This window comes from Thermobia domestica, chromosome 9 (assembly GCF_964235325.1).
Source record: "Thermobia domestica chromosome 9, izTheDome1.hap1.1, whole genome shotgun sequence".
Classification (NCBI taxonomy): domain Eukaryota; kingdom Metazoa; phylum Arthropoda; class Insecta; order Zygentoma; family Lepismatidae; genus Thermobia; species Thermobia domestica.
Genome location: NC_137462.1, coordinates 196,659,255 through 196,722,365, shown reverse-complemented (window position 1 = coordinate 196,722,365; position 63,111 = coordinate 196,659,255). Strand labels below are relative to the sequence as shown.

Below are 63,111 nucleotides of genomic sequence, written 5' to 3'. Positions count from 1 at the left end.
GTTGCGGGCCTGATAGTATGTATTGAAATAATTAGTAATATTATCCGACATCCATAATGGAACGCTGCAGTAGAAAGTGGGTTTTATATAAGTAAAAATTTACTTGTAGAAAATTTACATGAACATAGTCTACTTTCTCAGAGGGCAGTGGAAACTGCAATCAAATTTTACGAAAATACTTTGACGAAAGTTTACTCCAGCAATCTTAACAAATATTAGAGCTTCTCACATAAGATAACGAAGAACAACTCAAAGAATCAAGGCAGATTCGAAGAGAAGATCAGAAAAGGCTGAAAAAAGAAAGTTATTTTGAGAAGTAAGGAAGCATGCTGAGCACCAAAGAGTGTTAAAGCTTTGAAAGAACATCAAATTAAATTTAAAATATTCAGATGATACAGGAGAAAAAAAAAAAAAAAGTTAGGATTGTTAGTTAGGGTAAATTATGATATACGTTTACCTGTTTATGAATGCATTCAGAATGCCGAGACATTAAAGATATTGTTAGTGTAGGATTATTACGTGGTACTTATGTATTACTGTATCCCAAATACAGGAAGTGTGCCTCATAATGCGTATTTATAATAAGCAAGTAAGCTTGTACTGTGTTTAAAAAATAAAAAAGGAAAGCATTGAACAGTTACTATGGGGAATGGTAAAAACCGATTAAATATTGATTAAAAAAAAAAAAAACCCTAAACATATAAAATAGTGTTCACGATATCGAGACAGGGAATAGCAGAATTCCAGCGTGAGCTCTGATGAAAGATTGAAGTATTTTATTTAATGTTTTTAATACAAATTGGTGCTGATAAAGACATTTGTTAACAACCTTTTCAATACAGTTTAAAAAAAAAATACAAATGTGTGTGTGGAGATAGTGAAAATTCTTACAGTAAACATTACTATGAAATCATTGGCACACTATGGGTGAAAATGAAGGAGAGAGCTCTTTCTGATGTTAGTAAATTTCATTTTATGGTCTTCTTGAAGTCAGAAGGTTTACTTACTTTTTGTCCTCATAGAAACATTATTTTATCTGTTTGGAAACTAATTTGCACTTTTTTCTTTTTTTAATTCTTCGACTGCGAAGTAAACTTTCTTCTGTCTGTTGAAGTGAAGACTTCATACAGAAAAGTGTATCAGATACTTGAATATTTATACGCGCCAGATCTTTGCAACAATTTTTCACAAGTGATCCGACGGTAATAGTCTCCAAGGCATTGTAAGAAAGATCATTCTCTGCTTTAGAAACAATTAAAAGTAAGTTACGGAACATCCAGGAGAAAAATAGATTGTTTACACTTGCAGTACTTTCTGTTAAGAAGGTAATTTTTATCCATTACTAAACATCAACTGAAGCAGTGGCGTATTTAAGGGTGTGAAAGACATTTTTCACTGTGTATACAAATTATTTTATATTTACAAATTATCTAGTTTTTTTTTTAAATATAATTTGCATATCAATATCTTAAATTCTAATGAACATATTGATATTTAAAGATTTAAATTCTTTGGTAAATATGTGTCTATAAAGGACCATACAGTAATAAAAGTGACTTGGTTTTTGGAAAGTATCGCGAAATGTATATTTATTATATTTCGATACGTGCCCTTGTATTTGTTTCGAACTTCTTTCAGCCGCCTGAAAAAAAATATATATTTTTTTTTTCTTGTATTGGTAAGTTTAATCCGTCAGCCTGCGTGGGATTTTTCTTTTTTTCAGAGGATAATAACTCCAAATCTTATAAAAATAATTGTGTAAATAACTATTTATATTTATACTTAGTGTATTTTGGAAAACAATTCTTTTGTTAGTTAAAATTGTGAACTTAGTTCACAATTTTAAACCGCTAGCTTGCTATAAAAAGCAGAGAACCCTCAGCAAAACGACTTTACAAATGGAGATGGACAAGGAGGGACACTTGATAGACTGCTAACCTTGAAGGGGTCTGGACATTCCAAATAAAAGAACGAGGGTGAGAAAAAAGCGACTGACAGCGGGAAGCAAGGGGAGTGTTGGTCATTTTTCTGCATTTTGGGGCAGTTCGTTTTCGTCTCTCTCTCTGGATAAGAAGTGTTTTGTGTGTTGACTTCGTTTTTTTTTTTTTTTTTTTTCTATGATGAATAAAGGTTTGCTCAATTCGGAATTATAGGAAAAAAGATTGTTTTTCACTCTTGTTAGTTTCCTGAGCAAATAATGTGAGACAAAAAGAACGATACTCCGGACTGAACATCAATGTGCATCTATATTGTTGTTGGCATCCAAGATCAATTTTTTTTTTTTTTTTTTTTTTTTTTTTAAATCTCTTCAACCTCCTCAGTGCCAAATAGACATACAGTGTAAGAACTTTGGAAGTGCTTTGATTCACTATTGGGTTCACTATTGTAGCATTATAGTAAAACAGGCAAGAAGGACTTGTTAGAAGCCTGAATGCTACTATTGGGAACTTTATATGAAGACTTCTGTGAAAACATTGTTATCTGCAACCACAAGGAACAGTAACTTGGTGCAATTTATCACAAAATGAAGAAGTGAAGTAACATTCTTATAAGTACTCAAAATCTACAGTGAAATCTAAGTGAAATCTACAGCGCTAAACTATATATATATATAAAAAATACTTTTTAAAATCTCGCTTAAGAAAAAAACTCAAAACAAAAAAAAATCATTTTCGTTTTTTTCGTGAATATCTCAAATATAACCGCCAAGTTATATATATATCGGGTACTGTGCAAGTGGTAGTGTTTTAAAATAAATACCTTATCATTTTAATAGATATGGAGTTGTTGTCTTTTAGCCGTTTGTTTCATCAGTGTAGGTGAGTACCAGATTTACTTATCTGCTCTCTTTCAGGTTGATGGAGTCTGGGTTCATTGATGCCAGATATTTCAAAATCTCAAGGTAATCACACAGAAGCATATATTCTTTGATACATAAAGGCAGGGTGGATTGATTTAAATCAGTCTGATTTAAATCACGATTTAAAACACTTCATTTTTTTAAATAAAAATCGTTGATTTAAATCGAATTCCGAAATAAATTAATTTAAAGTGAAAATAAGTAAAATCCAGTTTCTCTTCTGTTATTTCGATTATGGAAGTTAATAATCATAATACAATGAGACTCAAATGTACAGTATAGTATGAAAACAAGTGTCATGCAGAGGATGATTGGGGAAAATCCTGTTTTGAACAGGTAACGGAGCAATTGCTTTCTTCTTTTCGTAACATTGGGTTTGGGTTTTAAAATCATTAACTATTCCAACGGGGAAGTCACCATCGACATTTAAGATGAAAATTATTTTTTGTGCGTGTCTATTTGTTTGTTCCCAGATAATAGGGCGTATTTAGAGGGGTCCTATCCCCTCTCCAAAAATTTTTTTTGTTAATTTTATAACTTTCGGCGAAATTTATGTATTTCATGCCGCACGCTTGTTCTGAGTTTTTAAAAATAAGCTCCTGCCAAATATCAGTAACTTTTGAGAAAAAAAAAAAATGTGTCATTTTGATAAACGTTGTTGTACTTTTTCCTTAATGTTTAACCTTTTAAATTATATCACCTATTTTTAGGTGATAGGGTAGAATCTTCATTATTCGATTTTAAAAGTACCAATAAGGCTTTTTACTTCGTTTTCTTCACGACTGGAGGCATTTTAGAATATGTTACATATGCTTTCACGCTTTTCTGCGTTGAGGCATAGTGTGTGATGACGTTATAAATTTAAAAAGATATTTTTTGTTATGCGTATTATTATTATTATTTTTTGCGGGTTACATTTTGCATTCAGAAAACGGAAATTTTGCACACTCGTTCAGTGCACCCCTTAATAATTTTCAGATGTTTTCAGATCTCTGCGTGGAAACAGTGGGGTCCAGAGGGGCAAAAATGTTTAAAAAAGATATTTTTAACAAAAAAAAATAATAATAATAATAATAAAATTAAAAAAATAAATAAATAAATAAATAGCTTTTTTCGTGATTTTCCCGCCTCAGATGGAAACATATGAATGGTACCGTTTGAAAGGCTGTTCTGTTCTGAAGAAAATGATGTACGTACTATGCTCCTAGGATAAATAGGTATGTTTCAGGAAACTATTATCTGAGATCCTGTTTTATACGGGAATCTGGGGTATTTGGGTAATATTATTTTTCGCGGGCTTACTTTTGCACCTACAAGATTTAAATTTTGCACATTTACTCAGTGCACCCCTCAGTATTTTTTAGATTTGTTTCAGATCTCTGCCTTAAAACAGGGGGAGGGATCCACAGAGGTAAAATTAAAAAAAAAAAAAGATACTTTTTTAAAAAATTCCTTTTTTGTGATTTACCCGCCCCAGATACATGATGGAGACATTTGAAGGGTACCATTTCAAAATTTGTTTTATTCTGAAGAGAATAATGTACAAATCATGACCCTAGGATAAATAGGGATGTCTGAGGAAATTTTTATATTACACCCGGGCCATCTGGGGTATTGTGGGAATGTTCTTAGCTCATTGTTAAATAGTTTGCTCACCTTTACTACTCAAGATAGAAGCTTGAAATTCTGTACACACATTTAGTACACCCCTTAGTATTTCCCAGTTGATTTTGAGATCTGTACGTTAGCACAGAGGAATCCAGAAGAGATCAAAATTTAAAATAAAAAAAAAAAGTTAAAAAAAATGCCGATTACTCTCAAAATTTCCCGCTTCAGGGACATGATAGGGAAATGTGAATGTTACCGTTTCAAAAGCTGTTCTATTCTAAAGAGAGTGATGTAATCCTAGGATAAATAGGGATGATGCTGTAGCTGCTTGACTGAAAGTCTATAACTTACCTTTAAAAAGAGCCATAATTTAAAAGGGTTAAGAAACATTGTTTGGGATTGATATAGGTTAACGATTGGGGATAATTCAAAATTCAACCCCAATACTTTCACTTAAATGGCATAATTAGCATTTAATACTAATTCCTAATGCTTTTTCTTCGGTTCGTGACTTGTATTATACGAGGAGAAAGATTTGATTTAAATAAAAAAAAAATCAACAAAAATGAGTTTTTTAAAAAAATCATGATTTTTTCCACCCGCATAAAGGTGGCAGATATTATAAGTCATAAGTCCACGTGTCAAAGAAAGTCTGAAAGGGGTACCAGACTTTAAACATGGAGCTCACGCTTCCAGGAATGTAAAAAGTAAAGTTTTATTATTATTATTATTAGTATTATTATTATTATTGCTCTACCGGCTAATTTTCGAATTTTTTTTAAAAAAAATATTATTTGGAAGTAAAGTAACATTCTTTTTTTTTTTTTTTTTTTTTTTTTAAATATATATATTCCTGAAGGTAAAGGTGTTAGGAAAGGAATTTAAATGTGGTTGCATATAAATTCTTACTCCTCTTCTGTCTCACACGCTTTTGCGAGGTCGGACACCCAGCGTGTTAGAAAATAACTACGCGGGCTACTGTCCCACCACAAATAAATTTGCTTCCCAGCGTAAGAGCCATTACTACGCTTCTGTCCATAGTTATTTTACATAAACTTGGCACATCAGCGTAGCGGCAATAATTATGCTTCAGAATAAAACGCGTGAGTAGTGAGTGTGATTACCAGTAGATTCAAGTAAATTTGTCGCGGAATATTTTATCCCTAGTAAAATTACTTTCCAAAAACATTGATAGCCATTATAAATGTGTTTTTATGATGTTATATATGTGTCAAGTGATAGTATTAATTTGAAAAGGAAAAAAAAAAAAAGTACACAGTTGAAGGAGGAGACAAATTTGGAGAAATTATATTGTTTAGAGAATTGTTGAGATAATTTTAGAGAATTTTTATTTAGAGAAAATCACTATTACATTAGGAATTGATGGTTATAAGAAGATTAAAAGCTAGGAAAATAATGGAAGAGCTTAGGAAGTTAGATGACGCGCAATCTTCATCATTCCTCATGGATGATGTAATAGAAGATAGGACGGAATAAGAGATAAGAAATACGAATGTTGAGAGCAGTAGTAACATGGATAGTAATACGTCAAAGTCAAAAACAGATAAAGTAGATGATACAGGTAGGGATCATATTGACCCGGTGCTGGAATTCCTGAAGAAAATGCAACAGGAATTGAACAGCAAAATAGATAGGTCACAGCTTGAATTACAGCAAGAAATGAAGAACACCCATGTAGTGATTAGAAAGGAAGTACACGAATTAGGGACGAAGTTAGACCAAACATATCAAGAGCTAGATAATAAAATTTCGGAACTGAATGAGAAAGTATTAAACAATAACGTGGAAGTAAGAAATACTATACATGACTTAGAGAATGCGTATAAAGAGTTGGAAAGTAGGCTGAACCAATCATTAAAGAGTACAAAACAACAGCTTCGTGGTAATCTTGAACTTACTGCATGTCAATTGGACGGTAACCGGAAATCTTGACAACACAGACAAAAGTATCGAGGAAATTAAAATAGATATGGGCACTAAATTGGCTAGTCTAGAGAAGAAGAATCAAAGCGTATTAAACCATGTAGAGAGAAATAGAGCAGATGTAGAGGAAAGACTCACTAACATTACCTCAGTGCAAGCGAATGTAACCGAAGAGTTACGCAAGAACATTGAAAGTGTAAATACACGAGTAAACAAGAAGGTGGAAGCAATAGAAAAAAAATAATTTCTTCTAGATTAAAATTTTTGGAATCAAATCATGGAGAATCGGTATCCAACACAGGCATTCCACTAGAACAGTCCATTCCGTCGTGTTCGCAAACTGTATCTCATACAATAGTTTCGCCTGACATTATGCAACCTGTAATATCTGTGAAACTCTGCGAATGTTGATAGTCAATCAGCACAACTAGCGACAACGATGAATTCCTTTATCCACCGGGATCTAAGCTTGCCTAGTTATCAAGGCACCGAGGATGAAACACACACTTACAATTTTCTTCTCGATCTTGATAATTATTTTGCTCTAACTGAGGTACCTAATGAAGCAAGGTTAGCTTTCATAAGTCGTACTCTGAAAGGTCAAGCCTTACAATGGTTCAAAGTGATGTGTCCCAAAATATCAACATATTCACATTTTGTAACACTGTTTCGAGAGACATACTTGAGCCAAGAACGCTTGGCTACACTGTGGGCGAACCCTTTGAGTAGTCAGTTTGACCCAAAAGTCCATAAAAGCCCCTCCGAATTTTTATTAAACATTCTCCACCAAAATTCTATACTAGACCCGCCTCTTGAAGAATTTTGTTTGTTGAAATTCCCAGAAAGCTGCCACAGTACATTTTTCGAATTATAATAGCAGGGAAACCAAAAACGCTTACGGAACTATTAGGAGTTGTAAGTGAAATTCAGTCTTCCGGTTATGAACGAGAGAGATTACAACAAACAAGAAATATCAATGTGTTCAATGTCTCAACTGAGAGGGGGAATGTTACTCGTCCTCGTAGACCAAACAGGAGGAATCTTCACACACAAGTTCCTTATAATAGGAATCAGAGAGGTGGAACGGAATATATGCCAAATAATAACTACCAAAATTCTAGCCCTAACTGCAGTGGGGAAATAGGTCATGCATTTCGTTTGTAGAACTCGAGGTGTTCTCCTACAGTTTTGCTAAGTTTATTACTGCTTTTCTCATACGTGTAAAAAATTAGACATTTTAACTGTTCCTTTCGTGATTTGATTCATGAACATTTAACGTTCATAAATGTTCAACTTGCAATTATTTAATCATGGCTTGGAAACACTAGTCAGATTGATTGATTGTGTGCAGGTGTAAGCTCCCAAAGCTGTAATGTAATGTAAGATTTTCTGCCGTTTCTGCAGTATTTGAACTAAAATATGATTTACCAAGAACAGTGAAGTGAAATGAATGTGTTCTGTTCGAAAAATAACTCTTATAAAATGTAGTGTCTCACAGAGTTTCTGCAAAAGTACCGTAACTTCAAGTCATTAACGCTGCCTTGAAAACAATTGAAGGAGCTTAAGTCACATTTTAACTATTAAATTAAAACAAACGTAAGTGCTGTGACAGCGAATACTTTGTTCATTTTGTGTTTAAAATATTGTAGAAATGAGTTTTAGTTAAGATCGTTGTGTTTAGATTCATTAGTTTTAAATACGATAACGTTTTTAATTCTGTGTAGTGTTTATCGATCTCCTGACATGGGTGCAGACATATTGAACAAAGTTGCAAACTCGCTATAGTTAACAATGTCATACTTGTGGAAGAATTTATGGTGAACCTTTTCGATTTGATCATAGATGGTGATGTTGTAGAAGACGGCATCCGTCAAACTATCAACTTGTGACAATTGTAGAAAGAAGTCCATTTCAGGTTTATTATCCCACTTTCAAGAACTTAACCAAAAAGTTTGTGTGTGTGATTATTAGCTTTGAACATTGAAGTGGTTTCCCAGCTCTGTAAACCCTAGTTTGTCAAATCTCGATTGAACTTTTGTTATACAACTGAATACTAGTTTTATTCGGAACCTGCTTGAGAAATATTAGATTAAGTTTCTAAAGATTTCTAATAATAGTTTCTATTAAAAAGAAGCTACTTAACCCTGGAACCATACACGGGGTACACCTGTACCCCAGTTATAATGTAAAGTTCCATATTAAATCTGTAGTTTGGTACACTGAAATCACCCTGCTCATGGTTTCATTGTTTGAGTAATCGGTTAGTTTGTTAATAGCAGCCAGTGTGTATTGTTGTCTGTAACTGCTGTGTGGCAATTTTGGGGCACACCTGTACCCCTGTATACGGTTAACGTATAGTGAATTTTGTTGTGATCTTAGTAAAGAGCAGAATGGAAAGTCTCAACGTTCAGCAAATTCAACAGTGTTTGATGGAAGATTCAACTGACACTTCTTCAACAGATGGCTCAGACAATAAGGAGAGTGTTGTTGTTGAAAATATTACGTCAAGTGAAGAGTCAATTGATAGTGACAGAGAAAAAGCTCCTGTAAATTTGGATCGTTCTGGAAAGAACTTCAGTCAAAGAAACGTCCACGTGAGTGAAAAATCAAGTGATTCGGAGCAAAATAGCTTACTAAAAGTGAGACTCCTGTGAACCTTTATGGAAGAAATAAATACAAGTGGAGTGGAGTTAAGCCTGCTAGAAGTCGAACGCCAAAACGGAACTTGGTTCATTTGCCAAGGAAATAAAGGTAGTGCTCCACTTGATACATCAGAAAATCAAACTTGGTGATTATTCTTCGATGACAACACACTAAATAAAGTTGTCACGTTTACAAATGCTGAAATTCAAGTTCAGCGTCAAAAATACAACTCTAATGACGCTATGGTGGTAATGTAGGTCCAAGTTTCACTCGAGATACAAACCTCGTAGAAGTGAAGGCACTATTAGGTTTATATATTCTGGGGGAATTCGAGAATAAGTGCTAGTACATTCCGAATACAGAAAATAATTACTAGAATAATGTTTAGTATGCCTGAACGACCCTCATGTAAAAATGTTTTTAAAAAATATAAATTATCGACATTACCTAGTTTGTTTATATATATATATATATATATATATATATATATATATATATATATATATATATATATATCGCACAATTATGTATGTAATCGAACACAAGGATCTATTTTCATTAGCTAATACGATTCACTCACACAATACTAGGCAGAATTGTAATATGTATATTATCCAGCAGAACTATGCAAATTTTAGCAAAACTGTATATATGAATTGTATAAAATTATATAACAAATTACCACCAAAGTATAAGGATATTAACGAAAAACGGATATTCAGAAATACTCTGTTAGAATTATTGTTAGAAAAAAAGCTATTACTCTGTGGAAACTTATCTTACTGATAACATATAGAGAATGTAAACATATCTGACAATTGTAATGTTTAATTGGTGATTGTTCTCATATTGTAAGCTATGAACAGATAAATAAATATGAATATGAATATATTATTTAGCTGGTATGTTCGGAACGAATTGAATAAACATTTTGGAGCTTTTCAACAAAAACACAGGAATAGTATACTTTCGCGCAACAATGTCCGAAAAGCGATTTGAATTTCTGACAAATTGGCTTCTTTTTGGCGAAAAGAACGAGCTAAAGATGATCGCTTAGCTCCAATACGAGATCTGTTTGACCACGTGATCTGTTTGTGAAACGGTGCCAGGAATAATATTGTCCTTCCGAATATTGTACATTAGATGAGCAGTTATTGGTTATTTTCCTTAAGAGGAAGATGTCCGTTCTGTATATATATTCCCTCAAAGCCAGATAAATATGGAACAAAGATACTGATGTTATGTGACGCCAAAATTTTTTATATGATCAATGCTGAGGTATATACGGGAAAAGGAGTTGAGTTGATTTTGAGTTTTACGTCCCATTCAGCAGCGAGGCTATATGAGACGTGGACCTACTGATTAACGTGGAATCCGAACCACATGAGCTCCCGCCGGGAATATACGGGAAAAGGATCAATACCAGGCAACGCATCTGTTTCCGCATATTACATCGAAAAGTTGACATTACCCATTCAGGGCACAAACAGAAATTGTACCTTTGATAATTGGTTCACAACTATCCTACAGCTGAAAAACTTCTTAACTTTTCTCTGACGGTAGTGGGTACAATGAAGAAAAACGAAACCCGAGATTCTGCCTTCATTTTTGTCTGTTAAGGACCGAGAGCAGAATACAGCTATGTATGCATTCAGTGGTGCCAACACTCTCTTATCATATTGTCCTCCCAAGTCGCAAAAGAAGAAGATAGTTTTGATGTTTTCTACGATGCATGACCAACCTGACAAGAACGATTCTGTTCATATTCCAGAAATTGTTGATTTTTACAATACCACAATATGTGGTGTAGACTGTTTTGATCAGACGTGCCATAAATACTCTTTTTCTCGCAAAACAAGACGTTGGCCATTGTGCTTGTTCTACGGGCTACTGAATGCAGTTGGGATTAATGCGCTCATCGTATTAATGGGATCACCACAAAACAAGAATAAATCCTTGAAAAGAAGAACGTTTCTAAGAAAATTGGCCATTTCACTAATTACTCCACATCTTGAAGAGCGTTTTGCCTACATTGCAATCACATCTCAAGGAAACTATTCGTGGGATTTTGAAGATGGGCCCAGTTCAGGTTCTTCCTCCTCAACAGTCATGTGGATCCAGAAGGTGTAGTTTTTGCCCAAGCAGCAAAGACAGAAAAAGCCGTGTTAGCTGCAGCTTGTATGGGAAATTCATTTGTTTGGAGCATCAGAAGAAGATATGCCCATCGTGCTCTAAATGAACCCAAAAGAGGTGTTGACTTAAGAGATGCTCAGTAGTCGTTATATGTCTTATGTAAAATAAAATAATATTAAACAATGTAAATAATATTCTTTATACCGGTCATTTCTTTCTTGGGGTACACCTGTATCCCGTGTACGGTTTATGTAACATATTTAAAGTGTATGGTTCTAGGGCTAACAATATAAAACACACGGATATAGCTAATTATCAAGTGCTACCCCTGCATGGAACAACAAAATGAATCGTAAAAGAAAAGGACCAAATATTCTGGATTGCTCTTCATAAAAATCAACTTCAGAAATTCAACCATCATCTTCAAGCCAGATTGATACAGCGAATTCAACTGAACCATCATTTCCGCTGTGTTCGGTTTCTGATACTTCTCGTGTTTTTCCTCAACATCTGAAGAACTTTCTCAGGTTCATCCTAATTTATCCTCAAGTCAAATATATGATATATCTCATTGCTTGCCTTCAATAATCGAACTCCTAGATGACAACTTAAAACTGGAACAGTTTCAAAATCTATTTGTACCAGAAGGTACTTATAAATTCTCTCAAACTTCACAACGTGGGCAGAACAGAAAGTTCAATTCAAGCTGGTTTATGAAGTGTTCTGGTTAATATATTCAGCAAAAGAAGATGGTGCATTTTGCAAATATTGTGTATTTTTCGCAAAATATTCTGCAGGTAAAGGTGGACATCAAAGTCCTGGAGCGTTAGTCACTTGCAAGTTTTCGGATTGGAAGCTTTCGAGATTCATGCTAGAAACAACTATCACACAACTGCTGTGGTTGATGGTGATTATTTTGAGAAAACAATGATGAATAAGAAACTTGACGTGCAACATAAGTTGGACAAAGGTTTAGTGGAGCAAGTGGAAAAAAATCGAAAACAATTGGTTCCAATAATTCAAGTGGTCATTGTTTGTGGGTGTCAGGAAATTCCTGTAATTGGACAGACAGATTCCGGAGCTATAGAAGTGGACAAAAAAGATGAGAAGAACCCTGGTAATTTCCGCGCCATTCTAAAATATCGTGCAAAAGGCGATCAGAATTTAAGAGCAATTCTGGAAGGGCCTGGTAAATGCAATACGTCCTGGAATTCAAAATCAAGTAATCAATTGCATCAACAACCAACTTTTGAGTGCGGTTGTTCATTGCATAAATGAAGCTAAGGCTTTCACACTTCTTGCTGATGAAACGTCGGATATATCTGGGAAGGGACAACTGTCCATTTGTGCACGTTATGTCTCTAGTGATCTGAAGATACGTGAAGATTTTCTATAGTTCGTTCCAGTGTATGATGTTACCGATAGAGGACTTGATAAAGCGATGATTGACAGCTATGTGCAATTTGGTCTGGACATGTCATACTTACGAGGACAGGAGTACGATGGAGCACCTACAATGTCGGGGAAACTTAAAGGAGCACATGCTATTTTACAGCAAGACTTTCCGCTAGCACTGTATTCTCACTGTGCCGCTCACAACGTTAATTTGGTAGTTTCAAAAGCATGTAATATACCACTCATACGCAATTCCTTGGGAACAATAGAATCAGTTCGAACTTTCTTCCTATCTCCGAAGCGCAAATATATATTAAATGAAATTCTTGAATCGCTAAACGATGTTAAAGCCAGAAGTTTAAAACGTACAAATTTGGCAAGGTGGTTTAGAACGTCTTCACAACGCTGAAGACTTCAAGAAGTTACACAGTTCTATCATTCTGGCTCTGGAAAAAAAATCAAGAATTTGACGGCAATGCCATGTCCCTATCACCAGAGGGAATTTTATCGTCTGCATTGTATTACTTTCAGAACTATTTGCTTTGGGTAAGTCCATCTGCCGTCAATTCCAGTGTGAGGATCTTGATTCGGATAAGGTGGTAAATATCGCCAGTGATTTCAAACGAGAAGTACATTCAATCGTCTTTTCGTGGAAACAAAGAGAATAGCGTCATTCATCAATGCTGAAATGAAAATACTACGTATTTCTGGGAACCAACAATATCGTACTAATCAGAAAGCCGGGAATGATGTGGAAGCTTATTACAAAGTTTCTCTCTTCGTACCCTTGTTGAACACACTCATTCTTTCATTGCAAGAACGTTTTCTGAATTATAGTGAACTGTTCGAAAGCTTCACATGTCTTCTCCCACGGAAAGTGTCAGATTTAGATGCCGTTGAAGGATTAAACAAACTATATGCATTTTATGCTTTACATCCTTTGTTGACTGACAGCAACAACTCAAGCAAAATTAAAACTGTTTCATCAACGTTTGCAGCAGGCGAAGCATTTCCACAAAATGCGATGGAAGCTTTGAGTATATGCGACCGCCATATTTATCCAAATGTATTTCGATTGCTCCAACTTTTACTTACGCTTCCGGTATCAACAGCCACAAAATAACGCTCCTTCTCTACGATGAAAAGGATCAAAGCATATCTTAGAAACTCAATAGGAGAGGAACGCTTGAATGGACTCGCCAAGTTAGGATGACGCCGTCTTGATTTCGTGTTGTAAATTGTACGTAAGTTAGGCCTATGTTAAGAATTGAAGGCAGGGCTTTAGAGTTTTAATTTTGAGTAGGCCTGCTGCCTCGCTTACGGATACATCTACACATTTGATTGATTAATGACAGTACGGAATTACTTTTACAGTAGTGGTTGATGCTATTTGTTAAATAATTATCTACCATTAATATAAATAATGGAAATTATATTTACTTTTTTTTTATTGTATTTTTTTGCGTTTATATATTTTTCAAAACTTTTGGGTAGGTCCGTGCCTACACGCTAAAGCCACCACTGACTGAAGGGTGACGGCAAAAATCGATTAGGGTTTACTTTTCCCATTTTACATAATCGGCTTTGTTTTTCTTTTTTCTGTGTGTGTCACCTTTGAATTTGTAACTTACTAACACCACAATTTATATTTCAAGAAAAATAAAGCAAGAATAAAATTAAGCACAATGGAAACATTACTAAATAAGAATTGTGATTTGATTGTTATACATATATACTGGATGTTAAAGTACAATATTTTATATTTAAGTGTGTTGAAAATATAGTAAGATATTTATTAAATAAACTATTTTAAAGTAAATGAAATATCTTGCACAATTTTTACATTTCCAGGAATAAAGTTAGCAAAGCCCCCCCCCCCCCCAAACAAAATCGTAATTACGCCATTGAACATTTAAAGTTCCGAATACAGACACTGCATTCATCTTCAGGGATTGTGACGAATATTATCATATTGCCTTTCATCGGCCACACCTCTACACAAAATTCACTTGGCGGGGGCTGGGATCGAACCCGGGACCCCAAGCACCAGATGTGAACGCTCTACCACTGAGCCACCGCGGCCCCCCAATAGCAAAAAAAAAATATTAACTATAGTAAATGGAATATATTGAATATTGTAAAATGATGCTCACCTGGCACGACAGAAGAGCATCAAAACATTATTTGGAGTAATGAAGCTGTCCTGGGGGAGAAGTTGAACTCACACCAAGCGCCTCCGCAGGTGGCAGATAGGGGAAAGCTTGCTAGATATAGAAGAAAAATGAAATGAAATCTTTAAGTTTTACGTCCCACGGTTATGTCGGTTAGGCTAAAGGAGACGGTGATGAGTAATGAATGAAATGGTGGAATGAAGAAAGTGGGCGGAAACGGGAGAACCCCGAGGAAACCCACGCACACGGTGTTTGTCCATCACAAAGTTCACTTGGCAGGGGCTGGGATCGAACCCGGGACCCCAAGCACCAGAGGTGAACGCTCTACCACTGAGCCACCGCGGCCTATCTAAGGTACCGAAGAAATTCGGGTCGGACCAAATCAGCACTGCTGCCTTGTACTTAGGTAATCAGGGGAGGGACCTACAAAGGCTAAGGGAAGAGAACCTTGACGGAAAACTCCTGCTCCCCCAGGTTGGAAGTTGGGCGCAGGGCTAACAACTCTGTCCGAGGAAGAAGAAAGAAAGAAAAAGAAGAAAGAAAAAACAGATGTTCAGAAGGATAGGAGAGATGAACGGAGAAGACGGGAGGAAGAAAACGGACCTGATACTGGCAACTTGGAACGTACAAACAATGCTACAACACGTAAAAATGGAAGAAATAGCGAACGAAGTTACAGAACACAAAAAGACTCCCAGCAATTTAAGAGATAAGATGGATCAATCATGGAGAAATAGATAAGAATTACACAGTTTACTTCAGTGGCACAGCCACAAGAATAGGACAATATGATATGGGCTTTATAATACGGAAAGAAATCAGAAAAAGCTTATTACAATCCAATCCAATAAATGAGTTCATATGCACATTAAGGTTTAAAGGAAAATTTTGAAACATAACCTTGATATAAGTACACGCTTCCACAGAAGAAAAAAGATAAAAGAGAGAAAGAAGAATTCTACGACCTACAGGAAAGAACATGTGACAAGATAGTCAGATGCGACCTGGTGATAATTCTGGAAGATCTTAATGCGAAAATAGGAAATAAAGACACAGTCGACAAAGTTACTGGAAAATATACACTCCATGAAGAAAGAACCAAAATGGGAACCTATTAAACGAATTTGCAATACGAACAAAATGATCACAAACAGCACCTGGTTCCCGCACGAGAGAATACAACATGGAACATAGAACACAACAACACTATAAACCAGATAGACCATGTCATCACCAACGACATGTCACATCGATAACAGATGTAAGATCACACACAGGATATAACTATGATTCTAGTCACTTCCTAGTTGAAGTCAAACTCAAAGAAAAAAATAAGCAAGATGCAAACACTCAAACGAAAGAAAAACGTGGAATGTAGATAAATTTGAAGCAAAAGAGAACATACTGGTATACGAAGAAATAAATAAAATGGAAAAATGGGAAATGAATGAGAGAACAACACTAGAAGAAAAATGGGGTAGGGTAGAGTCGGCGCTGAAAGAAGCAGCAGATAACAGAATCAGACAGAAATACAGAAGGCTGTTTCATCCTCATGGTAGCAATTTGCAGTCGCCACCAGAGGCGCTAGTTTCGCGTCAGCGACGTGACGAACGCAGTATGGAGTAGCCAGACACTTGTGTACAAGCTGTGGAGAGGAGAGACGTGTGTGAGCAGAATGCCGCCGAAAATCTACCCTTTTTGGGAGGGCTACATCGTAGCACTTTCTGATATAGACTACAGCTATAGCCGAATAAAAACACAGTACAAGAAGAAAGGTTTCACAGTGTCTGATAAGGGAATTAATGCAGCCATCCATCGTAATGCAAACCCAGAACAAATCATTGCTATGCGTCGTCAAAAGAGGCAAAAGAAGCAACCGGCTCCACAACGCTGTCAAGACGTCATTGCCAAGGTCCGCTGGTTTATGACGCAGGGGAATCCACCCACCCAACGTGACACAGCGAGGCGTGTTGGACGGTCAACTGCAACTGTACACCGAATCATACGCGACAATTTGGGACTTAGAAGTGCACACAAGCGGCGGGTCCATGTTCTGAAGCCAACGCACATCGCAGAACTGCGGGTGGCATGCAAAAGGCTGTATGAAGGTTACCTGGCAGGTGACAAATGGCGTTATGTGATCACCTTAGATGAAGCATGGGTCTATTTGACAGGATCCCAGCAGATGCGTGCAATTTTCTACCTCCGCAGTGATGGAACCAATCATGCAAAGTGGGTTTGCTCCTACAAGGAGAGTTTTCCAAAGTGATTTATGGTAGTAACGGGTTTCTGTGCAAAAGGGAAGCTTCCGATACACCGGGTGTCATCAAATGTCAAGGTGAATGCAGGGTATTATATCGCGCATGTAAATATGCCCCGGCTTTGTATGGCAATGACACTGACACAGTGTTCATCCACCAGGACAAGGCCAGCAGCTATACTGCCAAACGAACGGTGGCCTACATGACACGTATAGAACAGACAAGTGTAACGGCTATCCCATTTCGAGACATCCCCGAAAAGTCACCAGATGCATCCCTTATGGACTTCTGTGCTTTCGGCCTCCTCAAACAGAACATCAATAAGCGTCGTCCGACCACACTTGGTGGGCAGTGCTAAATAGAGGTCTCCTTCAGTGGAAGCTACGATGTCGTGCAATCGTTCACCAACGGTCTCACATCGAACATGATCGCTGGTGGAAACGGGGTTTTACGCCCTAGGGCACGGGTCTGTACTTCACTACCATAAGGCTAAAACAGCCTTCTGTACAAGGAAGAGTCTAGAGGCTGGTTCGATGAAGAATGTAAAGATACAATAAACACAAGACAAAAACTGCTACAGAGGGAAACAAGAGGTACCTATGAGAGGTACAGAGAGCTAAGAAAAGAAGCCAATAAAATGTGTAGGAGAAAGAAGAGGGGAAAAATGAAACATGAAATACAAGAAACAAGCATTAAGCAAACAAAACGAACCAAGAAAGTGTTATACTCCTTGTTATAAAGAGAATGATCAAAGATTACTTACTAAAAAGCATAGGATACGGAAACAAAAATGGAGAACTGATAGAAGATAAACTGAAAGCAATACAGAGATAGGCAGAACACTTCCAAACACAATATGTTCAAAATGATAAACATAACAACTCCAGCAAGGAAGGAACAAAATGAGAGACTGATAATATAGGCAATAATGACATGGACAAACTAACAAAAGAAGTGGATAAAGCGCCAAGCTGTTGATTTACTTTCCAGAATTGAATCTGGATACACGGAGGGCCCTGAGTTTATAGGCTCTTCCACGGCAGAAAAATATTTACCACTGGAGGCCCAAGACAGTGGATATTTGAAAATAGCCACAGAGGATCAAGGGATAGTAGACATCCAGGAAATACCATCAACTGTATTATTACTTATAGATATACAGAGCAGCAAAGCCATCAAACAGTACAAGACAGACTTGAAACACACTAAGAGATGTGTGAAACTAAGCTGTCAGTCGATAGTCCCTATCAACCTTACAGACAAAAGAGAGATGCTCTCTCAACTTCCTTTCTCTATGCTAATAGACTCGGACGGAACGCAGGAGGACGGGAACGACGGCGTTCTAGTGAGTTTGAGCGACGTAGTTCAGTGGCTACACTACCAAAAACATGATCCGTTTTTAGGAAAGCTTAGTTTCCTACAGGACAAGATACTGTCTGGGGCCGAGAAGACGAAAGAAAAAATAAAAAGACTGAGTAGAATTTCTCGGCTGAATGAGAATGGGATTCTTGTTCGCATTATTTCCTATGAACAGGAAGAAAAGGAAGTGGTATGGGTCCCTCGACAGCTACGCGCTTCTGTCTGTTATGCAGCGCACATAGAAAAGGAATCAGGCCACCCGTCCATTAAGGAAACTCTTAATCGAATTCGCAAGGATTACTTTTGGAACGGCATGAGGAGAGACATTTATAAATTCTGCCAGAGCTGCGTTCCATGTACAATATTTAAAGAGAATGCCAACTCAAAATACGGACGAATGGAAAGCACGTTAGCTGACCAGCCAAATAAGATATTATATATTGACACCTTTGGACCAGTCCCAGCTAGCAGAGTGGGAGGGTATCGATACTGTTTTGTTATGGTCGACGGGTTCACCAGATTGGTCAAACTGATCCCAATTAGAAAATTAACAACGAAGATTGTGGTCAATTGCATAATCAACTTCTTTGCAGAGTTCGGCTATTTTCAGTCTATTACTTCGGACAACCACAGTATATTTACTTCGAAACTGGTGAAAAATTCCATGAGAATAATCGCCACATAAGTGCTTATAGAGCTAAAGCAAACAAGAGTGAAAAGCTGATTAAATGCGCTAAAACGCTCATAAGCATATATAATAAAAATCACGAAAATTGGGCAGAAGACATCAAACTCATAGAGTTCGCTTTAAAATCTAGAGTATGCGCTTCGACGGGACACACACTTTTTTTCCTCCAATTTGGCAGGGAAATCCCTCACCCCCGCATGCTAAAGCCTGAGAAAGGGAAAGAAGAGATGCAGCCGCAAGATGAGCATGTATATTCGAGGTACGCGGAGGACCTGAAAGTACGTATTGAGAAGGCCTTTAAAAGGGCTAACAGTACACAAGAAAAGCAACATGCTGCTTACAAGAAGATCTATGATAAGGGAAGGAGACCAAACCCTTTCAAAGTAGGCCAACATGTTTGGATGAGGGTCATTCTCATCTCCGACCCGACACAGAAAGTGGCCTCATCACTTCTAAATCGCTATTCGGGACCGTGGGTCATTCAAAAGCAGGTAGCGACAAATACATATATTGTCAAAAATTTGTGGCATGGAAGAGAAGTAAAAACAAATTCGGATATGCTGAAACCAGTCATCCCACCTCCTCCCTTTGCAAAGCACATCCCCGAGTTGAATTCTTCTCACATAAAGAAGCTGACAACCACAGAAGACAAATCGAGAGGAGGGGAAAAAGTTCGTCAACCGGCTGATTTAGTGATATAGATATTTATTCAGTTTCTGCTTTTTCGACGGACTGGTCGTAATCGTACTTTTCTTTCTTTCTCCACGTTCAGCAAGTTCACTTGAAGTTACTACCGGAAATGGGGCCGGAGTTTAAACGTCCCGTTAGCACACGCTCTGTTTATGTGGGCGCACGCCCCAATCCCGAAAATCCCATGGCATTACAGCTTTTATGCCATGTGGACTCATTAAAGCACAATGTAAGAAGACAAAAGCGGGCACAACTGGAAGGCCAACAGGCTCCAAACAAAAGGCCACAGTTTGATATCCCAGACTACACTTTGGAGCAAGTTAGAAATCTGCAGCAGAACGTCCATACGGACAGGAAGGAGGAAAAGCCAAAATCATCCACCAGCACATATCAGCAACTGGAGGAAGACCTCGACTACCTGGAGCTGATAACAGATGGAGAATATTTGGACTTCGATTCTCTTCCGAAAACGCCAGGGAAATATCTTCAACTAGACCAGGATGTCCAAGGAGAACCTGCGAAGCGGAAATTGACATTCTGATAAACATGGTGGAGCACCGGACACTCGCGTGATAGTGAAAGTGAATATACATTTACGTGTGTTCTATTATCACAACAGTGAATAGTTTGACCAGTTCCAGATTCGGAACTTTCATTATGATTCTTTTCTTTTTCTTTCAGGAAAAAAAAAAATAGTTTATTGTGTTACCATAGAAACTGCACGAGACTATAAAGAGTTGGGCCACATTAGCCCTACAATGTATATTTTATAAGTGAAAATAAGTGTTAGATAGTGTGTGTGTAAACAACGCGTGTGAATACAAGTGATTTCTCTAGTTGTTCCACCTAGAGAAATGGACAGTTATGAACTTTCAAAGATTAAAAAGAGATGGTCGATGGTAAGACTGACAAAGTTTCTTTTTTTTCCCTTTTATTAGTAAGGGGATTATGCAAGGGACCCTTTCAGGGCCACTTGCTAGTTTCTTATATATTTCTATTATTATAATTATTATTATTCATATAAATTTTAAGGTAACTATATATATACATAAACATGAATATATTCTTGTATATTTGTAATTACAATATAGGTATAAGATAAACCAGCGCTGGTTTCAAAGGTAAAAGGTTATGTGATATATATACTATTATTATTATTACTACTATTTCATGTAAGATATCTTGTATTTACTATGTGTAATCCATATATTAATCTAGCATATTCCTTTTGCAATATAAAAAAAAATCTTTCTCTTTTATAGATAAGGAATGTTAGTTGGAAACATTGTCGGTTGCCAGCAACGTTTAGGATACAAACAAAGGGGACCGGGGACCTTATTTTACTTTCGTTTTCTTTTATTCCGCTTATGCCATCTATATGGGTCAATAGGTACTTCTGCTAGAAAACAGTTGGATATCTTTCCGAACCTCTCATATATATAGAAGGCATTCTCTTGAGACGGGGAACCATTTAGTGCTTCGAATAGCGGGAGAGGCAGTTTTGTCCTTCTCTGGTTCCATTTCAGGGGATGGAGTTCCTTGGTTAGAACAGTCTAAATGATGACTGTCGTTAGAGTATCTTCGAAATAAGCCGAAAAGTTCATGTATAGTATAGCGAGTGGGCAAGTGAGTCCACGGGGTAGCTTAGAGCTTTATTTGTTTTACTTCTCGATCTAAGAAAATAAATAATTATATTTTTATTTTGGATAATGTTTAGCTCGCGATTTCTCTTTAAACATTTTATTTAGGATATTTAGTGTTTGTAGTTTACTTTAGAGTTTGCCTGGGCTCCTAGATTGGGTACAGTGGATAGGCTTGTTGATTTTGAATTGGAGGGCTCCGGGTTCGAATCCGGCCGACGTCTGGCTATATAAAGCCACCGCTCTAGAATGCTAGGGGACTGGAACGGGTGAAACTTAACCTATACCTATAGATCTGAGTGTTGATCTAGAAAGGCCTCTTATTGGGGTCTATTCCTTTATCCTCACTGAACCTAATCCTAGTAAATTTTGTTAGATAGAATCCTTCTTGAGGAAGGTCTGGTTCCGGACTTTTCGTCGCTTAGGTTTAGGCCAGGTGCTGGATAAGTGGTGTACCCACCTTTAGAACAGTAAGTTGGTTCACTTTATCAGCTTGTAAGAGAACGCTTCCTGAGTGAACCCTGATGATTTAGAGTTAGTTTATGTAATCTTGTGTTAACGACTGAAGTAGGAATCTTAGATCCATTATAGTAGGGACTAATTCCCTATTCTTTAGGGATTAGTATAAAGATATACTTAAGTCCCTCTCTGTCCCCGGGAGGGCAAATAGAGACAGATAAATATTTTATCTAGAGATCGTAGACTATTTTCTCAACTATCGTTCTCTCTTTATTGAAATAAAGATATCTAAAAGAGGAAATTTGATGAGTTTTCATTATAATTTGAGTCTGTATGCTAGTTGTAGTAAGAACTCCCCTAGATTCTTGCAAACAGGGTGAATAAATTAGTTAATTTAGAATTGGTCGACAGAAAAGGCTGTACGAGGATATTTAAAGGATTAAGGGATTAACTCATTTTTTCTCTCTGCCTCCCTTGAGTAAGTTAAAGGAAATAAGGGAGAGAGGAGAATCTTAAACCGATCTGGCCGTAAACAACCTTTGGTGAAGTTAATTATTTGTAATTAGTGGTTCTATCAATCCTCCAGAGGAATATTCTTTTGGAAAGATAGCTGTTAACTGGTGGGTGAGGTAATAACTTTAGATTCAGGGAGTCTGGTAATAGCACTCGCACGCAGAGAGGTACGTCCATAACCTTTACAGCTGATTCCCGGCGGGAGCTCATGTGGTTCGGATTCCACGTTAATCAGTAGGTCCCCGTCTCATATAGCCTCGCCGCTGAAAGGGACGCTAAACTAAAATCAACTCAACTCAACCTTTACAGCTGAGAGCTCGTAGAGGGAGCCTTTGCAATACAGTGGGCGCGTAGACAGCTGCTTACAAACTGGAGGGGCTCGTAAGGAGCTTCTTACACCGGTCAAACTGTTATCAGGCCAGAAAGTATGGGCAACGACGTCTCGAAATTAATTTCTTCTGAGGGACACTTTCAGCAAGAAAACTCTCAAAGCAAACGGCGACTCATTAAAACACTACTTCGAACATTCAGATTTTCCGGAAGATATACCTGAACCAAATTCAAGAGTATTACAGGGAGCGACGACAAGTAAGAATGAAAAGGACGGGGCCAGTGCAAGGATCAAACTACCTATTAGTCAGGGGGTTTGACCGCTTTGTTAGCAAACTTATTTTAACATCGTGAGGTACGAAAAGCAATAGTTTGTTGGAAAACTGAGTTTGAAGTTAGATTACCAGGCAGCTTGTAAGACGTTACTTAATAAATAAATAAATAAATAAATAAATAAAAAAACTCCTAGTTCAAGATACCATTCCCAGGGAATGTAAGTACTTAAATATCCTGTACGCCAAGGCAAAACAACCGGCTAAAGTTACAACTATTGTTTCACATAGATGCTGTTAAGAAACAAGAAAAGGAAGAGTTTTTCCAGTGAGATCTTGCAAAGCAACAGACCACTGGAGGGACTAGATTCCATCCACTACACATTGGCGGATGTGCGGAATGTTATGAAAAAACGCAGGAGGATAAACATGGCAGGAATGCAAAGTTCGAGAGTCGGTGAGTAATCGGAGATGACTACTTGGACCTATTCACGGACGGGGAGGATCTGGATCAATTGTCAAGGACCCACTAGAGGGATTTACCAGTACACGAGGTACACTCATGTCCAAAATGATTGTCGCATATCTATAATTGTCTTCTTGTGAGAATATAATTTAACAATGATTTTGCAGGATACTTTTAACTGATACTATGTGTATAATCGAGAAATGTATATTTGTGGCCAATTTCATAGGAAAAGAATTATAAATAAGAAAATCAGAATGAGTAAAACAAAATGTTGCTAAATAGACAAGAAAGTTTTATTTTCGTTCTACTGTTCTTATTTACTGCTCTTTTGAGATGAAATTTGCCACATACATGTCTTTGTCGATTATACACATACTAACATTATAAGAAATTCCGGCCGAATTCTTATCAAATTATATTCCTACAAAAACATAATTATAGACATGCGACATGAGTGTACCTGTTATCAAAATTAAAGGTGACGAGGAAACTGAACTTTTAACACCTGTAAAAAAACAGACATGGATATTATTAATGAATACTACTTGATCTTTGGTGAGTGGAGCCACGAAGTATTTAAAAGATGAAATAATCAGTTTCTTTTTTTAGCGAATCTTTAGTATATTTTATCTTGTTTTATTCGTAAGTTTGTGTTTCAATGAATTCTCTAAATAAGTAAATAAATAAATAGTAAATAAAAATAAAAATAATAACTGTTCAAGACTATAAACAGTTTAAGCATATATTATTAAATTTAATATGAAAATTGATAAGTTATTAGTTATGATGAAATATAGTGAAAATGAACGCGAAAGAATGTAAAAAATATCGACGATTGATAAACTCAAAGATAGTTAGCAGTTATCAACTTCAGTATGCAGTATCCTCATACATAACTGCTGCTTGAGGAAACTGCTAATTCATACATATTTAATAAAATTTTGTTGTTTCAAAAATTATAGTATATATATATATATATATATTGGTAATAACTATATAAAATTAATTTATTTACCCCGGGTAAAAAATTTCTTCCATTTTTAAAATCCATATAACTAGACCGTTTGTTGATATTTTATTGTGTATTTTGTTAATGTGTAAATAATCTCTGGCTAGAAAATTCTAACAGTTTCTCCTTTTCCATATTTTAAATTTTTAAACAAAACCAATCGCCTATGGCTGTTAGCAAACGCCCTTATATAAGAGTGAGAGAGATCTTTGGAGGGAATTTTTCACTTGCCGTCTTAAAAGATAGAGAGCTTTCCTTTCAGTAAATCAAAGAAATGTTGCTCTAAAATGTGGAAAATTTTCTACTTCTCATACTCGCCGAATTTGGCACCTTTAAACTTTCATCTGTTCCCTGTATTCAAGACACTTGAAAATATAGCATGTCAATAAAAATGATGCCAACATGGACGCTATACGTGAACAGTATGATTTTTCTCTTGAGTTAGTAACTAACAAAAAGTATCACATGTCAGAGGACTAGGTAGTGAATCACCTAGAAACCTGTTTTATAAAATAGGATGCTTACTACTTACCAAACACCTCTTGTAATTTATTCTTTAATGTATTAACTGTTCACATCACTATGATGTAACCTTAATCAAACGGGCATAAAGCAAATAATAATCTACCTAGTACGCGCAAAACCGGGCTTTCTTTCTCTACTAGCTCAGTGGACAAGTTCCTCTTCTTTTCCTTTTCCACCATTAAGAATACATTCCATACTAGAATTTGACTATAAAAATACTACACAAAATTCCAAAATATCAAATTTTAAAAATGCATGTTACTACCGTATAAAATGTATATAATTAGTTTAAAGGCACAATACATATCTTTGACAGACTAGAACATCAAAAGCGTATATTCCTTTCTCTAAATGTTTATATATGACTTGAATTAAACATTTATGGTTAATGAATGCAATTCTAATTAACAACGTAAATCAACGTAACCAGTTAAATCTCGTAAAACAGTCTGGAATTTCATGGTTTAAAAATGTTAGCGATTAAACGGATTATACTCTAGGAAAGAGTTGATGCACAATACAAATCATGAAACAACCAAGTAAAATTATTTGACTGTAAGAAACCATACTTGTTTTCGACATAAATGGATAAAAAAAATCGTGAGGTAGTTTGACTTCATATACAGGAGGCTCTGCAAATTCTCTAATAGCAGGTTTTGTAACATCAGTAAACGAAACGGTTGTGACTAATTCGTAACTGGACGTTAAATTATACATAACATTTTCGCAGCTATCTGTTTTACAATCCAATGAAACATCATGACTGGATCCAAATGTATAAGCCACTCCGATTATTTTCGACTGAGGGTTTGCTAATGAACCAATACTTGCGTGTACTATTTCAATATGGAGACTAGTTGTAATGTATTTGCAAGTTAGCTTTAAAAAATCTTTGGCCAAAAAACTAATCTCATCAGGATATTTCGGTGGCAAAATTTGAACCCAGTCACCTGTATTATGCACATCGGAATTTCCGTAAGTAGCCACAAATTTTAAACCACTTGTAATATTTTCTTTCGGCTCTCCAACTAATAACCTTAACGTTCGTTCTTGAAGAAACTTACAATTATTATCAGTAAAATCTACTCTACTTAAAGGCAACTTGCAACTTAAACGGAGATCTTCCTTAAAACGAATTGGACGGCGATTTCTTTTCGCTTCAACACAGCTTCCTGTAGCTGTTGGAGCTAAAACTGTTAACCAATCATTAGGATCATCACTCAACAAAATAGCTTCTTTCTCCTCTTCTGCTTCGTTTACCATCTCCTTTCGTCCAGCCATTACTGGTTTACCAACTACATATCCAGGATTGCCACTTAATTTGAATGGATTTTCCTCTTCTTCCCAATTGTATACTGCTGAGAACTCTTGAGTAAACGATGACTTTGAAACACTGACATTCACTAATGCAATATATGCATTCACTTTTTTGACGCCTTCAATTCCATTATGAAATATCACATACTTTACACCTTTCACGATATTTACACACAGGTTGTTCTCGTAAGTTGGAGCTGGAATGTCGAAACTGCTACTGTTGCACATGCAATTGTTAAAAGTGGCATCTTGGCAAAGGCACGGGTTTACAGGAATGCAAATGTCTGATGTGCAATTGAAATCCTGCAATATAATTATAATAATTTGTATACATCTTCAATTATCAAAATTTGCAAATAACCTCTTTTTCCAAACTAAGTTAAATATGTTTAACCATAGACAGATAAATTACTTAACTTACTTATACAATCACAACCAAAAATTTGTTTCAGTTATATAGAGAACATTAATGCATCCCCAAAATTCAAATGTAACTCAAAAGAAAATGTTGAGCTCCTCCGTGGCTAAGCGGTTAGCGTACGCACCTTTGGCGTGGGAGGCCCGGGTTCGATTCCTAGCGGGAGCTCATGTGGTTCGGATTCCACGTTAATCAGTAGGACCACGTCTCATATAGCCTCGCTGCTGAACGGGACGTTAAACTCAAAATCAACTCAACTCAACTCAAAGAAAATGTTGTCGAGTATGGTGAAAATCATGTTCAAAACAGTGCAAATCCGTTTATTATTTTAACTATTGTTGTTACTACTTTTTCAGGTCCGTAGGCACTCCCATTTCTTACAGGAGGCAATGACAAACATCAAGAAACACTACAAAACTGATTATGTATGGAATCATTGTTTATTATGTATGGAATCTGTAACTCCTTTTCACCATACGTTCGTGACTGCTTGTTTTGAACATATAATTACCTAAAGAAATAACTGGAAGTTTCAGGAAATGCTATGATCCTTTGGCAACTTCGTAGATACGGGGCTGCTCTATAGTTATTTTCCCAGTTACCGGTGTGTATTACTTCGATTTTTTTGGGGGTGGGTGGGTGGGGGTGGGGGGTAAGTGTATGTCTTTCATCTTTGTCATGGTCCAATAACAGGGAACTTAAGCTTGATGTTCTTAAGAGTGAGAAAATGCACAACGCATGTAAATTTACGAAGAAGAATAAAAATACGTTAAGTTTAATTTAATTTGATAAATAAGCACAATAATTTTAGATCTAGTTTCGCTTCAGTTTTAAAAATTCTCTATAACTATTTCGTTCCAGAAGAGGACGGGCACTCCCCGCTATAGTTGCCCTTTCCTGGCTACGGGCCTGTAGTTTTTATTTTTACGCTCTAACATAGGTACAAAAATGAGTTTTAAATCTGGAGAATTAAACTCAATCAGGAAGTTTCACTTTGATCTCCTTCTCAATCTCAATCCAGTGCAAACCAAATTTACGATTAAATTTCAGGATAACAAATTGGGTTTGTTGCATTTAACGTTCAGCAGAACAAAGAGATTCACTTCTTATATAGAAAACCCCGCTTCTCCTTACGATTTCTATTTCATAATACATTTTAGCACATTCGTTAGAAATAAAAGATAACTTATAGCTGATTTTCCTTTTTAGATTTTTAGATCGATGTCTACAGAAGAAAAAATTAAAAATAAATAAATAAAAAACATCGAATTAGGAAAAAAAATCTTCTGAAACTTTGGAAACTCTAAGAAAAAATGAAATCTTTTAGTTTAACGTCGCTCAAATTAAACGCGAGTACACAAAGAAAACATACGAACACGATGTTGTTAACCATAAACTAACTTGGCCGGAGATCGAACCAGATCGCACCAAAAGTAAGTGCTCTAGCACCGAAGCATCGTGCCTCCCTGGAAACTCTGTGAAAAGGAACGTTTGAATATCCATACAAAAGTTGTCAAGAACTCTAATAAAAGTGGATTTGTATTCCTTTCTGGCCGAAATTATCAAGAAGAGGTGCAAAAAATACAGTTTTCAAGTAAGTTAAAAATTTCAGATTAACATAGAGGAGCATTTTACTGACTATACGAAGTATTTTGTTACGAACAGCGTATATGCAAGTGTTTAGGATGCTATTTGTCAGCGTGATTTATTTATTTATTTATTTTTATAAATATGACCAAGAGAAATATTGATACCAGAATTACGGAACATATGAAACAGTGGCCCCCAATCTTGTTTAGCGCCTCCTTACTCAACCCTTCATACTTCACATTCACGTCCCTTCATTCCCATGACGACAAAATGTTGAATAGGGACCTCATGCATCAGAGATGAAAGCTCTACCACGGAGCCACCACGGCTCCCTAGTCGAAACAATTGATCATAGGATTATTAAGTATTCTGCCTTTTGGCAGATCCTGGGATTAATGAGGGTTTTTCTTCCTCTTAATTTTCAGCTTGGGCCTGGAAATGTTTCTTCCATGTTTCTTTATTTTCAGCTTTCTCTTTTCTTCTATTTTTTTAAATAATCGATCACTTGTATTCTTCTTCCTATTCCTCACTTTCCTTCCATATTTCTTTCTATGACGGTAGGAAGAAGACGTTTTCTTCGCATCATGTGTCTGATACAATTTACCTTCCTACGAAGGATGGTGGATAGAAGAGTCCTCTTTTCTCCTATCCGTTTTAAAACATCTTCGTTTGTTCCTCTCTCTGTTCATTTTATCTTTTCCATCTTCCTCGAACATCACATTACGAAGCTCTCGAAATATATTTTTTTCTCTAATTTCCGTAATAACCAAATAAAAATCAACGGTTCGTGCAAACAAAGAACTGAACTTGAAGCAGACAATATTGTGGAAGATTCTACGAAAACGTTCGAGATTTCACTCAAATCAATTGAATTGTTAGGGCGCTTATACCTACTGACCACGATAAGAGACTGAGTACAGCGTTGCGATGCAAAACCTTATGAAAAGACATGGATTCACTCAGTCAGTTGAATTTAGTGATAAAGTTCCCTTCCACCTTTCGGGGAAAGTAAACACCAAAATGTGAGGATCTGGGCTTTGGAAAATTCCCATTATTATGAACATATCCACGATTCCCACAAGGTGAACGTTCATGTAAATGGACTTTCCATCTTTACATGCTGCATACATAGGTCTTCCCGCATCTGAAAGAAAAAAATCTTCAGCAGGACGGGGCACCCCCACATTGGCACCGGGATGTCAGGGGGGAACTCAAATCAATGGATAGGACGAGCTAGTCATGAGTGCGACTTATTTTTTTTGTAAGGTTATATTAAAAACCAAGCGTATTGGCCACATGTGCCAAACAATTTGCCTGAACTTCGATTACGCATTCAAGAAGCAGCCTCCATCTAATTACACTGAGATGTTAAAAACTGTGTGACAAGAATTAGACTATGGGATTGATGTGTTTCGAATTACAGAAGGCACTCATATTGAGCATCTCTGACGGGAACAAAACACGTATATTTACAAAAAAAAAAAAAAAAAAAAAAAAAAAATTCTTTAATTTAACGTAAGTTGCATGTCATTATCAATAAATAAACGTCAGTTTTAAACTCTGAAATCGGGAAAACCACTAAAAATAGCCTTATATAATACAGAGATGAAGGCTGTTTCAACTAAGTTGAAACAGATTTACTATAAAGGTGCCATCTAGAAATGGAAAATAAAAGAAAACTAACAGAAAGATATTCGTTATTTCTGTGGCTAAGTTATATGGTAGAAGATACCTATAACCAATTCCACTGACCCTTGAATTAAAGGTGACTTCCACTAAGCTTGTATGCTTTGTTATAAATTATGGTAACAACACATATTAACTGAAAATACCCTACCTCTGAAAACAGAGTTCGATTGAATTTTGAAGGTGTCACCAGAATAGTAAATTGTGAATAGAAGCTCTCGGCATTCAAGGAGTCAGTTGAATCGCATTCTTGTTCACTTGGCGTGATATGACTGCACGAACTGCTCCAATCAGACAAGTACCGAATACTACTCGAAGACTGGCAGAAATTAGAAGTAATTTTCACAGGAAGAGCTGAAACACAGAAAATTAACAACTATTAAATCAATATTTATGTCATACATCTACTTTAAACTCTATAAGCCAAAAGTTTATGGTCTGAGATATTACAGTAACAACCGCGACATTCTTTGAATTTGAAGTATGATAAATTATAATAAATTTTGTCAACTGGAGAACTAAATAGTTCATTGAAGATTATCTCCGACAAAAATCTTCGAAATATCATGTGATGAACTTAATTTATTTAGCCGAACTATTTGCTTAAACACGGATAAATTGATTTTTGACTCTCGTATAAGTAGCTATGATTCAATGAAAGAGAAAAAATGCCTGACTAGATCAGGAATTGAATCCGGGTATCCTGCTTATCGTGCCATGCCTTTAATCACTACGCTAAACAGCCATCATTCTATCACTCTTGAAATCGATGCTCAGCTACTTAGACCCATTAACTGTGCCACAGACTCTGTAACCCTCGGCACAATAAGCAGGAGACCTGGGTTCAATTTTCGGTCCAGTCGTGTTTCTCTCTCTCTTTGTATATCATTGAATTTACATCAACAGAAGAATTGGTGTGATATAAAATGAGTTAATTCCTCGTTATCACAAAAAATATACAATTAAACTGTAGAGATGTTTTCTAATATATATAGCAAGTTCTACAATACAATAGGAATAAAACACATAAATAAAGGAAGTATAGCAAACTTATGATAATTCGTGCTAATTACTGGTAAGACTAGGGCGGATAATCAGTAATACACTGGAATTTATAAATTCGTACATGCATTTTCTGCAATTAAATTTAACTTTAATTTCAACATCTGTGTTACAAATTTTAAAATATACAATGAACTTAAATACTAAATTAAATGAAATGAAATATTTAAAATCTCCTGAAGAATGATTAAAGTTTCACATGAAATATTCTTCTTATCAATTGTTACCAACAAAACATACATGGAAATTATCTGATATGAAATGACCATTTTCTAACACAATTCTTGAAAGAGCACTCCTCTTAACGTTGCATACTTATATCAATTTTAATTTGTCCGAACTTCTCTCATCAATTTGATAATTTTCTATAGCTTGCTTTATGTATATTACTCATTCTTTTGTAAGTAATTTCTATAACACAGTCCTTGTACTAAAAAGGTAAGAAATATTTTTCAGCTACCGTTTTCTCATACGAATTTCGAACTAAAATTGATGCTGAAACTGACGCACAAATACACAGCTCTCGCACCTGGGAGTCTGAAAATAACTTGAAACCGAAAATTCTTCTCTTTGATTTCGTTCAGTTCCATTTCAACTGTTCTTCATTACTTTCCACATTATCATCTATCTAGTGCTTCAAACTTTTCAACTGTATTTCTAACATTGCCTAATCAGCTTTCTTTTGTCGTGGTCATATCTTTCTTCCTTCCATTGGTGCAATATTCTTGGCGTGGTGACAATTTCACACAAGTTATCACTCTCCTAGTAACTTGGAGGTGTTAAGTCTCTCCTGCTTCTTCTATATCATATATTTTTTTTTCGGTAAGTCTTGTGGGTATTTTTGGTAGAGGGTAATCTATTGACAAAAAACTACTTCCATTGCATTTTTGTGCGATAATTTATTATTCTATGCAAATGTACGTATTTTTACTATCCCTAAGAGGATTGTGAAAATAGAATGAAATCTTTACCACAGTATTGCACACACTTTTGAAATGTTTTATATGTGCGTATGAAGTCCACCCAGAAGGGAAAAAGAAAATGCTTCGTGGTACTTGCAACGAAAACTGAATAGTAAGAATCCGACGGAGATAAATCTTTAACAGCAGATTCATTTTATTTCCAAGAACTTCTGTACATAAGATCTGCAGCTGGTAGAAGATAGGATACAGACACGCTCATATTGAAATTTGAGTTTTTTATTGTTGCTTAACATAAGCTAGAAATCCGATGTCATTTCTTATATTGGCAATAGGATTAAACCTTTGGTACTGTCACACCAACGCTTCAGTAACGTTTGATCTGTGCACTTCAGTAGGTCTGGTTTTAATCGCACTATGTTTCGAGGTAGATTTTCCACAGCATCAGAGAAGTAGGGGGCCATTTGAAATTTGGTACCTATGCAGAAAGGAGCAGAATTTACCACGATTTTTAAGCTCCCTGGATATACAGCTTACGAATCGCTGGGTCAACAAGATGACTTTCAGTTTGATGATTTTTATTTCTAATTTCTAGAAATACTGAAATATTACAATTAACTTTATTAATTCACAAGAACTTACCGAAAGGAGATATACTGCCATCATCATACACCTTCCACAATAACTGCCCTGCTGTATACTTCTTTTCTTCAATGCTTGGTCTCTCCACGCTTTGTTCTTGCCATTTAAAAGATCTTTTACGACTTATAAGCTTATTAAATTCTGCACTATTGCTGATTTTCTAGAATATTGAAGACACCCATTTAACGACTTAGTATCAAAAAAATGATAATACATTATCTTACAACAAAACAGTTATATACATCTGAAGCAATATTTATCAGTTATACACTTTGGTCTGTGTCATATTTGTTTAAAGTCTGACTTTAGTAGCTTAATATTATAATAATAATAGCATAATAACAATAGAATATACAAATGATATATACAGAATTAAAGTCAGAAAGCCTTTGAATACGTGAAAAGAAGATGGAAAGATGGTAAAGCTTCTGTTACTGAATATATAATTAACGTGATAAAGGAATTATAAGACAACTGCTACATAGTTAACGCACAGAGAAATCCTATGCAAAAAATAGTTCCCAAAAACATCATCACTGTGAAAACATTTTTCAATAATTTCAGTGCTTCAACACATCATATTCGCCGCATTTAGGTTTACTTGTTTATCAATTATGATAAATGAACTGAAGTAAAGTCTAGTCAGTCTATAGTAGAAGTAAAGTTGGAAACAATTGACTTAGAGTAGCTAGTTAAGTGATATCACGACTAGCTGATTTTCTCTGACCAAATTATGATTACTTTTTTTTTTTTTAATTCTTTTTTTTTTTTTTTTTTTCAAAATGTGTGAAATACTGATAATTAGGTAGAAATATTATAAATTAATTCTGAAATGTGCTGACAGTTATCATCACTATTTACATTATATTGAGTATGAATAAAAAGACCAATTTTTAATAGCATATTAATTCATTTGTCTGCACTATTAACCTCTTAACTGCCAATGACGATTTAACTCGTCATGAGAATTTCGCTTGTATTTGCAGTCTGACGACAACGTTCGTCATAATAAAATTCGTATTGGCCGTTACGAATTTATACGTATCGTATTGGGCATGGCGCGGAATGTAAAATTCAAAGATTTCATTTCATTTCATAATATGTATTTTTAACAAATTTATTCCCCATTCAGATGCAACTTTCTCAATCGGAAACTTCCCAGTTAATAGGTTAAAACAGAACAAAGCCTACTTACTTGGTAATAAGAATGAGAATTAAAACGTTACGTAAGTTTCATAACGGTGTATTCCACTCTAAGAATAATGGGCAGCAGAAATGAACACCATCCCACATATCCTTCTTTCAATAATTTTAGAACAAACTATCATAATGAGAGCATGGTTCACGAAATTACAGAAAACCACATTTTCTCTAAATCGAAGAAAGCCGTAATTTGGTCTATTTGGTCCGAAATTATTACAAAGAAAAATGTATGGAGTATTTCTTTATCTCTAGGAACTGCATATTCTAAATTTATTATGTAACATATAACGAGATTATATTACATAATTATCTTACCCCTCTATCTTCATACTTCAATCTGTGCACTAGATTGTCTCGAACTATACAAAACATTCCACCCTTAGTTTTGTTCATTTTCAGTTCAGTATTGTTATGATAAATAAACTGTGTTTGATAGCAATACCGTGGATCCAATATGGCTGGTCGTTTAATGCAGTGAGAGAATGATTCACGATCAGTTCTGGAACAATCCCGGTCACAGCAGCAATTAACATCACACGAAGAAAGCTGAAAGATAATTGTTTATTATTAATTTAATTTGAAAACTAACCTTCATACTATTGTTTTAAAGTATTACAACGACTTTTATCTCTCACTTTGAATGTCAAGACAATTTATTTTAAATAAATTAAGATTTGTGTTTGCTAGATTATTTTAATCTCAGCGATCTTTCACACATCTTTCTGTCAGGTTCACCAGAGGAACACGAAACGTAGGTGATATGTAATAGGTAATGCAATTTCAAATGCAAAATTCAGCTGAGTGAGGTCATCATTAACATGGACATAATACATGAACTCAGTAGCGTAGCCAGGATGTGTGTTTAGGGGGAAGGAGTGCTATTATAGGTACATATAGAAAAATTACAAAAAAAAAAAAAAAAATAAATAAATAAATAAAATAAATAAATAAAAAAAATAAAAAATAAACATAAAAATATATAAAAAATTACAAACATCAAAGTATCAAAGTACATTGTCGGACCTCTTAGGGGGGGGGGCTCTGGGCCCCCCTTCGCTACGTTACTGCATGAACTACAATTAACTAATTAGTAATGTGGACATAATTACTAATTAGTAATGTGCGAACTACAATTAATTAATAAGTATGTGAGAGAGATCACTGGCTTCTATTCTTTAAGGAGAGTATCGAACCTTGATATCTTGGTGAAGAAAAATAATTGTTCATAGAAGAACCAATAGGAAATGACTTTTGTTTCGCTATATATATAAATTGTGGGCTTTTCCGTTCCAAATTACTGACGGTGCTTTAGATGGATCGACGAATTTGGACGTTTGCCCCATCACATATTTTGTTATTAATATATTTCAAATTCTACATTTAGCACTGATTATGAGTATCAGCTGAATGAACTCGCTTTATCTAAAACGAAATTTAAACACTAAATAGGTAAGTATCCTTCAAAATTAGTTCCTAGATATCTAATAACAAGTATCTTATAAACAAAGTTTGTAATTCAATCACAAGATGGAGCTACCAGATTATCGCAAATAATGTTGTCTTATGTAAAATATTTAACTGATTGCTAGGAACAACTACAAAGACAATACTACTACAACTACAATACCTGTAATCAATATTAAGCATATGAGACAGTTTTTCGGCAACTATTCTTTAAATTAGCGGAATCAAGACTTAAATCTCGGGGAACAGTGATCGAATTGTTGATTGTAGTGTGCATATATTATTAGTCAATGATAGTATGGCCAAAGAGCCAGTGAAAAAACTGGGATGATATTAATCTAATGGACAGATATGTTAAAACTTTTAATAGATATTGATTCATCGAAAACAGTTGATAACTATTATAGTGTATTTAAGCAATGTCTTTTCATTATTCGAGAGTCTTTTGATACAGATAATTACCTTATCTAGATACGTTAAAAAGAAGTATCACACATAATCAAATTAAGTGTTCTCAAGTCAGGTAAAATACACAACATTTAAAGCTACACACATCTGTATAGATTAAAAATTCTCTATATGCAGATAAAAGCAACAAGCGCTTTTCTGCTTGTTATAACTTAATAATAATCTCAACTACCAGATCTATTCTAGCATAAGCTCGAATGCAGGCAGCAGTCGCAATTATTGAAAATTAAGCAGGCATCAAAACATAAAATTACTTAAAGAGGTACGATAAAGCTAAGACGGTTTACATTGCAATTATCAAAGTGTGGGGTGCAGAGGAGGTATCTGAGGAGGAATATGAGAAGTGGGGGAAATGATTATAATTAATTAATATTAATAAGATGGCTGAAGGCCCAGACATAGATACCTCTTACACACCAACTAATAGGTAGAGCAAAAGAAAAAAAAATAATAATAAAAAAAATAAAATAATTTGCCAAATAAAAATAATATGTTAAATTTTGGTGAACATGAGACTCTGAATTTCAAGGATATGTAGTTTTAATTCCAGGTGAATTTCCAAACAGATTACCCACACAACATGAAAGTTGCTGGTTTTCATGCCTTATGGGCTTCGCATACTCCCAGCAGCTGAAAGAGAAACAGGATACATTTAACAATCTTTTGCACATACCTTGGTTCTCCTGGAGAAGTTCAAGAAAGACGAAAGAGATCCTGGTAGAAACCATTTAATTTTTTTTTAAAGCACACGGGAAACACACTGTACAAAATATCACTCACTAATGAATTTCTTTATACGATTAAAACAATTTTAAAGCGCTGAAATTTTTTTTACTCTCTTAAGGCCTTTTGTTTTCACCGGATATTGTTCGTGCACATAATCTTAGTGTTCTGTTACACTCGGGATCGTCGTCGTCGTATTCATCCTTGGTCCTTCCTGGAAGTCAGCATCCCTGGTAAGCACACCTCTTCCAATTGGCATGCTCTGTTGCTTGGAGTTCTCCTCTGGTCGACTCTTCACCGTCTCACTGGACCTACAGCAGCATGATGAGATGATCTCTGCTGGTCTCGAGAATCTTGCAGCCTCTGTTGCCGTCTCGCCGGAGTTTTCGAGGTGTCCGTATTAAATGGCCTGGCTGTTGACCAGCACTTGCATCCTGTTATAGCACAGACACTCGTAGCATCATGTTAGTGCGTTTATGACTTCGCCTATGCGGTTGGTAATGGCACAGTTAATTACCGCGGCTCACACACATGTTGCAACAATAAGAATAATAATAATAAAAAAAAAAAACTTTCAATATGTAGATAAATGAAGATAAATACGAATATCTCTGTATTACTAGTTTGTCTAGCTAGCGAAGAGTTTACTAGCTAGAAGAAAAGAAAGTTTAATGTTTTTTTTTTTTTTTTTTTTTTTCTTTAGCAAGTGCTCGCGTCCAGAGCTGGTTTTGTATGAAAGTTTCAGAAAAGAAAACTGTATGAAACTTATAATATTGCTAATATTGTTTTGAGTTTGAAGTAACACATGTAAACATAATTCATGGTTAACAATTAATCAACAATTAATCAACTCTGTAAGATTGTCACAACACAAAACGCACTGTCCAAATGCACCACCACGATAAGCACTGTACAGCCGCTATATGCGTCCACAGAAAACTACCTTGTCGCTTCGCGTTTTGAAAACCAACTTCGAACTACCCTGTCTCTGCCCTGCCAATTGTTTTTATATTTTCCCATTTCAGGACAAAAATATAGGCTCGCGCCTCATATACCAAGTTTTCTTATGACGGGACAGGGGGACGTCAGGGGAATCAGAGAAGCGTGCTTAGCTACCCTCTGTGACCTACTTATTTCTTAAAAACACACATTTTCACCTTTTAATTATCATTGTGATTTTCTGTAATGTTTAATCACGAAGTTGCTGCTATCACTTGAAAGTACAAACATGCAGCTTTCTACTCATACGTGTTAATTAATATTTTATATTAAATTTGAATGAAAAAGCACTGTATAAACATTTGAAACTTTTAAAAATGACTGTCCTCTCTCACCCTTTCTTGTGTCCATCCCAGGGAGACACCTGGTGAGTGACTTCGAAAGGTTCCCACCTGTATGAGAGGGGTGAGAGGGGTTCTTTAAGCACTGATTTTTCTTGTTTATAATGTATATCAGCACAAGACTTGTTGAAACTCATTACAAAATGACTCTATAAGTAAAAATATGCATATATTGAAAATACCAAGTGCTGTCATCTGATAGTTAATAAGTTACAAATGAAAAATTCTCTTTTCCATCATCTTGTTCCCCTGCAGGAAAGCGTCTGCTAGAACATGGCGGTATGGCTCTTACGTATCCTATTTCATTCACGTACTGTGGGAGCTACTACCTTTTTCAATATAAGCCTTTTATTTTACAATAATTAATGCTAAAACTAGCTACGACCTAATTTAGTAAACAAAAATCATAACGAATACATCAAGAGAACTTTAAACATATAAATAAAGAATTATGTGTGGAACATCCCTACACAAAGGGGGTGAAGACTGTTAACAGGAATAGCACCGAATCATAGCTTCTCAAGTATAGTTTGAAATTAGGTGCTCGCTGCGCCAGCAAGAGACGTCCGTTTGTATACAGACGCCTGCATACTAATATGTGCGACTTGTGGGCGTGGTTTGCAAAAGTCACACGTCTTTGTATTCTCTGTTTCGACATGTACATGCTAGGTTCCAGCTCCTTCAAGTAACAATAGATTTTTCGGGCACTCCGGCACCGAGCGGAAATGTTACTTCCTCACGTATAAAAGACTAAATATAAGAATCCATATCTTGACATATACTCCATGTGTCTAGTTATGTCTATAAACAGAAAAGTTAGATGGATACTATGCTTTACTGTCCTCTTCCAGACCACCTAGCTTTTGCGTTCACACAAAGACTCTGCTTTGAAACTATTTTTTTTTTTTTTTTTTTTTTTTTTAACTCTACGTTCTTCCAGAGCGAGATACTGAAGCTTGGATTCTCTTCAAAATACATGATACATACGATTAATATTTAAATGAACACTGAATATACATAATTATATGCTTCACCTCACGATAAATAACATAATAATATATATAAACAAATTTAAATCTGATTAATGATTCCACACCTAATCCTTTATTTTAAAAATTAAATGTAAATATAACACGAAAATTTAAATATCCCATATGCAAATAGGGCAAAAAGTTGATATGTAAAATAGGTATATGTATGCACTGTACATACTATCCCCCTTCAGAGAAGATGCAAAGTTATTTATATAAATGTTGCAGATTCTTAGAGTGAATAGTTCGACATAATATTAATGCATAAAAACATAAACACTAGATATAAACAAACACTAAAAATCTAAATACACGAAAAGAGAAGCAAAAATACAGCACTACCTAACAACAATATAGATATATATGTACACAAAGATAATGATCTTTCTCTCGGTCACCTTTTTTTGAAGTGCTCGCTCGAGAGGAAGAAGGAAGTTCCTTCAGGTAAACAGCTGACTGCCTTCTTTTTTTTTTTTTCTTACTCAGGCTGGCCTGTAGCACCCTGCTGTGCTGTACTTCCACGTTCCACATACTTTTTAAGGTGGAAGGCGTTTCTCTTCATGATATACTCTTTAGTGGCCGGATTTCCCAGCGAGTATACATTCTTATCTGTCTTGGATAAGACAGAATAGGGTCCCGAGTATAAAAATAAGAGTTTCTTGGTTACACCAGAGAAAGCATCTGACTTTGGAAAACAGCGCACCAACACTAAATCGTCAACTTCGAAATGCACAGTTTGGTGACGTTTATCAAAGTGTTTCTTTCTCTCTTGTGCAGATTTCTTTAAGTTCCGGGCCGCTATCTCTGAATAGTATTGTAGGCTCTTGTGTTTCTCTAACTCCGGAACTTCAAATAGTTTAGCGATTTCTTTTGATGGTGACTGTCCGAAATGCACTTCATATGGACTTAGGCCAGTCGACAGATGTACAGAAGCGTTTAAGCATTTCTCTATTTTCTCTAGATGTTTTGGCCATTCACGCTGCTTGTCATGGCACAGTTTACGTAACATTCTCACTGTCGATCGTACCCCTACTTCTGCCATATTCCCTTGCGGATAATATGGTGTACTATAGATGGGTTTTAGGCCTAACTCCATGAGTTCTTTCTTCCACCTGGCACTGGTGAACTGTGTCCCATTATCCGTCAGAACTACCTCCACTGACGGGCACAGTTTAAGGAATTCCTTCAATTTTCTGATTGCAGAATTTGTGGTGGCTTTTCTGCAAGGAAACAGACCAATCAGCTTCGAGAAAGCATCCACACAGACGAGAACGTAGCTGACATTACCTACCCCGACCGGAAGTGGCCCTAGCCAATCGAGACAGATCATGTAGCTGTGTCTGTCAATTAACACAGGATTCAGTGGTCCCGGCTGATAAACATGTGGGGGGGATGCTTTCTGACATGTGCCACATGAAGCTGTAAACTTCCTGATTGCATTTCGCATCTTTGGCCATACAAAATACTAAGATAGCATTGGCACCAGTTTGCTGGCGGACAGATGTCCACGTTCGTCGTGATAATATTCCAATAATGGCTGCACAAGCACTTCCGGTATGCAAATACGTAAGCCATCACGGTCACGCTTGCACAACCGTCCATTGGAGATCAAATACTGATGGTTGCTGCTTTCTATTTTCCCTGACTTGTCTTGTTCTAGTAATTTCTTCTTTACTTCCCCAAACACTGGGTCCGATGACTGCATTTCCGGTAAGATGGCTACCAGTTCCCTAAGTTTTCCGGGGATCTGAGTTAGTATGGTCAGTAAGGACTCGTTTATTACTAACTTCTTGTTTTCATCAAATTTCTTCCCAGTGTTGGGCGGGTATCTCGACATGTAATCACTCAGATTTTCTTTCGATGGGACGTACTCAAATTCGAAAGAAAGTACGCTGAGTGCGAGTACCCATCTTACAAGCCTCTGTGAGGTGAGTCTGCACAGCGACAGGAAACGAAGTGATTGATGATCTGAACGGATTTTAAAGAAATTACCCACCAAATAATGCTTGAATTTGTTCACCCCATCAATCACCGCTGCGCACTCACGCTCAGTGATTCCGTAATGACGTTCCGCGGAGTTGAAGACTCGTGACGTCATACCAATCACACGAATGTTTCCTTCTTCATCTAATTGATATAAATGCGACGAACAGCTCACATCGGATGCATCGCATTCCAATATTAGCTGCCTGTCGGGGAGTGGTTTCTTCAAAACTACTTTCTGCTGGAATACTTCCCTGATACGGTTGAATGCTTCCTCATGGCACGGAAGCCATTGAAACTTCACTCCCTTCTTTAGTAGTTGGAAAAGCGGAAAGAGTATTTCTGAGTATTGCGTGCTAAATATCCTATAAAATTGGCAATAGCCAATGAAACTACGTAATTCACGTACGTTACGTGGTCTTCTGAATGACATTACTTTTTCCATTTTCTCAGGTGACTTTTCTATGCCCTCAGGCGAAAGTTCATAGCCTAACACACTAATTCTCTGTCTAGCGAATTGACACTTTTTCAGCCGCAGAGTTACCCCACCTGCGCGTAAATTTCCTAGCACCTTATCTAGGTGGCGCATGTGTTCCTCGTACGAAAAGCTGGCAACTATTACGTCATCGACGTAGTGGCCACTGAACTCCTTACATTCATCTCCGAGGATCGAATCGATCGCACGAACACATGAAGCTAGACTTTGCTTCGTTCCGAAAGGAAGTTTAACAAACACATATGTAATGCCTTCATGAAGAAAACCTAAGTACTTTTGGCTATCTTTATGTACTGGTACTTGCGTAAAACTTTCGACTGCGTCTATCAATGAGATATAACGTCTATCACAAAGGTCTTGAAGCGTACAAAGTGCTGGTATAGGCTGGTCGTATTGACTACGCGTGATCTCTCCCAATTTTCTCCCATCAATACATATGCGTAATTTGCCGTCCTTCTTTGGCACTACTACCAACGGGTTAGTATATGAAGTAGGAAATTTCTTCACTATATTTCACGCCACCCACCGATTTATGGTGTTGGTCACCTGGGTCTTATGCTTCAGTGCATATGGATACATCCTAGCTTTTAGGGGCCTGTCATCTGTGACCTCGATGGTGTGTTCGTAGTTCTTAATGCATCCGGGCTTTTCGTCAAATATCTCTCTATGCTTGTAGAGCACTTCGTATAACTGTCTTTTCTCATCCCCAGTCAATTCGGTATACTTTTCGACATGCTCACGAATCTCTGATGGTGTAGCCTGGGTTCGAACTTTCTTCCACTCTTGGGGCGAGTATACTACATTCGCCAGTTCAGCGGTGGTTGGGAATCTTCCATCATCCAACCTCGTGCGCAGTGTTGTCGACTCCATCTGGCGACATTCTCCTGCATTAAGCAATTTCAGCTGAACGTTAGTATACGGTCCTCGACTCGACACGCACATACTACTTAGACCGGGATTATATAAATCTACCGTCTCGTCATCGAACTCCCAGGTTAATTTTCTTATTATCAATTCATCTTCTTCAATTTGAATATCTCGAAAAGAAACCTCTGTTCTGTGGGGATAGTTAAGCTGCAACATATTCTCTTCATAATTTAAAATCGCTCTACTTTCTGAAAAGAATTGTGAGCCCAAAATTAGATCTCTGTTCAGCCCTTTCACGATTATTCCAGTTGTGTAATAATCTCTACCATCGATCTCTATCTCCAACATCGCTTGTCCCAAAATCGAGGCTACTGATTTACCAAAAGCTGAAGTAACCCTAATATTGGTGGACTTAATGAAAGCTGGTGGGGGCTTGCGCTCCTTCACGCGTTCCCACAGAGACTGCGACAAAGCGCTGATGGTCGCTCCAGTGTCCAACAATGCCATTATCTTCTCCCCAAACAAAACAATTTCTACTTCCGGCAAAATAATTACATTATTTGAGGGTAAATTCCCAGTACTAGAGTCAAGGAGATCACGAAATATCGCGTTCGTCTCATCAAATTTCTTTCTATCCAAACTAATTCTTTTCCCATCTTTTAACAATAAACAAATTTCAGTTTGGCGAACGTCGGTATTTTCTTCATGGGCAAAGTGTTTTTTTACTAATTATTTCATCACACTTCTTACAATTATCAATCTCTACAATTTCTACATTATTTTCAACTTCCTTAACTGTTGTTTCACAGTTTTCGCTGTGTGTGTCACATAATATATTTCTATTACGCACGTCCTCAGAATTTAGATTTGCAAGCTCAGAATGAATATTCAGACAATACTCTTCCCTAACGCTTTTCTGAAGAGGTGCGAGGAAACCTCAGTTTCTCGCATTGTTCGGGCTGTTAGATCTCGAATGGCCACGAGACGGCTGAGATCTCGACTGCTGACCAGCCCTTTGCTCTTCTACATGCAGTTCATTGATCTCCTGCGCATAGTCACTTCTATTTCCTGTGTTGTTGTTGTAGTTCCGACCTACATTCCGGCCACGCCTCTGACCTCTACGACCACCGTTAGCTCCCCTAGACGCCCTGCTGTCTTGACGCTGCATACCGCTGCCGCGCTGTTGCCAACTTTCTCCTTCTCTCTCATTATTGTCAGCATTACGCGGTGTGCCTCTACTACCCCTCTGTTGATAAGGCCCATTATTCCTATGTTGCCTTCTGTTTACTCGTGAGGGATTACTCGGCCTATTGTTTCTCGGAGGAGGGGGTGACTGCCTTCTCTCCCCTTCTTCAACTGCCAACATGTTAATTCCCCTCCTGCTGTTACTACTCGGAGGCTGATACGTACTCTGGAGTTCACCAACGATTCCCAGTAACTCCTCAATAGTACGTGGCTTCGAGGATACAATGCAGCGGTAAATGGAAAATGGAAGCTGCCGTGGAAGGACTTTAAGTAAAACCTGTTGTGGTAAGGGTGGGTCCAATATGCTGTTCGTATGGAGCAGCTCGAGCAAATACTCTGTCGGTTTTTTGTTTCCCCGTGTCTCGAAACGAGATGTCAATATTGAAGCACGAAGGTTAGCTAGTTTCTCCTCGCTAAGGTAGGTCTCGCGAAATTGAGTAACTAGTTCTTGGTAAGTCCGGCACTTCACTGACGTCACCTGATACCATCTACGCGAGATGCCCTTAAAACACCTTGTGGTGAAGGCTAAACGTCGCTCTTCTGGTACGCCAGTGAGCTCAAAATAACTGTCTAATTCTAACAGGAAGTTATGCGTCTGAACCTCGGTCTCAGTACCATCAAACGTTGGAAGAGACAAATCTCGGTGGAGAAACCCTAAAGCTGACGCAATCTGGCACGGCTGTGGTCCTGAGTTCGTTGGGAAGGCAGTGTGTTCACTCGAGCTCTCCTGTCTCGAAATTTCCGACGTCTGTCTCGCGTTACTTGGACCGGCTACAGGAGACTCGGCTCTCGTATTCGAGACAGAGGCTGAGACATTCTCGTCACTACTTCTCTCCCTGACAGAATCACGCAACAGTTCTAACTGTTCTTCCCAGTGTAACTCGGCCCGTCTCAGCTTGGACTGCAGCTGGCCTACAGTGCTCTCCACACCATCTAGTCTGCCTGTCAAATTTCCAACATGTTCTCTTACGCCCTGCACTTGATTGTTTACTTCAGTGACGTTTTCACCTACTTTCTCTACTTCACTATTCAAATGGTTTACTTCGCGATCTACCTTCGCGAAGTCTGAACTAAGAGCTTCAGTCACTTCTTCAATCCTATTTCCCGCATTTATCTCTAACTGACGAACTCGTTCATCCGTCTCCTGAATCGAGTCCTTCAGCTCTTGACAGGACGCAGTGATTCTCGTGTCCAGGTTGCCCGCAGTAGAAGTAATCTTAGCCTCGAGTTCCTGGACATTTTGCATTAACTCTTGCCTAATACTAACTGTTATTTCCTTCTCTACAATTTCTAATCTTTCTAATAGTTTCTGGCTAGCCTGCTCCTGCCTCTGTTCCTGTTGCTCCAACTTCCTAGCTATCTCCTCTTGTCTTCGTTCCTGATTACCTAATTGGCCTGTAATTTCCTGCATTACTTTCTCCTGTTTCTTTTCCTGATTTTCTAGCTTCTCTGAAATTCCCTTTAACATTGTCATTAGTGACATGAGACAAGGTGGGTCGTGTTACCTGTGACTTGCGCGGAGGTACTCGGAACAGGTTCCCTTACATGCTCCGGATCAATGATCCTAACATCATTCTCAGTGTGTACAGCTACTGCTTCTACTTCCTGCCCTGGAGAAGTCTGGGCAGTGTCAACGCGATCTTCGGAATGTGATTCTAAATTTTCACCGAACTCTCCTAGCTGGTTAAAATTTTCACCCGCGAACTCTTCCATTTTTCTAGTTTGACTTCGCGTCAATACCATCAAAACACAAACAAAGATTTCGAAACTCTAAGTGTCCTAACTGCTCTAAATAATAGAATTGGATCCCCCTTCAAAATTATAAACAAATCAGATATATCTATAAATCACACACAAAAACAATAAATGCAAGAGAAAAAAACAACAAAATAAACACATTAAATTCTCTTGATGTCTCTGCGCGTCAAAACTGTAAATAAAATTAAACTGATCCGCGGAAGGCTTATATTGACGGCATGAACATTGTGGGTAATCCCTTTGGTTGCTTGTGGCTTCATTTAAAGCAATATCCATAGAAAGAAAAACAAAATGAAGTTACTTTTACACGCCACCAAGCTTCTTAGCAAAACAAAGATACAAAGGGGAATAAAATTTCACCTGGAGTGAACGGGCCCCACGCGCCGGGAATGCCACGTTTTGTGGGGTGCAGAGGAGGTATCTGAGGAGGAATATGAGAAGTGGGGGAAATGATTATAATTAATTAATATTAATAAGATGGCTGAAGGCCCAGACATAGATACCTCTTACACACCAACTAATAGGTAGAGCAAAAGAAAAAAAAATAATAATAAAAAAAATAAAATAATTTGCCAAATAAAAATAATATGTTAAATTTTGGTGAACATGAGACTCTGAATTTCAAGGATATGTAGTTTTAATTCCAGGTGAATTTCCAAACAGATTACCCACACAACATGAAAGTTGCTGGTTTTCATGCCTTATGGGCTTCGCATACTCCCAGCAGCTGAAAGAGAAACAGGATACATTTAACAATCTTTTGCACATACCTTGGTTCTCCTGGAGAAGTTCAAGAAAGACGAAAGAGATCCTGGTAGAAACCATTTAATTTTTTTTTAAAGCACACGGGAAACACACTGTACAAAATATCACTCACTAATGAATTTCTTTATACGATTAAAACAATTTTAAAGCGCTGAAATTTTTTTTACTCTCTTAAGGCCTTTTGTTTTCACCGGATATTGTTCGTGCACATAATCTTAGTGTTCTGTTACACTCGGGATCGTCGTCGTCGTATTCATCCTTGGTCCTTCCTGGAAGTCAGCATCCCTGGTAAGCACACCTCTTCCAATTGGCATGCTCTGTTGCTTGGAGTTCTCCTCTGGTCGACTCTTCACCGTCTCACTGGACCTACAGCAGCATGATGAGATGATCTCTGCTGGTCTCGAGAATCTTGCAGCCTCTGTTGCCGTCTCGCCGGAGTTTTCGAGGTGTCCGTATTAAATGGCCTGGCTGTTGACCAGCACTTGCATCCTGTTATAGCACAGACACTCGTAGCATCATGTTAGTGCGTTTATGACTTCGCCTATGCGGTTGGTAATGGCACAGTTAATTACCGCGGCTCACACACATGTTGCAACAATAAGAATAATAATAATAATAAAAAAACTTTCAATATGTAGATAAATGAAGATAAATACGAATATCTCTGTATTACTAGTTTGTCTAGCTAGCGAAGAGTTTACTAGCTAGAAGAAAAGAAAGTTTAATGTTTTTTTTTTTTTTTTTTTTTTTTTTTTTTTTTTTTTTTTTTTTTTTTTAGCAAGTGCTCGCGTCCAGAGCTGGTTTTGTATGAAAGTTTCAGAAAAGAAAACTGTATGAAACTTATAATATTGCTAATATTGTTTTGAGTTTGAAGTAACACATGTAAACATAATTCATGGTTAACAATTAATCAACAATTAATCAACTCTGTAAGATTGTCACAACACAAAACGCACTGTCCAAATGCACCACCACGATAAGCACTGTACAGCCGCTATATGCGTCCACAGAAAACTACCTTGTCGCTTCGCGTTTTGAAAACCAACTTCGAACTACCCTGTCTCTGCCCTGCCAATTGTTTTTATATTTTCCCATTTCAGGACAAAAATATAGGCTCGCGCCTCATATACCAAGTTTTCTTATGACGGGACAGGGGGACGTCAGGGGAATCAGAGAAGCGTGCTTAGCTACCCTCTGTGACCTACTTATTTCTTAAAAACACACTTTTTCACCTTTTAATTATCATTGTGATTTTCTGTAATGTTTAATCACGAAGTTGCTGCTATCACTTGAAAGTACAAACATGCAGCTTTCTACTCATACGTGTTAATTAATATTTTATATTAAATTTGAATGAAAAAGCACTGTATAAACATTTGAAACTTTTAAAAATGACTGTCCTCTCTCACCCTTTCTTGTGTCCATCCCAGGGAGACACCTGGTGAGTGACTTCGAAAGGTTCCCACCTGTATGAGAGGGGTGAGAGGGGTTCTTTAAGCACTGATTTTTCTTGTTTATAATGTATATCAGCACAAGACTTGTTGAAACTCATTACAAAATGACTCTATAAGTAAAAATATGCATATATTGAAAATACCAAGTGCTGTCATCTGATAGTTAATAAGTTACAAATGAAAAATTCTCTTTTCCATCATCTTGTTCCCCTGCAGGAAAGCGTCTGCTAGAACATGGCGGTATGGCTCTTACGTATCCTATTTCATTCACGTACTGTGGGAGCTACTACCTTTTTCAATATAAGCCTTTTATTTTACAATAATTAATGCTAAAACTAGCTACGACCTAATTTAGTAAACAAAAATCATAACGAATACATCAAGAGAACTTTAAACATATAAATAAAGAATTATGTGTGGAACATCCCTACACAAAGGGGGTGAAGACTGTTAACAGGAATAGCACCGAATCATAGCTTCTCAAGTATAGTTTGAAATTAGGTGCTCGCTGCGCCAGCAAGAGACGTCCGTTTGTATACAGACGCCTGCATACTAATATGTGCGACTTGTGGGCGTGGTTTGCAAAAGTCACACGTCTTTGTATTCTCTGTTTCGACATGTACATGCTAGGTTCCAGCTCCTTCAAGTAACAATAGATTTTTCGGGCACTCCGGCACCGAGCGGAAATGTTACTTCCTCACGTATAAAAGACTAAATATAAGAATCCATATCTTGACATATACTCCATGTGTCTAGTTATGTCTATAAACAGAAAAGTTAGATGGATACTATGCTTTACTGTCCTCTTCCAGACCACCTAGCTTTTGCGTTCACACAAAGACTCTGCTTTGAAACTATTTTTTTTTTTTTTTTTTTTTTTTTTTTTAACTCTACGTTCTTCCAGAGCGAGATACTGAAGCTTGGATTCTCTTCAAAATACATGATACATACGATTAATATTTAAATGAACACTGAATATACATAATTATATGCTTCACCTCACGATAAATAACATAATAATATATATAAACAAATTTAAATCTGATTAATGATTCCACACCTAATCCTTTATTTTAAAAATTAAATGTAAATATAACACGAAAATTTAAATATCCCATATGCAAATAGGGCAAAAAGTTGATATGTAAAATAGGTATATGTATGCACTGTACAAAAGCCATACTTTTCTGAGGACTGCAAATAAAGTAGAAGGGAAACAAACTGCAGCAAAGTTGTAAGTCACGGCAGAGCGTGTCAAATTGCGGATAATAGAAACTGAAATTAGAAGAATTTTAGGCAGCCATACCTTTACAATTGTAACGAATAAAATAAGGACGCAAGGGGGCAAGTGAGCAATTAACGTTCGTTTTCATAATTAAGAAGTTCCCAGATAGAATTCCAATGCGGACTTGTATGAATGCGTTCCTTTCTTTCTTTCTTTCTTTCTTCTATCTCACCAGGTGACTGCCAGGAGGATGATGTTAGATAATGACCCTTGTGCCACCCCATCGCCAATATTTCGAGTGTAAAATGGTATCGTAATATTTGGAAGTGACTTAGTAAATAAAGTTAACAAGTAATTCTATACTGATAGTGAAGCGTCAGGAAAAGAAAGAAACACTTACTGTTAAGTCACACAAGCACAATCCGTCAAATACTGGTTCTGTTTCAGGAGCTACTGTAGTTGTGGAGGTGACAGGAGTAGTGGTTGTTTCTAACTGTACGGTAGTTGTTTTTGCTTGCGTAGTCGATGTTTCTGCTTGCGTAGTCGTTGTTCTTGCTTGCGCAGTCGATGTTTCTGCTTGCGTAGTCGTTGTTCTTGCTTGCGCAGTCGATGTTTCTGCTTGCGTAGTCGTTGATTTTGCTGCCGTAGTCGTTGTTCTTGCTTGCGCAGTCGATGTTTCTGCTTGTGCAGTCGTTGTTACTTCTAGTGTAGTCGTTGTTCTTGCTTGCGCAGTCGAGGTTTCTGCTTGTGCAGTCGTTGTTACTTCTAGTGTAGTCGTTGTACTTGTTTGTGTGATCGTTGTTTCTGCTTGTGTGGTGGTTGCTTCTGCTGATGTGGTTATTGTCGGAGAAATCACTGTTACACAAACTGAACTTGCAGGTAAATTAATTTCACTACCATTCACTACTTCTCCCTCTCTTAGTTGATCTGTTTTACATTCAGTGTTAGTTGTTTCTTGAGAACCAGTTGCTTGTGCCGAACTTTGTGAAAAAGTAACAAAGCACAATAGGTATATTGTAAAGGCCAACATCTTAGTTGACAAAAAATCAATTATTGTATGTAAACTCCAGCAATGGGATGTCTCACAAACCACTAACACTCGACACCATATTTGTCAAAATTGCGAAGAATAATCCCCAGTTCCAAATGAACTACTCCCATTGTTTCTGTTTGAAGTCTGTAGCGATCGTTTCCAGAATACACAAGATCTGGGTTGCGAAGTTGAGGTCCACCACCCAAAAAGAACTGAGTAATTCTATCACGCAATGAACCTGAAACGAAATAATTCAGTAAAGCTGGAGATGAGTGCATATATTCTCGTGTACTTATTTTACTTATTATAAAATAAAGAAAAATACTCTAATCGCACGTAATTTAATATAAAATAATTTATAGCTTCTTATTAAGTACAGTCGTATGTTTTTACCATACTGCTGGGCTGTGATTTTTAACACAGAGGCAATAACTCTGCTTCCAAAGTTTCTGCGTCTTTTCTTTTTCTTTTCCGAATTAGAAAGAGAAATTAGCTTTGCTTTATTCGAGTTTGAATAATCTTTTTGTGAAGTGATGCAGCGGCTGTAAGTGTTGAACGATTTTTTTTTTTTTTTTATTATTTATTGATAAGTTGAATGTAAACCCCGTTGCACCTTATCGAAATATGTGCCCCATGGACCGTTCTAGAATAGCATTTAAAATAATCATAAGAGGACGAACAGGATAGGTGCAAAGATGGAGGTACGATACGCGCAAATTTTTCAGATAAGAACTGTTGCAATGATGAATGAAATGTTTTGGGATGAATTTGAACTCCCTCATAGCTAAAGGGTTAATGATGTGGGAGACCCGGATTCGAATCTCGGTAAGAAGTCATATAGCTCGAATTCGGATCTCACATTAAGCTAAAAGACAGACTGGGAGCTGGAGAGGAACATCGGAAACGAATTCTTTGTTTGAACTGATACCCTTCGAATCAAAAACTGTAACTAGCATAGTCTTCGTTTTCGATGTCTACTTGAGATCATCGGTAAGGTTATGTGTAGTGTTTCTACTCGACACCTTTTGGTTTGGCTACGTATTAATAGCTTCATGCTTCATTTGCTACAGTGATGAGATGTACTACAGGATCATTCCAAGCAGTTTCACAAAATCAGAGCAAATCTCACAGAACAGTATGCTCACATTTTTTTAAAATTCACACTATCCTTAAAAATATCGCAGACAATAATTCTAATAAACTTGTTAAGAGAAAACATATGTATGTGATGAGTATTTTATATATATATATATATATATATATATATATATATATATATATATGTGTGTGTGTGTGTGTGTGTGTGTGTGTATTATGTATGTATGTTGATGCTGGTTTACCAAAACCAGGAGTTTTTGACGAACTAATCGATGGATCACCAAATCGGATCAAGATAAAGAGGATCAAAAGTTAGGAATCGAGTTCGTTGATGGAAGCGATATCCAAACCGGAAGTGGTAGAAGTACACCATTTCCGGTTTTAACGTTGATCGGTATATAGTAAAAACGGTAATATATAGCGAGAAGCGGTTTTCTGCAATCAATTAAGCGTACAAAGAGTATATTTCATCTCCACTCTAATCTCTACTGCAACTGGAAGTTACCACTTTTGGTTCCAATATTAATTTGAGAAAATATCACGTCATACAACCAAACTTCTTCTCGTGGTATACATGTGACACTGAAACTTGTTTAACTAGCTATAAGACAATATATTGTTATTAGACAAAATGAAAAACTGTTTGTCTATATACAAAAATGAAACTTTTTCAAGGGGATCAAAGGAAAATGACTTCATTCCTCATTAGTTTTAAATATAATATTATTCGTACTACAAACAAGGTAATATAAGTACAAAAATGCTTCACAACTATTCATTATTTAAATGAAAATCACTAACGAAGATATGCCGACAAATTACTCGACATTCAATTAAAATAAATAGTAGAAAGCTCCACCTACCTACGGGCCTCCAGGTCACGCAATCCAGCTTGTGCATTCCTGGTGAGACAGGGATATGACAAAACCCATATCCGTATACCTCATTCCGACCATGCTGATCCTGATGGTAGACTTGAAGATGTAACTTTGGCCACCCTGTAAAACACACACGAAAACTTTGTCAATAAGTTTCTGATAAAAAAATACTCAGGTTCGCAGCACACAGCGTTACAAGTACCCAAGACTATCGGTATCTAGACAGTTTGAGCTTAGGGAAACAGCTATCATGGACTTATATCTCCGCTCACAAGCACTAGTTGTTGCGCTCGAGCTTTCAGCTCGTTCGGTACACTATAGGTTAAAATTTTGCATAATTAAAAGCTCTAATTATTTATATTTATTATTTTTATTTATTTATTTTGAGTTGGCCCACTAACCAGCATGTGGTTACACACATATTAATGCTAAAATCTAAATGATTAGGCCCCTTGTCCTAATTATAAACAAAGCACGTTCGTGTTCAGTATTCTCAGTATCTATTTTGAGATAATTCAATTCTTCTTCAGTATTCTCAGTATCTATTTTGAGATAATTAAATTCGTGTTCAGCATTCTCAGTATCTATTTTGAAATAATTAAATTCGTGTTCGGTATTTTCAGTATCTATTTAGAGCTAATTAAATTCTTATTCAGTATTATTAGTATCTATTTTGAGATAATTAAATTCGTGTTCAGCATTCTCAATATTTATTTTAAGATCAATTAAATTCGTGTTCAGTATTCTCAGTATTGATTTTAAGATCAATTAAATTCGTGTTTAATATTCTCTATCTATTTTGAGATAATTAAATTTGTATTCAGTATTCTCAGTATCTATTTTGAGATAATTCAATTCTTCTTCAGTATTCTCAGTATCTATTTTGAGATAATTCAATTCTTCTTCAGTATTCTCAGTATCTATTTTGAGATAACTAAATTCGTATTCAGTATTCTCAGTATCTGTTTTCAGATAATTAAATTCTCTTCAGTATTCTCAGTATCTATTTTGAGATAACTAAATTTGTGTTCAGTATTCTCAGTATCTATTTTGAGATAATTAAATTAAGACACACAGTTTTTAGATTGAGTTAATTAATTACATCGGCAAATTGTCTGCACGCTAGGGTAGCGTCAAACATTGCATGTGATAGAGCAGGTAGCGACATCTATTAGCGTAATTCTTTACTATTAGAAATTAGTGTGACGCACTTCGACATTTGTCTTTTATAAATAGGATATGCAAACACTGTCTTTCAGATTTGCGTACATTAAACATAGCGTTTTCCGTATTTTTATATGTACCTCATAAAAATTACTTTCTCAAGTGAATACAAAATTTATTAAACTTGACCAAAATAGAAAACGAATTGATGGTTGGAGGAGCACGTGTTACGCTGTACCACTTTGTACGTACTGCTGTGGCATATTTTCACCTAAGACATAATTAACCTCTAATAAAAAATGAAAACGTTAACTTTTTGTTTATATATTTACACTCATATGTAATCAAAATCGGTCGCCGAGTGGTAGATTGTTCTCCTCTATAGCGATGGGTTCCTGGTTGCCCCACGCCATGTGTGCTTTTGATAGACTACTTTGTGTCCGTGAGGTTCTCTCGTTTCCTTCCACATTCTCATTTCACAAACTCTTTCATAATCATTCAGTTCCATTAACCATCTGATCTCCTTTACCTTACAGAGCATAATTACGGACATAAAATAGAAAATTTTGTTTCTTTCGGAACTCAGTGGACGAATCCGTAAGAAAAACGAATTTGGGACAACAGACTTGAGTATGAATTTCTGTACATGAAGAAATGTGGTTTTCTTAATGTATTTGTTGATACCATTATAAATTTACCACTTTAATCTACTAAAGAGAACAGAAAATGATTTTATTTTACCTTGAACTCCTTTGGTTGCAAAATGAATGTCTATAGGATGACACCAATATGCAATATCTTCATACTGAGGATTATCTATTTGTGTCTGACCTTCCTTCAAGCCTGCTATTACTTTCCAACCTCCTCCTAATAAAAATACATAAATTAATTACAAAATTAATAAAAGAAATAACACTATAGCACCTTAAAAATATTAACTCTATGTATTTATACGAAAAATTTAGTATCATTCAAAATGATTAAGCATCGTTATGTATTAGAAAACAAGCATGGGAAAAATGACAATTGGTCATTGAAAGTTATGTCGATTTGGGTGTTTATGTGAGCACAATTTTAATTCTTAGTAACTAGTATTCTACTTTCTTTTATACTTATATTAACCATTTCAATCATTAGCAAAGATTTAATTTATTACAGAGAAGCATTCACTACATATACATTTCATTGATTTCATATTATGAAAACAGAGTCGAAAAAAAAAAAAAGTTAATAATTTGTGCACATTCCCATTTGAAGTACTCTACAAAATAAACTGGCAATGTCTAGTACTAGTGTGGAAAGTTCACAAGTGTCATTAACATAATCTGTAAAATTTGGATGTAGGAAGAAATATTATGGATTGAGTGAAATAAAAAAATTTAATCTTCAACTTATGTTCTTCTTCTTCAAGTCTCATTACGTTCCTAGTATACTAGAATGCAGAGTAAAAGAAAGTATGTCTCAAATTTTGATTTTTAAGGAATGTTAAACAGATACAAATTAGTCAACTCACTTTCCTTAGACCAAATACGTTCTTATAGAGAAATGAAATAAAACATAGTTGAAACAAATGACGCAGAGAAGTAATGTTTCTTTAATTATCATTAATCAGCTACATAAGATACAGGTTGTAATGTTCATGAGGAAGAACATTTACGCACAACAGAAATTTTGTGGGGGGCTAACAGAAATAAGAAAAATTAATGCTAGCCTGAAGATAATCAATGGGATCTATTTAAACAGAGAATGTTAGTTAGCTCAAATTATATGTGCCGGAAAGGCAATAAATTTTTTACCGAAACGTTCACAATTATATAATTCTGGGTACTCTTCGAATAAATACTTTTCAATGAGAGCGCTTCAGTTTGAAAAGTCTCTTTTCCCAAAGTAGATGATTTATCTTAAGTTCATTTTATTCCTGATTTATATCCCTGACTGTCCATTCTATTTATTTTTATCAGTTTTGAAATCAACAGATTTATATTGTATGAAATATTTAGTGCAAAGACTACGCCATTGCGGAAAACAATTCTATCAGAGCTAATCACAAGCAAGATTTTTGGGACGAATTTCAGTTCTTACTTATATTGTTTGGTACACGTTCTAACTAATGGATTAACTTCTTTCAGTTTTTGACAATAATCAGGCAAATTATAGCAAAAATTCAGAGTAAAAATTGTGGGACTGAGTCGAGAACCGGACTATCTTGACTTACTTTTCGCTTAATTCCTCTCATTTCTCATATTATAAATTATTAAGAGTTGCTGTTCTTTACAATAATGCTTATTTATGGGAGCATGTACATATAATCCCTTTCAGAAAGAAATGTAAGAAAACGGCTAATACTTAAAAAAAAAAAAAAAAAATCTAGGAAGCGCTTTCAGAAAAATTTATTTCCATCTTCAGCCTAGAAACAATTCGAAGATGATTTCAAAATCGTAGGCTGAAGATAATAATACGTTTTTTCTGAAAGCGCTTCCTAGAGGAATACCTTTTTTGCGGGAGTACTAGCTTTTGCTTACATTTCTTTCTAAATATTATCACCGCTCGCAATAGTGTGATATACAATCCCTTTCATTTTTGTACAGTGTGATTAATTATGATATAATGCCTCACACATGGCTGAAATGTATACTAACCAGCATGAATTCCCCACTTGCAGAACAATGTTTGTCTCGGAAAACCACTAGCACCAATCAACTGGCCAATTATATGAACTTCAGCCATTAGTCTTTAAGTCATCTCTTCGTCGAAATCTGCAAAGATACTACAAATTAGAGTGATGATTTACTACTAGTCACAGAATCCTAAACTGCACAAATTTTGGACACGAGTGTACATGGTGTTTTCGAAAAGTAACGAGACTAAGAGCACTGTGCACGAACAGACAACGCTGCTGCCTGCAACTTTACACGGCACTTAAGTGAACCCTTGCCGTTAACTCAGTACAAGTTTGAACTTGCACCAGTTGCATACACGATTGTTGAGAGTCAGGAGTGAAGTTGTGTTTCTGAGGTGCATTAAAAAACGGACCGGTAATGGAGTTTCAGTATCGTTGTACTATCAAATTTTGTGTAAAGCTTGGCTAATCCCCTACTGTGACTTATCAAGAGTTAAAAAGGTCTTACGGAAAACGAAGCTCGTGCAGGAAAACCTTTAACCTCGAAAACGTATGACGATGTAGATAGAGTGAAATCTCTTGTGAGATCAGAGCATCAATTGATGTTGAAAATGACCAGTAGTGAGTTAAATTTGAATGTGTTTACTGTCTACCAAATTTTAACACCAGAAAAATATGCAGTCTTGATGTTCTGGACCGGCTCGAGAGGAAGCCGGAATTCTTCAGTTGCGTTATTAAAGGTGATGAAACATGTGTTTCTGACTCTATCTCAAGACAAAACGCCAAAGTCGTGAGTTGCACTGCAAACTCTCCGCGTTCCAAGAAAGGGAGATTGAGCAAATACAAAATCAAATCTCTCTCTTATCTACTTTTTTTTTTTTTTTTTTTTTTGTTTGTTTTTAAAGAGAGAGAGTAGGGGGATTTCCCACAAGTTTTGTACCACCATGGGCTATTTCTCGAAACTAGTTTACCTGCAATACTAATGTAATGTGAAACTTTGCAAAATCAAATATTTTACAGTTGTATATATAATCAAATCATGACAAACTAGTTATGTGTATTAGTATTTACATATAACTACTATTATTTTTCTAGTATCTGTACTTCACGATGTTTTACGACTTGTAAAAATACTACAAGACTAATAGTCTCGAAAAGTGTTTTTTTTTTTTTTTTTTTTTTTTTGAAAGACTCAAAAAGAGGGCAGCCGGTATGCGAGCACACATTGTACGCACTTACACGACGGCACCCACCATGTCATAGGGCAGTTTCCATCAATGATGTTTTAGAGAAAAAAAATCTTGGCAGCTTCCACCCTCTCCTTGGGCTGTTTATATACATTACACTTGTCCCTTGTTTTTGAACCATTTCCCATATTATACGATGTATTTAAGCCAAAATTATTTCCATATAGACATCAGACGCTACCTAATATCTTTACGAGATCCAACAGTAGAACCAGAACCTTGACTTTTTTTTAATTTTTATTTTATTTATTTATTTTACGTATTAGGCTTATATTTCACCTGTTGATCCATACAGCAACTGCACCTTCTACGCCTTCTTGCAAAACCACAAAAACGTTAGTTATGCGGCTACCCTACTTGTAAATGTTGAAAAAAAATGACCACCAGAGGCCATACGTTAATCTATGAAAATGGATGGCATTTAATATCTCCCATCGACGGCTCTGGAGCCGGTACTACCGTAATCACTAGCAATTGTGTTAAAGTCACTATCAAGTAATTTGGGGGAGAAACTAAATGGTGCTGGTCAAATTTTACAGGTAAAATTCAATACGCTGCATGAAGACATATTTATAAGTAACAAATTTCCGCAGGTGACACAATTACATACAAAGTAATATAGCTGAATTTTAGATTTACAAGTGTAGGGCTACATGTGCATAATTATTACAAACACTATACATATTATAAAATAAGTAACTGCATATGAAATATGACTGTATTAGATGCTATGGGTTCACTCGAGCAGACGGCTCTACCAAAGACAAAATTTATAGGTAAAATACGATGTCAAACACTTTTCGCAAAAGAAGAGGAGTGTGAATATAAGTAATTTCAGTCAGTGGATATCATATTGAAATATATTTTGAATGGTAGTGAACGTATTCTAAGTGTAACTATTTACTGAAGCGGAAGAATACAAGAAAGCGAAGAAGGTGGAAGTAAACGGCGGGAATGTTCTGTTCGTGTGAGCAATGGATGTAATTTGTAATATACGGTTCTATTACAGAGAATTGTGAGAAAAAGAGCGTAATATTATAAAGTTTTTGTAGCGTCATAGCATGTTGAGACGTAAAATAAACTGTGCAAAGTGTGGAAAAGAAGTGAAAATTCACAAGAGAGGCAATACATACACTTTTTACTGTCGTAAAGATAAGAAAGGAAGACAGTGTAACACACATGTATCAGCTGTAAAAGGTATTTTTTTTTTTTTTTAAAGAATTGAAGTTAACAGTAGAGAAAATATTGGCATTTATAATACATTAGTGCATTTTGCCATATCCAAGATATGAAATAGTAGAAAATGAACTGAATATAACTTCATCATCTGTTATTGACTGGAGCACGTATTGTAGGGCAGTGTGTGTGGACTGGGCATTTCGAAATTCGCAGGTAATAGGTGGTCACGGAAAAGTAGTGGAGATAGACAAGGCAAAGTTTGGAAAAAGAAAATTTAAGAGAGGTAGGCGCGTGGAAGGACAGTGAGTGTTTGGTGCTGAGACACGATAAACTAAATTCTTCTTGGTTCCTGTAGAGAGTCGAACGAAGGAATCATAACTGTCTGTGATAAAGCAGAAAATAAAACCTGGTACGACAATAGTTTCTGATTGTTGGAAAGCATACGATTGCCTTAATGATGAATTCATCCACGAGTCATTCATTCTGTGGAATTTGTGTCAACAGTAGCAAGTGGTGAGTCTCATCAAAAGAACGTACTGTTGATGGGACAGAACCAAGTTTCAGTACATACACAGTGTATAGAATCAAAGTGGAGGAATGTTCGTTACTCAATCCCACCGTTAGGATAAAATTAAGATCATTCTGAAGGTTACTTATCCGAATATGTGTTCAAGTAACATACAGCAAAGTCGACAGTTGTCCACGAATTTCTCCTCGCAGCGGGCCATTTGTACCCGGGAAAGCAGTGAAGCCATTTTCAAAGTAGGAATTTTATGTATTTTTCCACTATCCTCGCTTATGCGTATGTCCCCCGTCGCTGACGCGCCTTCTCCCTACGGACGCACCCCCTTGCTCCGCTCGCCCCCCCCTGCTGCGCTCCTGCCCAAGCTCGGTTAAATAGCATTCATGCTTTTAGTGGCCACCTAGCACAAATTGGTTCGTGGTTTATGCATTAGAAGCACGCGGAAAATTCAATAAATGTGTGAAAATTTGGTAGAGACGTTTGCCCGAGTAATGTCAATGCTACTTTCAACCGGCGGTGTATTTCTGCACAGTGTACAAAAACTGTATTTTGTTTACAAGGGGTTAACTTTTGCAGATGACGGCCCGAAATACAAAATTTACGCAAAAATAAACATAATTCGACGAAATGTCAGCGTGAGAATAAGAAAATAGTGAAAGATGGCATTTAGAATCTCCCTCAACTCGTTTTATAACTCCAGAATCGAGTACCTTGTTTTTGTTTAAATTGTAATAAAGGTACAAAACGAGCCCTGCGAGGCTTCTAACCCCCTACGCTAGCTTAGTTATATTTTGTGAGTAACATTGGAGATCTTATATGTTTAATATTGGGGAAGAAACCAAAAGATTCTCAAAGTGAATGATCATCCTTAAAGAAAGAACAAATAAATAGTAATACAACGTTCAAGTGGCTCATGTGCCTTTTATACAGGGCAGCCATCTGCGGCAGTTTAGCACATTCGACTACTGTTGCTTACGCTTTTACACGTAGTTTTTATGCCATACATACGGACGCCGTACTTATACGCAAATCATTAAAAACATTGTAAGGTTTGAACAATTATTTCTGGTAGCCCCCTTGAATTTTATCTACGCCAAGTGAGATATTTTCATGTCGGCCAGCGCAAATTATCTAGGGGACAATAAAAAGGAAATCAGTGAAAGAATTATGATTGGGTAAACTTTGTAATACACGCTCCAGCTGCGCATCAATAAGGAGGACCGCTTTAAAAGGGTATAAGTAGAGTAGGACAGATTAGAGTAAGATAGGGGTAGGAACGGGTAAGCTTTAGGTTACGTAAGTTTTGACCCATTTTCATAAAATTAAAGAGTGTAATATCTTGTTTCTGAGTGTATATACCAGCTAGAGCGGGCATTGTAAAGTTAATCGATAATAAAAATTCGGTTACAAAATAAAAAACACAATTTCCCTACTATACAAAACGTACCGGCACTAAGACCTCATGTGTTCATGCATGTTTTTCTCATTCTCAAAATTACACTCAAATTATAACAAAATTATTGTAGTATATTTTTTTCAGATTTATGTATGAATTAACACATCGTTTTACAAGATGCAAACACGTAACAAAAGTAAAATTCCCAAAGCACAAACATACCTTACGCCACACAACAAGGTTGCCAGGTGTACATACTAATAATTACAAAAAAATAACTATAGCACACTATCATGATGAAAAATTTAAGACTTTACTGTTTGATTGGTTTAACAGTAATACTTGCAAAGTGTATAAAACTACACCTTGTGTATTATGTACTAATATTAAGAGAAAAAACTGTCCACGCGCTTTATGAATTATCTTATTTCTTTTCTTTTGAAAGAAGAGAAGGTACTAGTATACATAAGAACGTCGTGATCTGCGTTTCTTCTGTGTTCTATTGGGGACGCGGCAGAAGTCCTAAAAGGCAGAAGTCCTAAACGGCATTAGACCTAAAATGCACAAGTCCTAAAAATTATTTCGCGGCACAAGTCCTAAATGGCAGAAGTCCTAAAAGGCAGAAGTCCTAAAAGGCACAAGTCCTAAAAATCATATCGCGGCAGAAGTCCTAAAGTGCAGAAGTCCTAAAAATCTCTTGTGGCGCTACCATCGCGTCCGTAAGAAGAATACTGTCAATCTGTTAGTCAAAGTTTTAGATATACTGTTTCATATTACAGAGCCTTAGTTCTTTTACAAGTTATTTGTATAAATACATATTGTATCGTTCTGAAATAATAAATAAATAAATAAATGAAGCCTATTGTCCTTTCTTACTCTTTCCATGATATATTTGTATGTTGACAAAATTTTAACTTTCTACCAAATGTGATTCCCAGATCTTTCATAATGTCTGTTTTTCTCTATTTCCATATCATTGACTTCATATTAGTAACATAATATTGTGTTTTAGTTATGTACGTCATAAATTTTGCTTTCCTTGTGTTGTTTTGAAGTAAATTATTTTTACACATATATTTCTTGTACAGAAGTCTTTCTGTAGCAAATAATTGTCATACTCGTAATTAACTACTCCTGGGATACGGCTGTTTCGGTGTAGGACGTTTTGGTGCAGGGCGTTTCGGTGTACGGATTGCTCGGTGTACGGACGTTTAGGTGTGAGGCTGGTTCGGTGTAAAAGTTCTAATGTTTACACCGAAACGTCCACTCTTAAAAATGAAAATTATTCGTTAGGGAGAAATAAATTCACGAATTAGAATATATAAATTAATAAATAAAATAAAAACTAAATGTTTCTGTAATTGGCAAGGGTTACTTATTTATAGTGAGTCCCCTGGCTTCACTCTATGTCAGAACTTCTTATATCCTCAAATATTATAATTATTAATTGATTGGGAAAACGTTTTACGGTAATGATATATAGTAAAAAAGTGTGTGATGCATAAACATTGTGTACACCACACACACCTTATTACGGCAATAACTGTGCACAAATCGCAAAATGCTGCACAATCTTTGAAAGAAAATTTTCAAACACAGGTGGTTTTTCTTCCAATAACCGCTTTTATATCATGCATACCCAATAAGATTAGCAAATCTAGGAAAAGAAAACTGATTATGAATCAGTGATGAGATCTTAATTATATTATTACAGAGATGTAAATTCATGTTATAGTTGTAGAGAAGGACAGTGTCAGAAAAATGTCTCAAGAAAATTTTTAACGGCCTAAAGAACACAACAAGAGACTGAATCCTACCAGTTGTTCCTGCAGAAATTGTTTCTATTATGAGTTACTCTTTTGTTCTTAAAATAGGTCAAAGTTGAATTGTGACCACTCCACGAAACTAATAACAAAATGGACTTTGCATTAGACGTTTGAAGAAAAATCTATTGGAACCATGATCTCACAAGACTTGATGTTAATTTTTCCGGATTTGATGCTTTTACAAGGATATCTTCAAATTTAAAGAGGTTGTGTTGGACTATAAGACCAAATGTTCCATTGTTTTCCTACAAAACAATTAAAAGTGGTGATAACAAAACACTATTTGCAGAAATTAAAGGCTGTATGATGTAGCTACGAGTCATAGAATTTACTGACTGTACCACACTTTCTACTGTTTGTGTCCCTGTAAACACTAGAGTACGTCCCGTCTGCATTTAAAAATTAAACCTATTGATCAGAGTTATAAATATTTAATTTTCCAATATGTGTTGCTTCACATTCGCGACAAATGCATTGGCATTGGCTTCTAACTTTTTGGCTATAGATTTAATCAAACGTCCTGTTAAAATAAGTACAAAAAGGGGTTTCAAATCAGTCTGCACCTTCTCTCAGTAGCCCCTGCCAATTATAATTGTTCTTGGCTAACTGCAGAACATTTCAAACCAGAAGACTATTTGTAATTGTAATCATCATATTGGATCCGCCAATTTGAGTTTTGTAATTTCAACGTCAGGTTCTGAATCACCTGTCCTAAAACCTCCTTGACAGTAAGCTTGTCGTATCATTTAATCTTCTATTTTAATGATTGCTTTCTGTTTATGCGTGGAGGCCACCTCTAACGTTCAAAGAGTGGTTTCTACCCTTAAACCCGCACCATTGCCAAAAATAAAATTTAAAAAAAAGTGACGATTATTTTTTGATATTCTACAAGTATGCAAAGTTTCATTCAAATCAGTAAATTACACTTCCGTAAGTCTCCTTGTTAGTGCTGTTCAAATGGAAAAAATAAGTTAATTGGCGGATATGAAGTCAGAACAAGGAAAAATTACGCCGATGTTACGAAGGGACTGAACAACGTTTGTGAAAATTACAAATCTGACGATGTGATTACAGTCTTGAAAGGAATTGTGTACAATTTTAGATTCTTAGTTGAGTGATTCTATGTAATTATATTTTTTCAACAAAATTCCTTTGAGTTGAGATGAGTTGATTCTGAGTTTAACGTCCCGTTCAGCAGCGAGGCTATATGAGACGTCCACATACTGATTAACGTGGAATCCGAACCACATGAGTTCTCACCGGAAATCGGTCTCCCACGCCAAAAATTCCTTTGAGGTATTATTCAGTTTGTATATATTATTATTGTGTCTCAGGAACTTTGTACAATATATTTATTTCAATTTAGAAATAATGCTGAATATTTTGCAGTAAATTTGATTATTATTCTATAAAACTCGCCTATGGACATCTCTGAACAGAAATTATTGTTGCGAATGGATTGGTGTTGTATTATCATCCTGTCTCAATAACAATGAGACTCAATAACAATGTTAATCAGTT

General features: G+C 36.2%; 1 protein-coding gene across 1 annotated transcript; it reads right to left on the bottom strand.

Annotated features, from left to right (window-relative positions):
• Positions 1-25,231: 25,231 nt before the first annotated feature.
• LOC145660527 (tectonic-1-like) lies at positions 25,232-60,161 on the bottom strand. Its single transcript, XM_081725706.1, is given in 10 exon segments — positions 25,232-26,589; positions 30,132-30,334; positions 32,605-32,764; positions 34,123-34,353; positions 49,027-49,719; positions 49,722-49,897; positions 51,621-51,755; positions 53,541-53,666; positions 55,439-55,555; positions 59,987-60,161. Coding segments are annotated over 9 exon segments (2,943 nt in total). The 5' UTR covers positions 55,527-55,555; positions 59,987-60,161; the 3' UTR covers positions 25,232-25,458.
• Between the last annotated feature and the right edge of the window lie 2,950 nt (positions 60,162-63,111).